The sequence below is a fragment of the Leucoraja erinacea genome, chromosome 3, assembly GCF_028641065.1.
Source record: "Leucoraja erinacea ecotype New England chromosome 3, Leri_hhj_1, whole genome shotgun sequence".
NCBI lineage: Eukaryota > Metazoa > Chordata > Chondrichthyes > Rajiformes > Rajidae > Leucoraja > Leucoraja erinaceus.
This window is the reverse complement of record NC_073379.1, coordinates 3,720,990-3,793,078: the sequence shown is the minus strand read 5'-3', so window position 1 is coordinate 3,793,078 and position 72,089 is coordinate 3,720,990. Positions and strand designations below refer to the sequence as shown.

The window sequence follows — 72,089 nt, the reverse complement described above, 5'->3', positions numbered from 1 at the left end:
ATTCCAGTGAATATATACCCAGTCGATCCATTCTTTCATCTGCCAGTAAAGTCCGATCAAAGATAGCCCGAGGGTCACCAATGTGGTAGATAATAGTCCAGAAGATAGACACAAAAAGCTGGAGTAACTCAGCGGGACAGGCAGCATCTCTGGAGAAAAGGAATGGGTGACGTTTTGGGTCGAGACCCTTCTTCAGACCTGGGAGGGATAAGGGAAATGAGATATATAGACGGTGATGTGGAGAGATAAAGAACAATGAATGAAAAATAAGCAAAAAAGTTACGATGATAAAGGAAACAGGCCATTGTTCAAACTGCTCTCTAGTTGTGGTAGGGTGGTTTGTTTGACTGATAGCAGCTGGGAAGAAACTGTCACTGAATTTGGAGGTGTGTGTTTTCACACTTCTGTACCTTTTGCCCCCAGCAAATAGGCAGTATTTTCTGTCATAATTTCAATTAATTGTTAACTATTTGGACCCCACCACAATCGGTCTTAAGAAGGGTCCTGACCCAAAATATCACCAGGTCGTGTTCTCCAGAGATGCTGCCTGACCCGCTGAGTTACTCCAGTACTTTGTTGACCTTTTTTTTGTTGTAAACCAACATCCGCAGTTCTTTGTGTTTACAGAAAGACTGTCAATGTCTTTTACTTTTGCATAAAACTAAATCCTCAGACAGATTCAGGAGGAGAGAAACCAGGATAGAGTCACGGGCAAGTTACTTTATCAAAAAGCAAAAAAACAAAGTGCTGCAGAAACTCCACAGACCAGGCAACACCAGAACAAGGAACAGACAAAGTTTTGGGTTGGGACCCTTCTTCAGACAATGTCCTTTTGCCTCCACTTCTACTTATCCCTGTGATCCTCCTTCATCAATTACTCAATTTTTGATCAATTCCAATCAAAAGGCAGAAAAGTGGTAAAGAGAATCATCGGAATAACATGCTAAAGGTTTTGGAGCTTCCATCGTTTCTGACCTACCTTGGGAAAAGCCTCCAAAACAAATGATATGATTTATAATACAGCTGTGTCCCATATGATGGAAAATATAGTTAGTAGTGCTGCTGCCTCACAGCTCCAGTGACCCAGGTTCAATTCTAATCTCTGGTGCTTTTTGTGTTGAGTTTGCACATTTTCCCTATGACTGCATAACTTTAGTCTCTCTGCTCTGACTGATATCCAGAGAAGTAATTAAAAAACTACATTTCAACAACGATGGGAGTTAAAAATAATACTTTGTTGGGTGAAGAGCACTTTACTGGACTGTTCATATCTCTATCAGAAGATTGTAAAAGTGCTGTCAATGTGTTCTTGCATACTTAAATTGCAGTCCACGGACACCAAAGGAAAGAGTTTCATCAGTTTATTGGTGTTCTCTTTGCTCAAAGTATCCTCCCCCACTCCATCCCCATTCCATCCACCAAAAAAAATCAGATCATTGAACAGCATTAAAGATGCACTGAAAATGTTTGCACAACAAAATCTTCACTCTTTGCATTCACCCCATTCAGTGCATCTATGTGCAACAATCTCAATAGACAATAAACAATAGATGCAGGAGTAGGCCATTCGGCCCTTTGAGCCAGCACCGCCATTCAATGTGATCATGACTGATCATCCACAATCAGCACCCCGTTCCTGCCTTCTCCCCATATCCCCTGACTCCATTATCTTTAAGAGCCCTATCTAGATCTCTCTTGAAAGTATCCAGGGAACTGGCCTCCACCGCCCTCGGAGGCAGAGAATTCCACAGACTCACAACTCTCTGTGTGAAAAAGTGTTTCCTCATCTCTGTTCTAAATGGCTTACCCCTTACTCTTAAACTGTGGCCCCTGGTTCTGGACTCCCCCAACATCGGGAACATGTTTCCTACCTCTAGCGTGTACAAACCCTTAATAATCTTATATGTTTCAATAAGATACCCTCTCATCCTTCATAATTCCAGAGTGTACAAGCCCAATCGCTCCATTCTCTCAGCATATTACAGTCCCGCCATCGCGGGAATTAACCTTGTTAATCTACGCTGCACTCCCTCAATAGCAAGAATGTCCTTCCTCAAATTAGGGGACCAAAACTGCACACAATACTCCAGGTGTTGTCTCACTAGGGCCCTATACAACTGCAGAAGGACCTCTTTGCTCCTATAATCAACTCCTCTTGTTATGAAGGCCAACATGGCATTCGCTTTCTTCACTGCCTGCTGTACCTGCATGCTTACTTTCATTGACTGATGAACAAGGACGCCCAGATCCTGTTGTACTTCCCCTTTTCCCAATTTGACACCATTTAGATAATAATCAACCTACCTGTTTTGGCTACCAAAGTGTATAACCTCACATTTATCCACATTAAACTGCATCTGCCCACTCGCCCAACCTGTCCAAGTCACCCTGCATTCCCATAGCATCCTCCTCACAGTTCACACTGCCACCCTGTTTCGTGTTATCTGCAAATTTGCTAATGTTACTTTGAATCCCTTCATCTAAATCATTGGTGTATATTGTAAAGGAGCTGCGGTCCCAGCACCGAGCCTTGCGGTACCCCACTAGTCACTGCGTGCCATTCCGAATGGGACCAGTTAATCCCTGCTCTTTGTTTCCTGTCTGCCAACCAATTTACTACCCCCAATACCTTGTGCCCTAATTTTGCCCACTAATCTCCTATGTGGGACCTAATCTCCCTGGGCTATTCAAACCAGTTAAAAAAATTATTCTCCCAAAATAGGTATAGTAAATGCAACTTGTCAAAATAGTGTTATAGAGTCATACAGCATGGAAACGGAATCTTCGGCCCAACTTGTCCACAACTGACCAACAGCTCCCATATACACTAGTCCCAACTGCCTGCATTTGTCCCATATCCCTCTCAACCTGTCCTATCCATGTACCTCTCTAAATGTTTCTTAAATGTAGCGATAATCCCTGCTCCAACTAGCTCCTCCAGCCACTCGTTCCATACACCCATCACCCTTTGTGTGGAAAAGATTCCTCACATACCCCTCATGTTCCTATTTGAATCTTTCCCCCCTCACCTTCAGCCTATGTCCTCTGTTTCTTGATTCCTCTACTCAGAGGAAGGGACTACCTGATCTATTCCTCTCATGATTTTGTACACCTCTATAAGATCACCCTTCACCCTCCTACGCTCCAAGGAATGGATTTAGATTTTCATTAGATTTTCAATAAAGTTATCAAACAATTACATATTCTAAAGCTACCTCAGTCACTCGCCCACATTGTGACAACGAGTCCTCCCTAAGAGCTGCTCCAACCCCCATCACCTGCAGATATGTAACAAACTCATCAGGACGGCTGGCTCCATCCTGGGGGCGGTGTGGGATTTATGGGAGGTGGTCTTGGTGGGGAGGATGCTCCTCAAACCACGGAGCATCCTGGACAATACAGCTCACCCCCTCCATGGCACACTGGTCAACCTGAGGAGCACCTTCAGCAACAGACTGGATCCATCAAGATGCAGCACAGAACGCCACAGGAGATTCGGACTGTAAACGCCTTTCTCACCAGGGACTAACTCTACAGAACGTTTTTTTCCTTCTATTATTTATTATGTAAAAGAATATGTGTGTTATGATTGTGTTTATAATTTGTTTGGTTGTTTTGTTGTTTGTCTTTTGCACAAATGTCCGCGAGCATTGCCACTTTCATTTCACTGCACATCTCGTATGTGTATGTGACAAATAAACTTGACTTGACTTGACTTGACTCTTCCCTGTGGCTATCAAACTGTACAACTCCTCTCCCTTCTGTTATGGGTAGACTGACTCCCCTTCCCCCCTCCCTAATCTTTGCACATCCCCAATCCTTTCGACTCATCACTTTAATTTCCTGTTTTATGTATTTTGTCTTTCATGACTGTTGGCAGATCAATTTCCCTCCTGGGATAAATAAAGTTATATCGTATCGTATTGTTAGAGCTGGAGACTAGGTACCATGGACAGCGCCCGCATGCTGGAAATCACCAGCTCTGTGGACAGCACCTGAAGCCACTATCAGAAGAGCAACAGCTGTGTCCAAGTAGCCAGGATTGGATTAACTCACCGGCACCTCATCTACTCTACTCCTTAAAAGCGAGGCAGCTCCAGACAGCAGGGAAGAAAGAGGGAGAGATAGTAGGGGTGCCTCACGAGAAGCTCCACTTCCCTTTGCAGACTTGACGCAAGACTGAGCATGTATGAAGGCACTGCAGATGCTGGTTTACACTGAAGATAGATATAAAATGCTGGAATGACTTTGGTCACGTCACATGATGTCTGTGGCCTTGCATGTTCTTCTCTAAAGCAGGCTGCGTCTGGCTGGATTCTGGCTTCTCAGATGTTGTGCTTGAATGACTCAATTACTTGGCCACTGGGGTATTGATGCTCGTTGGCTATGGCTTGTATCCTGCCGCTGAGCTTCACTCGACTGATTTGATCTTTCTCTCAGGAGATACTGACCAATGCGAGGTCCAGGCCTCACCTCCTTCAAGCACTTCATCCGCCCTTAATGTATTTTTAAGCCTCTGATGGATGTTACCTTGGACCAGCCGCAGCTACACACTTGGAGTTCGTGTCCTGCAGCTGATGTTGTAAGTGTTGTGCCGATTATCTTCTTTGTAGTCGTGTTCATGCCAGGGTCGGTGACCGGGTTGTCATCCGATGAGTCATCTTCCGACCCCGCTCTTGCAGACTCGGGGTATTTTCCTTTGAATTTTTCGTAGCCATGAGGGGTGACTCCTATTCACAATTCACAGTGACGGAGCCTGCCGTCATGGATAGCTAGTCCATGACAGCCCCGTTGGGGTCTTTTCCTCCTGTCAGCTGTCACACCACACCATCACGTGGCCTTTCCCTAGTTGTCAGCTGCACTTTCACAGCACACTGGATTTCTCCAGCTTATCAGTTGAGCTTAGAGGACCTGATGTTACAATCCCTACTATAATTGGCCCCTTCTTAGTATCTTGAGTGGGGGTAGGGGTAAAGACTTCATTGGGGTCATCAGGTGGGCACCCTCCTTCCTTGGTGTTTCATTGATAGGCCCACAACACCTCCAGAGGGCTCAACAGCAACACCTGGCGTCCCAGGTGCACTCCCCTCCACTTTACCCCTCTTGCTGGTTATTTTGCAGCCCAGTTGTAATAATGACTAGACCAGAGAGGGGAATCGAGGACCAGAGGACATAGGTGAAGGGTGAAAAGATTTAATAGGAATCCGAGGGGTCACATTTTTACACAAAGGGTGGTGGATGTATGGAACAAGCTGCCAGAGGAGGTAGTTGAGGCTGGGACTATCCCATCATTTAAGAAACAGTAAGACAGGTACATGGATAGGACAAGTTTGGAGGGATATGGACCAAGGGCAGTCAACTGTGACTAGTGTAGCTGGGACATGTTGGCAGGTGTCGGTGAGTTGGGCCGAAGGGCCTGTTTCCACACTGTATCACTCTATGACTCTATCTACATTAGCATTTCAAAGAAATCAATAATGGCCTGGATGCTTAAGTAAAAGATCAGCCACTGAGCTACAATGAGGGATTTAATACATTAACTTTAGGTCCATTTCTTATCTTCTAAGATATTAGGTATACATCCCCTTCTCGCATTCTGAAAACACTGTAATAGAACCTTTTCTATACATATGAGAGGGTGCTGTAGAGTTTGATGGTTCAATGATGGCTCAATGGTGCTTGGGACACATCCAACAACCCCAGAGTAGGGGGAATGAAGAACCATAGATCATAGGTTTAAGGTAAAGGGGGACAAATTTAATAGGAACCTAAGGGGCAACCTTTTTCACATAGAGGGTGGTGGGACTATGGAACAAGCTGCCAGAGGAGGTATTTAAGCAGGTACTATAACATCAGTTAAAAAAACATTTAGACAGATACATAGATGGAAATTGAGACACCGGGACTGTCAATGTTGATTTACAAATAAATACACTAAGTACTGGAGCCACTCAGCAGGTCAGGCAGCATGTCTGGAGAATATGAATAGGTGACGTTTCAGATTGGAACCCTTCTTCAGACTGAAAGGAAAGGTTTAGAGAGATATGGGCCAAACATGGGCAATCAGACTAGCCTAGATGTGATATGGCGTAGACAAGTTGGGCCGAAGGGCCTGTTTCCATGCTGTAAGACTTTGTAACACAATGCTCCAAATGTATTATAGTTTCAAATTGGATGTTTCATGCAGTAGCAAATTTTGAACATAAAATAATGTAGAAACAAGGAACTGTTAATGCAGATGTTGCTGAAGAAGGGGCCCAACCCGAAACATTACCTATACGTGTGTAGGAAAGAAGGAACTGCAGATGATGGTTTACACTGAAGGTAGACCACAAAATGCTGGAGTAACCCAGCGTGTCAGGCAGCATCTCACACAAATTGCTAATGTAACTCAGATGGTCAGGCAGCTTCTCCAGCATTTTGTGGAAGATACTGCCTGACCCGTCAAGTTACTCTGTGTCTACCGTCAACTATCCATGTTCTCCAGAGATTCTGCCTGACCTGCTGAGTTACTCCAGCACTTTGTGTGTCCTTTATGCTACATTGTTCGACTGTATGATGAGACATTAAACTGAGGCTGTATGTACTGTCGTGCCTGAGAAACCAAAGGCCACCCTTTTGAAGAGTTAACCCAGTGTTCTAGACAACCACACATCATTAAAACAAATTCCGGTGGGATACACAGCGGCTTACGTTCCCTCAGTATGAAGAAGGGTCTTGACCCGAAATGTCACCTATTCCATCTCTCGAGTTACTCCAGCATTTTTGTTTCTATCGTCACCTCTCCATGTTCTCCGGAGATGCTGCCTGACCCGCTAAGGTACTCCAGCATTTGTATTCTTTTTGAAGGAGAGAGCTACATTTTCAGACTGTATGATGAGACATTAAACAAAGGTTTCAAGTACTATCTTGGCTGAGAAACCAAGGCCGCCCTTTTAAAGAATTAACCCATTGTTCTACACACACGTTCCGGTGGGTACAACGTTCCCTCAGTTTGAAGAAGGGTCTCCATTCCTTTTCTCCAGAGATACTGCCTGGCCCGCTGAGTTACTCCAGCATTTCTTTCTATGGTCACCTCTTCATGTTATCCAGAGATGCTACCTGACCCGCTGAGTTACTCCAGCATTTTCGTGTGTCCTTTTTGAAGAGAGCTACATTGTTAGACTTTACAATGAGGCGTTACACTGAGGTTTCATGTACTATCTAAGCTGAGTAACCAAGGCTGCCCTTTTAAAGAGTTAACCCATTGTTCAAAACACACAGAGTTGACTAAAGCTCATTCTGGTGGGGTTCCCAGCAGCCTACATTCCCTCAGTCTGAAGAAGGGTCTTGATTCCTTTTCTCCAGAGATGCTGCCTGGCCCGCTGAGTTACACCAGCATTTTTGTGTGTCCTTATTAGAAAATAGGTACAGCAGAAGGCCATTCGCCCATTCGAGCCAGCACCGCCATTCAATATAATCATGGCAGATCATCCAAAATCAGTACCCTGTTCCTGCTTTTTCCCCATTATCCCTTAAAGACCGAAAAAGGTGAATTCATTTTGGGGAACAAGGAAATGGCAGATGAGTTGAACAGGTACTTTAGATCCATCTTCACTAAGGAGGACACAAACAATTTTCCTGATAAAGTAGTGGCCAGAGGATCTGGGGTGACGGAGGAACTGAAGGAAATCCACATTAGGCAGGAAATGGTGTTGGGTAAACTGATGAGACTGAAGGCTGATAAATCCCCAAGGCCTGATGGTCTGCATCCCAGGGTACTTAAGGAAGTGGCTCTAGAAATCGTGGATGCAATGGTGATAATTTTCCAATGTTCTATAGACTCAGGATCAGTTTCTGTGGATTGGAGGGTAGCTAATGTTATCCCACTTTTTAAGAAAGGCGGGAGAGAGAAAACAGGGAATTATAGACCAGTTAGCCTGACATCGGTGGTGGGGAAGATGCTGGAGTCAATTATAAAAGATGAAATAGCCGCACATTTGGATAGCAGTAACAGGATCGGTCCGAGTCAGCATGGATTTACAATGGGGAAATCATACTTGACTAATCTTCTGGAATTTTTTGAAGATGTAACTAGGATAATGGGCAAGGGAGAGCCAGTGTGATGTAGTGTACCTGGACTTTTAGAAACCATTTGATAAGGTCCCACATAGGAGATTAGTCAGCAAAATTAGGGCACATGGTATTGGGGGTGGATTGCTGACATGGATAGAAAATTGGTTGGCAGACAGGAAACAAAGAGTGGGGATTAACGGGTCCCTTTCAAAATGGCAGGCAGTGACTAGTGGGGTACAGCAAGGCTCAGTGCTGGGACCACAGCTATTTACAATATACATCAATGATTTGGATGAAGGGATTCAAAATAACATGAGGAAATTTGCTGATGACACAAAGCTGGGTGGTAGTGTGAACTGTGAGGAGGATGCTATGAGAATGCAGGGTGACTTGGACAGGTTGGAGGAGTGGGCAGATGCATGGCAGATGACGTTTAATGTGGAGAAATGTGAGGTTATCCAGTTTGGTAGCAAAAACAGGAAGGCAGATTATTATCTAAATGGCATCAAGTTGGGAAAAGGGAAAGTACAGCGGGATCTGGGGATCCTTGTTCATCAGCCTATGAAAGTAAGCATGCAGGTACAGCAGGCAGTGAAGAAAGCGAATGGCATGTTGGCCTTTATAACATGAGGAATCGAGTATAGGAGCAAAGAGCAAAGAGGTCCTTCTGCAGTTGGTCAGAGCCCTAGTGAGACCACACCTGGAGTATTGTGTGCAGTTTTGGTCCCCTAATTTGAGGAAGGACATTCTTGCTATTGAGGGAGTGCAGCGAGAGTTGTGAATCTGTGGAATTCTCTCCCTCGGAGAGTGGTGAAGGCTGGTTCTCTGGATACTTTCAAGAGAGAGCTAGATAGGGCTCTTAAAAATAGCAGAGTCAGGGGGTCATGGGGAAAAGGCAGGAACGGGGTACTGATTGTGGATGATCAGCCATGATCACACTCCTGCACCTATTGTCTATTGTGGCAGAGAATTCCACAGATTCACAACTCTCTGGGTGAAAACGATTTTCCTCATCTCAGTCCTAAATGGCCTACCACTTATTCTTAAACTGTGACCCCTGGTTCTGGTTTCCCCCATCATTGGGAACATTTATCTACCCTGTCCAATCCTATAAGAATTGTATATGTTTCTATAAGATTCCCTCTCATCTTCTAAATTCCAGCAAATACAAGCCCAGTCGTCCCATTCTTTGTTCATATGTCAGTCCCACCATCCCGGGCATTAACCTGGTGAACCTATGCTGCACTCTCTCAACAGCAATAATGTCCTTCTTCAAATTAGGAGACCAAAATTGAACACAATACTCCAGGTGCGGTCTCACCAGGGAGGGCCTTGTACAACTGCAGTCGGACGTCCTTACTCCTAAACTCAAATCCTCTTGCAATGAAGGCCAATGTGGCATTAGCTTTCTTCACTGCCGGCTGTACATGTGTAGCGGCGCCTGCTAGTGCACGCAGATATCGAACCCGGCGTTCGGAAGCCACAGTCACGTGGCTCAGGAGGAGCTGTTGTTATTGCACGGTTTTTCCCTTGCGCACGTTAGTTCAGCGCTGACCACCGTTGTGGGCAGACGTGTCTGATAAGCCTGTATGCTGCAACTTGAACTTTTGAATAAAGATCTGTTGAAAACTCCAGTAGTCGTTTCTCAAACCACTAAACCTGCATGCTTTCTTTCAGTGCTGCTGCACCCGCTGAGTTTCTCCAGCATATTTGTGTACCTTCGATTTTCCAGCATCTGCAGTTCCCTCTTGAATGCTTTCTTTCAGTGACTGATGTACACCCAGGCTCATTTCACCTCTCTTTCTCCTAATCTGACACCATTCAGATAATAACCTGCCTTCCTGTTCTTGCCACCAAAGTGGATAACTTCATATGTATCCACATTATACTGTATCTGCTATGCTTCAGCCCACTCACCCAACCTATCCAAGTCACCCTGTAGCCTCTTAGCATCCTCCTTGCATCTCACACTGCCACCCAGCTTTGTGTCATCTGCAAACTTAGAGATGTTACATTTAATTCCCTTGTCTAAATCGTTAATATATATTGTAAGCATCTGGTGTCCCAACACCGTGCCGTACTGCACCCCACTAGTCACTGCCTGCCATTCTGAAAAGGACCCATTAATTCCTACTCTTTGCTTCCTGTCTGCCAACCAGTTCTCTATCCATGACAATACCTTACCCTCAATACCATGTGCTCTAATTTTGCACACAAATCTCCTGTGTGGGAACTTGTCAAAGGCTTTTTTGAAGAGACTTTACAATGAGGCATTAAAGTGAGGTTGCACGTACTGTCTAGTCAAGTCAAGTCACTTTTATTTCTATAGCACATTTAAAAAACAACTCTCGTTGGCCAAAGTGCTTTACATTGGTGGAGGTACTAACGTTATACAACATTGGTTCATAGATTAAGTACATACATAAATACATACATACATACATACATACATATAGCCCTCACTCAGTGGATGAAGAAAGGCTTGAGAGTAAAGATGAATTTGAAGTCTCGACTTAAAGGAGTCGATGGAGGGGGCAGTTCTGATGGGAAGAGGGATTCTTGGTTTCTTGGTCCTCCAAAATATTCCAAATGGAATTTAAACTGGAGGTGGTGGAGGGAGGACTTAAGCCAGAAAGGGTAATTGGGAAGAAAGAGCTACTTTAAATTTACCATATAACCATATAACAATTACAGCACGGAAACAGGCCATCTCGACCCTTCTAGTCCGTGCCGAACATATAATCTCCCCTAGTCCCATATACCTGCGCTCAGACCATAACCCTCCATTCCCTTCCCATCCATATAACTATCCAATTTATTTTTAAATGATAAAAACGAACCTGCCTCCACCACCTTCACTGGAAGCTCATTCCACACAGCTACCACTCTCTGAGTAAAGAAGTTCCCCCTCATGTTACCCCTAAACTTCAGTCCCTTAATTCTCAAGTCATGTCCCCTTGTTTGAACCTTCCCTACTCTCAGTGGGAAAAGCTTTTCCACGTCAACTCTGTCTATCCCTCTCATCATTTTAAAGACCTCTATCAAGTCCCCCCTTAACCTTCTGCGCTCCAAAGAATAAAGCCCTAACTTGTTCAACCTTTCTCTGTAACTTAGTTGCTGAAACCCAGGCAACATTCTAGTAAATCACCTCTGTACTCTCTCTATTTTGTTGACATCCTTCCTATAATTAGGCGACCAAAATTGTACACCAAAATCCAGAATTGGCCTCACCAATGCCTTGTACAATTTTAACATTACATCCCAGCTTCTATACTCATTTAGTTGCATCTGGTTGGGTAACTGGCTGTGAAACCAAGACCACCTTTTTAAAGAATGAACCTGTCGTTCTGCACATACCCACAGTCACAGGGAGATGACTGAAAGCACATCCTGGTGGGTGGGTGCAGAGCTGGCCTGTGGTACAGGGTGGGCAATGTTAACACTGGTGAGCGTTGCTAGTGGGTACCGGGGCGCAGTGCGCATGCGCCAGCCCTCGCCCCAGTTGCTAGGCGGTGACAGTTGAGCGCGGGCCGTGACTTTTCCTCGCGCTCACACTTTGCTCCCTCGTCCATCAAACCGCGAGCATGGCGGATCCCAGGACCCGGCAGATGAAAATCAAGACCGGCGTGGTGAAGCGGTAAGCGGGGAGAGGGATGTGGTGGGTGGGTGGGTTGTTTGCCGGTCCGGCCCGGCCCTAGACCTCTGTGTTGCCGCCGCCGCCGCCGCCACTACTACTTGGGCCTGATGCCTGGGACTCGAGTACTGTTCACCCCCGCCTCTGCTCCCTGCAACATTCACCGGTTATTCATGAGAGAAATAGCGGGGGCGGCTTGACCTGACCTGACCTGACCTGGTTTGCAATCTTACTTTAACGAGAATTCAAATGTAAACCAAATCGCTGTGAACGCATTGTGAACGACAATAATAAAACGCTTGGTTGGCGCAGACACTGTTCTTGATTACACAAAAAAGCTGGAGAAACTCAGCGGGTGCAGCAGCATCTATGGAGCGAAGGAAATAGGCAACGTTTCGGGCCGAAACCTTTCTTCAGACACAGACATAAACACTGTTCTTGATTCTTGGTTTCCTGGTCCTCCAAAATATTCCAAATGGAATTTAAACTGGAGATGGTGGAGGGAGGACTTAAGCCAGAAAGGGTTAAAGGGACACTGCACCAATGTCTTCTCTTTCTGCCTGGAGTCTGTTGCCGCTACGAATAAACATTTATAGGGTATAAATTTAGGCACAACGTAACCCTGCGGGACAGGCAGCATCTCGAGAGAAAAGGAATATTGTGAGGTTTTTGGTCGAGAGCCTTCTTCAGACATTTCCTTTTCTCCTATTAATTTTCTCCAAAGATGCTGCCTGACCCGTTGAGTAACTCCAGCGTTTTGTGTCTTTCTTCGATGTAAAGCAACATCTGCAGTTTCTTCCTACACATTTAGAGTATTGTGTTCAGTTTTGGTCACCTTTGATATAGTAGCAATGTTACAACATTTTGAGATTTAAAAAATCAAGTCTTTAATTTATCCCATCAGATAAAGCATAAAAAGAAGTTTAATTTGACACCTAATCCACTTTCATATCTTCAGTATTAAAAATGTTATGGCCATTTTCATACTCGGAAATTGGCATCTTGTTCCCTTTTCATTGACTTAACACAAAAGTTGTGATCGAGAACATTTAAAAGCCGATACCTTTCTTAAAGTTTAAGAGAACTGAAAGAAATTTTCAGTTATTATAGATTGAAGCATTCTGAAACAAATATGAAACAATCTTACTTAGATGACTTGAAATTAAAGCATATAATTAGTTAGTTACCTAATTGTAGCTAATTACAAAATTCAATTACTAGATCTAAACATCTATCCATTTCTTAAGAATAGATTAACATTTTTAAATAGTCTAAGTGTCCAAATAACATTCACACAAGAATTCAGAATATAACATAATTTTAAAATCTCATTGTCATGGGTTTATAGGCCGAATGGAAGGAATTTAATGTTTAATACCTGTAAATTAATGGCCATTTAAATCAGCTTGCGAGTGGGATTTTCTGGAACGGGACCATTTGGAATGTTCAGGATGCAGTGAATTTAGTCCCCCATATCGGCAGCAAATACACTGCCGGTTTTTCGGGGGGGGAAAAATCGCAACGTAAAATGTGAATGAAATACATCTCAAACACTTTTATACATAATAAAAATAAACTACTTTCTTTTACCTGGTCCTCCATAAAATCCGTCCCAGTTGTCGGCATGGACGGCTTCAGAAGCTGATTTTAAAATCATTCCAGCGATTAACTTGTCGGGTGAATTTTTTTTTTAAAACACAGATTCTTTAGCAACATTTTGCACTCCAACAAATATAATCCAGGAAAAACCCCGTTTTAACCCCCCCCCCCCCCCCCTCAAACGCGCCAAAATCGTGCACACGGCCAGTGGCAAAATTGCAGCGCCGCTGAAGGTAAGTATTGTAACATACCTAGATATAGGAAAGATGATAAGGTGGAGAGAAATATTTACGAGGGTGTTGCCAGGACTGAGATGAATCGAGAACCAAAAACGTAAGATTTAATGGGAACCTGACAGGTAACCTTTTAGAAACATAGAAAATATGTGCAGGAGGAGGCCATTTGGCCCTTCGAGCCAGCACCGCCATTCATTGTGATCATGGCTGATCGTCCCCTATCAATAACCCGTGCCTGCCTTCTCCCCATATCCATTGACTCAACTAGCCCCGAGAGCTCTATCTAATTCTCTCTTAAATCCATCCAGTGACTTGGCCTCCACTGCCCTCTATGGCAGGGAATTCCATAAATTCACAACTCTTTGGGTGAAAACGTTTTTTTCTCACCTCAGTCTTAAATGACCTCACCTTTATACTAAGACTGTAGCCCCTGCTTCTGGACTCGCCCAACATTTCCTGCATCTAGCTTGTCCAGTCCTTTTATAATTTTATATGGTTCCTTTTATGATTTTATTTGTTTCACACAAAAGGTGGTGGATGTTTGGGACAACTTTGGAAGATGCAGGTATTTTGCGACGTTTAAAAAGCATTTAGACAGATACATGGATAGGATACGTTTTGAGGAATTTGGGCCGAACGCGAGCAGGTGGGGACGAGTGTTGATTGGGCATGTTGGCTGGCATTACCAAATTGGACCAATGGGCCTGTTCCTACACGGTATGACTATTTATGACCTCTGTATGTCAAAGGCAAATGTGTTGAGAAGATAAAAACTCAAAAGGACAATTGATGGCAATTGAAGTGGAACCAAGTTGGGTATTGACTATGCTCACTCTAGTACGGAGTTCAACAATTCCACCATTCAATAACCAAGCATTGTCTCAAATTATGCATGGATTCGATTCAAAATTTGAGACCTGTTGTGAGGCAAATGAAACTTTTACACTGCTCGTAATTTACTTAAACTTTATTTAAGCTTCAAACAAATAATTCCTGTAATACATAACTTCAAAGTGTCTGGAAAATATCGCTGATTCCACAGGCGTCGCTGGCCCGAAACCCCGCACATGTGCACACTCTGGAAAGGCCCCACACATGCGTACACTTCAAAACCCAAATAGTAAAGAGCAACAAACATTTGGCTGGAGTAACTCAGCGGGTCGAGCAGCATCTGTGGGGCAAATGGGGTTGTCGACGTTTCAGATTGAAGGCTTGGGCTTTATATTAAACCTCTTGCTTTATTATTTCAACACTTCAAGCATTTTCTTAATTCTGGTCGCATTTTAAAACGTTTATACGTGTATAATTAACTCCCATGAATGTAAAGTCATAGTGAGCAGATAATTTGTTTGAGTGATGTGTACGTTTGTGTCAAACACCGGGTTAATTCTTAAAAGCGATGGCCTTGGTTTCTCACGCAAGATAATGCATGTAGCCTCAGTTTAACATCTTATCCTATGGTTTATCAAAGTAGCTCTTTTCTTCATTGATGTTTCAGCCAGTCTTTTCCACTCAAGTCTCGTAAGTGGAACTTGAACCTGTAAATTTCTGGCTCTGCAGTGATACTACTAGCTTGAACCATTAGCTTTGCCTGATTATGCTTTCTGGCAGACTGTTCTATGTGTAGTTCTTTTTTGTTCACAAGTTTGTTACTTTGAACCAATTGGGCCAAAAGCCTGTTTCCATGCTGTATGACTGTGAATCTGACTCTTCAAGGGCCTGTTCCACTTAGACGACTTTTTAGGCGAGTGCAGAAGACTCTGCGCTCGCCACATGATCACCACATGGTCGCCACATGTTTGCTGGTGGTCTCTGGTGAGACTCCTTCAAGGTCGTGAGGAGTTCCCGCATTCTGGGAACTAGTCGTGACCTCAGTATGGTCGCCGCAAATTTTCCAACATATTGACAGATTTTCTGCGACCAAAAATTGATCGCCATGGAGAAAATCGATAATCCTGTAGTCGCAGGTGCAGTTGTAGTGTGGTCGACATGTAGCTATGGGTAGTCGTAGGATATTTTAGTTAATCGCCTTTACTGACCGGGCATTTTCATTGGCTCATTGGGGGGAAAAAATGTAAGCGCAAGTTTTCAGAACCATGGATAGCCGACCGGTAATGTTAAATGCCCGCCAAACTTCATAGCTGTGTATCTCTGGCTTATTAAAAGTTGTCTGGCGTCTCTAAAAGTGTCCACCCTTCTCCTCTCCCTCCACCCCCTTCTCTTCCCCCTTTCCCTTCCCTCTTTCTTCTCTCCCCCCTTTTCTCCCCTCCCCCCCTTTTCTCCCCCCCCCTTTCTCCTCCCTACCTTTCCCCTCCTCTCCCTCTCCCCCCCCTCCCTTCCCCCCCTTTTCTCTCCCCCTCCCCCCTCTCCCTCGTCCCCCCCTTCTCCCCTCTCCCCCCCTTCTCACCCCCCCCCCCAAAATCTCCCTCTCCCCTTCTCCCTTCCCCCCTTTTCCCCTTCCCCCCCTTCTCTCCCCCCCCCCCCTCCCTCCCCCCCCGTTCCTCCCCCCCCCTTCTCCGTCTCCCCCCCCCCCCCTCTCCCCCCCTCCTTTCCTCCCTCCCCCCCCCTTCTCCTCCCCCCCCTTCTCTCCCTCTCCCCCATTCCCCCTTTCTCCCTCTCCCCCCCTTCTCCCTCTCCCCCCTTCCCCCCTCCTTTCTCCCTCAGGTTTTCTCCCTCCCCCCTTTCTCCTCTCCCCCCCCCTTTCTCCCTCCTCCCCCTTTCTCCCTCCCCCTTTCCCCTCCTCGCTCCTCTCTCCCCATCCTCTCCCTCCCTCCCCCCTCTTCTCTCCTTTCTCCTCCCCCCCTTTCTCCCTCCCCCCCCTTCTCCCTCCCTCCCCTGTCCTCCCCCCCCTTTCCTCTCTCCCTCCTCTCCTCCCCTCTCCCTCCCTCTCTTTCTCCCTCTCTCCTCTCTCTCTCCTCCCCTCCTTTCCCTCTCCTCCCCCCCCTTCCCCTCCCCCTCCCCCTTCTTCTCTCCCCTCCTTTTCTTCTCCTCCCCCTCTCCTCTCCTCTCCTCTCCTCTCTCCTCCAGTCTCCTCTCTCTCTCTCCTCCTCCGCTTTGTCCCTCCCTCTTCCCCCCTCCCTCTCCTTCTCCGTCTCCTCCCTCCCCCTTTCCTCTCCTCAGTCTTCTCCTCTCCCCCTTCTCTCCCTCTCTCCCTCTCTCTCCTCCCCTTCTCCTCTCCTCCCTCCCCCTCTCCCCCTTCTTCTCCCTCTCTCCCCCTTTCTCCCTCCCCTCCTCCCCCCCCCCTCTCATTCCCCCCTCTCCCACCCCTCCTCTCTTCCTCTCCTCCCTCTCTTTCCCCTCTCCTCTCTCCTTCTCTTCCCCTCCCCTCTCCCCCTTTCTCCCTCCTCCCCCTCCTCTCTCTCTCCCCCCTCTCTTCTCTCCCTCCTCTCCCCTCTCTCTCCCTCCCTCTCTCTCTCCCTCCTCTTCCCCCTTTCTCCCTCTCCCCTCCTTTCCCCCTCTCTCTCCTCCTCTCCCCCCTCCCCTCCCCTTTCTCCTTCCCTCCCTCCCCCTCTCTCCCTTTCCTCCCTCTCCTTTCTCCTCCTCTCCGCCTTCCTCTTCCTCCCTTCCCCCTCTCTCCTCTCCCCCTTTCTCCTCTCTCCTCTTCTCTCTCCTCCCCTCTCTCTCCTCCTCTCTTCCCCCTCTCCTCTCCTCCCCCCTCCCCTCCCCTCCCCCCTCCTCCTCTGCCTTCTCCTCCCCTCCCCTCCCCCTCGTCTCCTCCCCCCCTCTCCTCTTCTCCCCCTCTCCCTCCCCCCCCCCCCCCCCCTCTCCCCCCTCCCCTCTCTCCCCCCCTCTCTCTCCCCTCCTCCCCCCTCTCTTCCTCCTCCCTCTCTCTCTCTCTCCCCCCCTTTCTCTCTCCTTCTCCCCTCTTCTCTCCCTCCCTCTCTTTCCTCTCCTCTCCCCCTCCCCTCCCTCTCCCCTGGACCCTCCACCCCCTTCCTCACTCCCACCCTGTCCCCTGAACCCTCCCCCCCCTTCCTCCCTCCCTCCCCGCCCCCTCCCTCTCCCCTGAACCCTCCACACCATTCCTCACTCCCTCCCTCTCCCCTGAACCCTCCACCCGATTCCTCACTCCCTCCCTCTCCCCTCCCTCTCGCTGCTCCTCTCTCCACTCCCAGTGCTCCATCTGCCTTTTAATGCACCTCGCTCTCCCCTCTGCTTCCACACCTACTCTCCACCTGCATCTGCCTCTGCCTCCCTCTCCCCCTCCCTCCCTCCCCTCCCCCCTCTCCGCCCACCCTCTCCCCCTCCCCCTTCCTCCCTCCCTCCCCCTCTCTCCTCCCCCTCCCCTCCTCCTCTCTCCCCTCTCTCCTCCCCTCGCTCCCCCCTCCCCCCCCCTCTCTCCCCCCTCTCCTCCTCTCCTCCCCTCGTCTCCCTCCCCCCCTTCTCCTCTCCTCCCTCTCTCCTCCCTCTCCTCCTCTCTCCTCCCCCTCCCTCTCTCTCCTCTCTCTCCTCTCCTCTCCCCCTCCCCTCTCTCCTCTCCTCCTCGCCCTCCCTCTCTCTCTCCCTCCCCCCCTCCTCTTCCCCCCCCCTCTCCCTCCTCTTCCCTTTCTCCCCTCCCCCTCCCCTCTCTCTCTCCCCTCTCTCTCCTCCCTCTCCTCCCCCCCCTCTCTCTCCCCCTCTCTCTCTCTCTCCCCCTTTTTCTCCTCCCCCTCCCCCCCTCTCCTCCCCCCCTCTCTCCTCTCTCCCTCCTTCTCTCCCCGTCTCTCCCTCTCTCCCCCCCTCCCTCTCTCCCCTCCCCCCCTCTCTCCTCTCCCTCCCCCTCTCTCCTCCCCCCCTTCCTCTCTCGCCCCCCTTTCTCCCCCCCCCCCTGTCTCTCCTCCCCCCCTTCCTTTCCCTCCTCTCCCCCTTTCTTCTCCCCCTCCCTCCTCTCCCCCCGTTCTCTCTCTCCTCTCTTCCTCTCTCATATGTTAGCGATGAATTCTCGATCTTCCAATCTACTTGTTATGGCCCTTGAGCATTTTTTAAATCTGCATTCATTGTAGCTGTAACACTATTTCCTGCAGTGTTTTCTCTTTTGCACTACCTGTGTATGGTATGATTTCCAAGGATAGTATGCAAAACAAAGATTTCTTCTGTATCTCTGTATATATGACATTTATGATTGTTTGTGTTATAGCTGTAAAATAAATAGTGATATGCAATGATTTTAAACATTATTGTAACATTGAATCATCACTAGAAAGCCACACCATCTTGTGTTGTATAGAATTGTTTTTGTCGCAGGGTGATGCCTGTATGGTTGCGAGTGGTTGCCCAAAGAGTCGTACCTTTTTCTGGTAGCCGCTGGATTTTCAACATGTTGATAATTTTCGGCAACCTGCTGCGACTATGACTGGTGACGGCAAGTCTCCGAAAAAAATTGCGTAAGTGGGACAGGCACTTTAGAATCAATGTAGGCCGAATTGCAGAGTTGGAAGAGGGTAGAAGAATAGGTGAAGGAAAAGGACATTGGATGTGGTCAGGATGGTGGGGGTGGTAATAGTGACAAGAGGAAGATTTTCGCGATTAATATGTTGCCTATAAAGGCTATTTGGTGCAAGTGTGAGATAAATGGTTGCAGAGCTTTGGGTGTTCATATAATGGCACCCTAGCCAGGACAATCAAATCTTGATGTTATGTGAGCATGGTTACGGGTTTCAGCAATGCACACAATTCTCGAAATTCCATGGAATAATGGGGAATAATGCAAGAGATTGTTTCTAATACTGTTTGATATGTGCCATTCTCCTTTTTCGCCATAGGTTTAGGACTCTTAATATTTTTGAAGGCTGATTTTATGTTCACATTTCATATCTATGCAGATTTTTTTTTTCCTTTTTGTTTCTCCTTTTAAAAAAAAATCAGTTTTGATGAGCAAATGGATAGAGAGACTGGTAACGTATTCACTGAGTTAAGAGAAGTAGAAACAAATTTTAAATCTTTAATAGTTGCGAGCTGACTTTAAGCTCATTTTAAAAATTGATTGAAAGGCCGCAGGTTGGGTCCTGGTTGTGTATAGTTGGGATCAGTTTTCATTGATCTGGAAAGATTTTGGAATCTATATTGTACACACAAGGCTAAAAATCTGTCAGCATAGTGCTAATTTAGGCTGATAGTTTAGTGTTGATTAAACCAAACTGACACCAATAGATTAGAATAAGCCTAAAACAATTCACAGTGCAATCCTTTTAGTTTATCTACAACATTCTTTTAACACTCATATTTAAATGTTGTTGGCATACTATAATTACACATCTGAGCCTCGACTATGAAAAAACCTTGCAATACCCCTAGTGGGGAGAATGTATTGATTTATAATACAGAGCCTTTTGCTATTTGTACCATTATTGCAAGAAATGGGCTTATTTCCTTCAGTCTTTTAGGGGATTACGTTTTGCCTCTTTGCAAAGGACATTACCATTGTATCGTGTGATACAATCAATAGAAAAGATTACAGACAGCTGCAGTAAATCATAACTATCAGTAACCATGAGGTGTTATATAGATCTGCATATCAATTTGTAACATTATGGCTTGGCTTATCTTATACTCTTCTATCATCAATTTCAAACACATTAAAGTCATGGAGCTCCACTAAACATGCTTGTCAGTAGCATTAGCCCAATACAGTCAGTTGACAATAACAGTCACTTCCAAAGGTGTCACTTCCACTGTTTCCTTCTCAGTGGGTCTATTGCCTTCAATATGGTTGACCACACTTTTATCATCCGAAGCAACTCCATTGTTGTCGAGTTAGATTGATCTGCACTCGGTTAGTTCAACTTTCTAGTTTTAGCCATGGTTTCTCTTCTTGCTCCAAAACCTAACCTGATAGGTCCATGAAATTATGATAGAGGCATGCTATTGCTTCTAATACACATGCTGTTCCTTGGCAACATAATCTGAAAGCAAAAAATCATTTTCTGTATATGGGCAGATGAAAATTTGCTCCTGATTTTTACTTTACTGTTATCTTTCAATGTTCAGACATCTTGCTGCTTTCTAATACTATCCAAATTAAAAATGGAAAGACCAAGATCATTGACTTTGATTCTTATCACAACCATAATTACATAATTATCTTTTAATTCTCTCTTTACTGAATCCATTATAATGGATTAAAACCAAACTAAAATGTGCTAACTTCTTCTTAGGCCCCCTTCGGTCATGACTGAACATGGGTTTCTCCAGGGTGCTGTTCCCTATATGGAGGATGCTTGTGTGTGACTTTATTTAACGTGGTGAGGCTGGTGCACAGACAGCCAGCCCACGGTCCTTGACAGATCTGGGTCAGGATCCAGTGGCATGGAGTCCAAGATGACCGAAGACCCTTTTCTGCTACAGCCTTCATCCGCCTTCCTATCCGTTGTGACGCTCCACTAATGTCAGCCATCATCCTCCGCCTGTTCCACCGTTGAGGTCCTGGTTGGATTGTTCTTTTTCAGGGTTCTCCCGCTCAACTTTACTGCCAAGGATGGCCCTACCAGGAGCATTGCTCCAGAAGGCATCCCTCTCATGATCTCGGGTCCACACAAGCTTCTCCACCACAACAAGGTGACAATCCACGGGATTGCAGACTACAACTTCCAATCCATTATTGAGAATGCTTACAATGTTTAAAATTCCACTCATGTCATGTCAGATAATATTTATTCATCGACTTATGCTTGCTGACCTTTATTTTCAAATCTCTCTGATCCACCATTTCAGTCTTATCCAGCACTATAATACTCTGGAAACATGTGCTGTTCTACTTTTGTCGTTGAAGTTAACCACGCTATTGTAGGCTGATAAGGTCCCACACTCTGGAATTCCCCTCTAAATCTGTTACTTCCTTTAAGATGCTTTCTTTAAAATAGGTTTTGTCATGTGTACCAAGATACAGTAGAAAAACGTTTTACATGTTATCCAGGCAAATCACGTCGTATGTGACTACATTAGATAGGGCAAAATAAAATAAAATACAGAGTGCAACAGCTATAGAGAAAGTGGAAACTAAAAAAGGGGAAGGGCCACAACAGGGTTGTTTGGAAGTGCATAAACATTTGTGAGGTTTATTCAGGAGTTTGATAACAGCGGGGAAGAAGCTGTTCTTGAATCTGGTTGTGTACGATTTCAAGGCTCTTTACTTTCTGTCCGACGGGAGAATGGAGGAGAGAGAATGATCATTATGCGAGCTTCCTTTGTAATGTTTTCTTCTTTACCGTGGCAGCTTGAAGAGTAGATGGAGTCATTGGGAAGGGGACTGGGAAGGAAGAGGTTGGATTCTGAGTCGTGGGCTGAGTTCAAATCTCTGCAATTTCTTGGGGTCATGGGTTTCAACAAGAGAATATCTGGATTAAAAGATGATTGTAGTTAGACTTATTAAATTGCTATTGGGGCACTTTCTGGCATGGGCTTCTGGGTAAGCAACATTGGCTACCATCCGATGTACCTTGGTTCCGATGTAAACTTGAGAGATTGGACAGTGTTTTGGAAATTACAAATGGACTTGCTTGCACTAGGGATTGAGTACGGATTTGTTTACGTAAGTCGTCTATTGTATACGTCAGGAATGTCTGTACCACAGAATGAATAAATGCGAAATAGCCATTTCTTTAATCTCTATTCATTGAGCTTGGAAAATGTTACTATTATATTTTCAGGCTATTTTCCATTGATGGGCTGCCATTATTGGTATGTTACCAGGGAGTACAAATACTTTGGAGTGTACCTGTACATTAAACTGGACTGGTCCAAGAACGCTGAGGCCCTGTACAAGAAGGGACAGAGCTGGTTGTACTTTTTGAGAAGGCTCCGCTTCTTCAACGTCTGCAGTAAGATGCTGCAGATGTTCTAACAATCAATGGTAACCAGTGCTGGGGCAGCAGGGCGTAGGCCGCAGACACCAATAGGATCAACAAACTCATCAGGAAGGCTGGCTCTGTCCTGGGGGTGGAGTTGGATTAATGGGAGGTGGTGTTGGAGGGGAGGATGCTCCTCAAACTGTGGAGCATCCTGGACAATACTGCTCACCCCCCTTCAGGACACACTGGCCAACCTGAGGAGCACCTTCAGCAACAGACTGGTTCCACCAAGATGCAGGACAGGACGCCACAGGAGATCCTTCTTCCCAGTGGCTATCAAACTGTACAACTCCTCCCTCCTCTGTCATGGGGCAGACTGAGACTGATCTCCACCCCCAATTTTTGCACATACCCAATCCTTTCCACTTGTCACTTTAATTTCATGTTTCATGTATTTTGTGTTTTTATAACTGTTGGCAGATCAATTTCCCTCCTGAGATAAATAAAGTTCTATTGTATGATTATAAGTACAGGACAATATTAACAGAATGGCAGTGTGTTGCTGACACTACCTTGCTGTGGCATGATCTCTTCCTAATGAGGGAGTTTTGAAATTACATTTAATCGGTAATATAATATTGACTGCAACCATCACTATAAGGCTGCCAAAATTAAGCAAGTTTTAGAATAGAGTTGTACTTAAATTTAGTTAAATGCAAATGCCTGCAGAAAAAATGTAGCGCATTTCACCTTGCTGCTGATAAGCATAGGTTAAAAGAAGCAAACTTTTACAATTTGAATTTGTGAAAAATTCTCATTTGCTTGCATGTAAATTTTTTGAAATTGTTTTGAGAATTAATGCTTGAATGCTGCAGTGGTGATCATTTAAAAGATAGTGGAAAATATTAAATTACATGTTAAATTCAGCATTTTACATGTTGGAGCCAGTATTGCTGGTGACATTCACTTTTGCCATTCTACTCTCAAACGCCTTGATAAGTTATTTGTCATAGCTTTGAACATCTATTAAATCTTTTAATGTGATTAAGTAGACTTTTGACACTCTCCATCACTGGTATGCCATTGAACTTCTTGAATATTGCTTGAATTGCATTCATTCCAAGCAGGTAGATTCTGGAGGTCTTTGAGCTGTAGTAAATCATGCAGAATACCTAACCTCTGTCATATTCTTGCTGTTACAGTTACATTTGTGGCAACGTTCCTTGTCGTTTTAGAAGGTAAAGATGAGTATTGTTGGCTTGTGTGTGGAACCTGATCTCAGACTTATAAATAATGTCAGCAAAGGACATCATTTACCTGAGTTATTCCTGCAGTGCAACATTTTTGTTGGAAATCAGAATTAATGGTGCAATGCAGTGAGAGGAGCTATTACTGGAAATGCTATGATTACATTTTACAGATCAGCAGGAAAGTTGAGCAGACTGGTGGCCGATGGAATTTAATCCAGGCATGGAGGTAATGCATTTGAGTCATAGAGTTGTATAACACGGAGGTAGACAAAAGTGCTGGAGAAACCCAACGGGTGCAGCAGCATCTATGGAGCGAAGGAAATAGGCAATGTTTTTTGGACTGAAACCTTCCTTCAGCCGGAAACAGGTCACACGGAAACAGGCTCTTCAACCCAACACGTCCGTGTTGATCAAGATGTCTTATCTACCTGCGTTGGCCCATTTACGTCTGAGCCTTTTCTAGCCAAGTACCTATCCAAATATCTTTTCCTTGGATTGTCACCTTGTCGTGGTGGAGAAGCTTGTTTGGTCCTGAGATCCTGAGAGCGATGCCGTCTGGAGCGATGCTCCTGGTAGGGTAAGCCATGGCGATAAGGTCGAGGGGGAGGTCTCTGACAAAGAGCAATCCAACCAAGACCTCAGTGGTGGAACAGACGGAGGATGATGGCTGACTTTAGTGGAGCGTCACAACGGCTCGGAAGGCGGATGAAGGCTGAGCAGAAAAGGGTCCCCAGTCATCTTGGATTCCATGCCCCTGGATCCTGACCCAGATCTGTCAAGGACTGTGTGGTGGCTGTCTGTGCAAAAGTCCCCCCACATTAAACAAAATCAGTCACAGGCGTCCTCCATGAGGGGACTGTCGTACTTGTTTCGAGTGTCTGCCGATGATGATCTTTTTAACATTGTAATTATATCACCCTCAAAAGCTTCATCTGGCAGCTTGTTCCATGTACTCACCATGTTCTATGTGGAGGTACCGAGGTCTAGTCGGAGGCTCAGAGGGGATAGAGCCTTCTCTGTTGCTGCTCCGGCACTCTGGAACACCCTGCCTGTGCACATCAGACAGGCCCCCACATTCAAACAGTGTTAAAAACGCATTTGTACTCCCAGGCTTTGACCTGCCTGAGGCTTTGAGGGGACTTTTTGTGTTTCTTTATTTTACATGTCTTTTCCTACTATTTCTTTCGATTGTTATTTTTGGTGTGTATTAACTTTTTTGTCAATGATTAGTGATGTACAGCACTTTGTTGCAGCTATGTTTGTTTAAAGTGCTTTATAAATAAAGTTATTATTATTATTATTATTATTATTATTATGTGAGGTATCTTTTAAATCTTTCCCCTCTTATCTTACGTCTGTATCTGCTCATTTTAAATTCCCCTGCCCTGGGGGAAAAAAAATACTGATCGTCCATCTTGTCTATGCTCCTCATTATTTACTCTAAGATCATCTCTCAGCCTCCAAAGCTCCAGATCAAGCCTATCCAGCCTCTCCTTATAACTCATGCTCTACATCCTGGTTACAGCTTTGTGAATCTTTTCTACACCCTCTTCAGTTTACATAAGGTCCCAACTCCTACACTCAATGCCCATATGGTAAGGGCCAGACATATACAGACAGGGACCTTAGAAACTTTGATGTGCAGAGGGTGTAAATTCATAGCTCCCTGAAAATGTTGACAGTTGGATAGGATAGTGAAGAAGGTGCATGACTTGCTTGTCTTCATAGGCAGGGGTAGTCAGAATAAGAATTGGGACATTATGTTGCATCCTTACAGGGCATTAATCAGGCCACACTTCACACATGCAGTTCTGGTCACCATGTTATAGACAGGATGTGGTAGTGCTAGAAACAGCGCAGAAGAAATTCACCATGATGATGCCTGGAATGGCAGGCTTTAGTTGCAAGGAGAGATTAGATAAGCTGGGATTCCTCTGACTGGGTTAGACTGAGGGGTGACCCTCAGTCCTTCAGAGTGTAAGGATATATGGAACAAGCCGTCAAAGGAAGTGAAGAGGCAGGTTCAATTTTTAAAAAACATTTGGGATGGTACATGGATGCAAAAAGAATAGAGGGATGTGAAAACTAATGCAGGAAAGTGGGGTTAGTATGGATAGGCATCTTGGATGCCATGGATGGATGAATCCAGCTGAGGGGCTTGTATTGTGCTCTGTCGCGATGATTCTGAAGAATTAAAAGTGGAATCAAATAAAAGAGTCTGTCTCATTCAACAGGACGACAAAGGAGTGCTATAGAATGATGTCGACTGCTGAAGGCTATAGAGAGCCAACAAAGAATCTCGGATAGCACATCATGGTTATAGAGGTTATCAATTCTGATTTTGATATATGTTGCTTAAGTGGTGTGAAAGAGTGGAATCCTGATTGGGTTGATTTAACAAGGAATGATGCACCTGGAAATCAAAATCAAAGAACTGCAGAAATCTGAAATAAAAACAGAAAATATTGGAAACAGCAAGTCGGGGAAAGTCAGAAAAGGGAAACAGCGTTGATGTTTCAGCTCCAAGATCTTTCATCATGCATCCCTGGAAGAGAAGTGACAGTGAATTCAACAGTAAACAAAAGATCTTGGACTTATAACATCAACACTGTTTCTCTTTCCACAGATGCTGTCAGATCTGCTAAGTGTTTACAACATTTTCTGTTTCATTTCATGGCAAGCCTAGTGTAGTTTAGTTTTTTTGTCGGGCGTAACGAGGTCCAGTTAAAGTGGGTTTTTTTGTTGCTGACTATCTAGTCAGTGGAAAGCCTGCATGATTACAATCATGCCGTCCACTGTTTACAGACACAAAATATAGGGAATAATGTTTAATGCACGATTAAATCTGATTAAAAATAGTCCGAGAGTCTCTTGCGGTGCTGGCTCCAAGGGCCAAATGGCCTATTCCTGCATCTACTGTCTCCAATGAGGTACATGGTAGGTCAGGACTGCTCTCTAGTTGGTGATGGGATAGTTCAGTTGCCTGCTTAAAAACTAGGAAGAAACTCCCCGAGTCTGTAGGTACGCATTTTCACACTTCTGTACCTCTTGCCTGATGGGAGAGGGGAGAAGAGGGGTGTGAGACTCATCCTTGATTATGCTGGTGGTCTTGTCAAGGCGGTGTGTAGCGTAGATAGTCAATGGAAGGGAGGTTAGTTTGCGTGATGGTCTGTGGTCTTGGATGGAGCTGTTCCCAAACGATGCTGTGATGCAACCCAGTAAAAAGGTTTCTGTGGTGCATCTGTAGACGTTGGTGAGAGTTGTTGGGGACATGCTGAACTTCCTAAGCCTAAGGAAGTAGAGGTGTTGGTGTGCTATCTTGGCCATTGCATCAATATGGCTGGTCCAGGACCAGTTGCGAGAGATATTTACTCCTAGGAACTTGAAGCTTTCAACCAGCTCGAGTTTGGTTTAGAGATACAGCACGGAAACTGGCCCTTCGGCCCACCATGTCTGCGCCGACTAGCGATCCCCGCACGTTAACATTCCTACACCCACTAGGGATAATTTTTATATTTACCAATCCAATTAACCGACAAATCTGTACGTCTTTGGAGTGTGGGAGGAAACCAAAGATCTCGGTGAAAACCCATGCAGGTCACGGAGACCTGTACAAACTCCGTACAGACAGCACCCGCAGTCTGGATCGAATCCGGGTCTCCTTTCGCAGTAAGGCAGCAACTTTACCGTTGTGCCACCGTGACCGCTCTACTTTGGTGCCGTCAATGTCTACTTAATTTACTGACCTTCCAGGTTGGCGTTGCCAAAATAAAACCATGTTGTCCTCTGAATTGTTTTAAGTAAGAACTGTAAATGCTGGTAAATCGAAGGTAGGCAAAATGCTGGAGTAACTCAGCAGGTGAAACAGCATTTATGGAGGGAAGGAATTGGCGAAGTTTCGGGTTGAGACCCTTCTTCAGACAATTGTTAGGCTGAGATGCTGCAGGATCATGAGGTGTAAGCAACATCTGCAATGTTCCAAAAGGAACATTGTACTGAGAATGATGTCACTCGGTGCATCCTGGCATGGAAATCGTGTCATGGCCGCAATGGCAACTTGTGATGGGAGGTGTCTGATTACATTTTCTGAGCACCTCCAAATGATCTGTGAATAGCTGATACCGTGCTTCACTCAGGAAAAAGAATCATATTTCAACTGCAGAATGCTGAAAAAATAATGTTATGCAATTGAATTTCCAGATGCTGATGTTTGCACTTTTAATCCACCATTAAGTTATAATGATGTATATGTAACACAATCAATATCAGCAAATCTTTTGGACTGGTTTATAAGATGTAATGGTTCCATAATATATTTCAATGATGCACTAATGTAAATGTCAGTTGCTTGAGGTGCATTGGAGAACTCTTCCACAGATGAGTCTTCACACTGAGGACACGCTCTGTTGTGTGATGTAACTTTACTACCGTACTAAATGGAATGGAATCGAAACAATCCAACAAATTAAAACTGAGGTGATGTGCGCTAGCTGTAGAAACATAGAAACATAGAAAATAGGTGCAGGAGTAGGCCATTCGGCCCTTCGAGCCTGCACCGACATTCAATATGATCATGGCTGATCATCCAACTCAGTATCCTGTACCTGCCTTCTCTCCATACCCCCTGATCCCTTTAGCCACAAGGGCCACATCTAACTCCCTCTTAAATATAGCCAATGAACTGGCCTCAACTACCTTCTGTGGCAGAGAATTCCAGCGATTCACCACTCTCTGTGTGAAAAATGTTTTCCTCATCTTGGTCCTTAAAGAAAGGTAACTTTGAAGATATGAGACGTGAATTGGCCAAGATAGACTGGCAATTGATTCTTAACGGGTTGACGGTGGATATGCAATGGAAGGCATTTAAAGACTGCATGGATGAGCTACAACAATTGTTCATCTCAGTTTGGCAAAAGAATAAATCAGGGAAGGTAGTGCATCCGTGGATAACAAGGGAAATCGGGGATAGTATCAAAACAAAAGATGAAGCATACAAATTAGCCAGAAAAAGCAGCCAACCAGAGGACTGGGAGAAATTAAGTCCAACAGAGGAGGACAAAGGGATTAATTAGGAAAGGGAAAATAGATTATGAAAGAAAACTGGCAGGGAACATAAAAACTGACTGCAAAGGTTTTTATAGATATGTGAAGAGAAAAAGATTAGTTAAAACAAATGTAGGTCCCTTGCAGTCAGAAACAGGTGAATTGATCATGGGGAACAAGGACATGACGGACCAATTGAATAACTACTTTGGTTCTGTCTTCACTAAGGAAGACATAAATAATCTGCTGGAAATAGCAGGGGACCGGGGGTCAAATGAGATGGAGGAACTGAGTGAAATCCAGGTTAGCCAGGAAGTGGTGTTGGGTAAATTGAATGGATTAAAGGCCGATAAATCCTCAGGGCCAGATAGGCTGCATCCCAGAGTACTTAAGGAAGTAGCCCCAGAAATAGTGGATGCATTAGTGATAATTTCTCAAAACTCTTTAGATTCTGGAGTAGTTCCTGAGGATTGGAGGGTAGCTAATGTAACCCCACTTTTTAAAAAGGGAGGGAGAGAGAAAACGGGGAATTACAGACCAGTTAGTCTATGATCGGTAGTGGGGAAACTGCTAGAATCAGTTATTAAAGATGGGATAGCAGCACATTTGGAAAGTGGTGAAATCATTGGACAAAGTCAGCATGGATTTATGAAAGGTAAATCATGTCTGACGAATCTTATAGAATTTTTTGAGGAAGTAACTAGTAGAGTGGATAAGGGAGAACCAGTGGATGTGTTATATCTTCAGAAGGCTTTCGTCAAGGTCCCACATAAGAGATTAGTATACAAACTTAAAGCACATGGTATTGGGGGTTCAGTATTGATGTGGATAGAGAACTGGCTGGCAGACAGGAAGCAAAAAGTAGGAGTAAACGGATCCTTTTCACAATGGCAGGCAGTGACTAATGGGGTACCGCAAGGATCAGTGCTGGGACCCCAGCTATTTACAATATATATTAATGATTTGGATGAGGGAATTGAATGCAACATCTCCAAGTTTGCGGATGACACGAAGCTGGGGGGCAGTGTTAGCTGTGAGGAGGATGCTAGGGGGCTGTATGGTGACTTGGATAGGCTGGGTGAGTGGGCAAATGCATGGCAGATGCAGTATAATGTGGATAAATGTGAGGTTGTCCACTTTGGTGGCAAAAACAGGAAAGTAGACTATTATCTAAATGTTGGCCGATTAGGGAAAGGGGAGATGCAACGAGACCTGGATGTCATGGTACACCAGTCATTAAAAGTAGGCATGCAGGTGCAGCAGGCAGTGAAGAAAGCGAATGGTATGTTAGCATTCTTAGCAAAAGGATTTGAGTATAGGAGCAGGGAGGTTCTACTGCACTTGTACAGGGTCTTGGAGTATTGCGTACAGTTTTGGTCTCCTAATCTGAGGAAAGATATTCTTGCCATAGAGGGAGTACAGAGAAGGTTCACCAGACTGATTCCTGGGATGTCAGGACTTTCATATGAAGAAAGACTGGATAGACTCGGCTTGTACTCGCTAGAAATTAGAAGATTGAGATCTTATAGAAACTTACAAAATTCTTAAGGGGTTGGACAGGCTAGATGCAGGAAGATTGTTCCCGATGTTGGGGAAGTCCAGAACAAGGGGTCACAGTTTAAGGATAAGGGGGAAATCTTTTAGGACCGAGATGAAGAAAACATTCTTCACACAGAGTGGTGGATCTCTGGAATTCTCTGCTACAGAAGGTAGTTGAGGCCAGTTCATTGGCTATATTTAAGAGGGAGTTGGATGATCAGCCATGATCAAATTGAATGGCCGAATGGCCTACTCCTGCACCTATTTTCTATGTTTCTATAATTCTAAAAGATTTCCTCCTTATCCTTAAACTGTGACCCCTTGTTCTAGATGTTCTACTGCATGTTTGAAACTGTAAAGAGTCCAGACTCACACGGGTTGAAACAAGCATTTTAATTGTTCAGGCTATTAACTACTAAGCAAGTCATCACATGTTCACACTGCTACTCTAACTGGTAGACAGTGGGCAGGATCTTGCACTATGAATGTTATAATTAGGCGGGGTTATAATTACTAAGCATTCTAATTGGCTAACATGCTATATCTCTTTCTTCTATAAATTAAAACAGATAAAGCGTTATCACTACGATGAGATGTTAAATGCAAAATGCCATATTTAATAATAATGGGGTTAAACATAATCGCCATAACTAACAGATGGCTTACTAACCCGCCCAGTCCTCATACGGTAAGGAGCTGCCTCATCAACCTTTTCTTCCGAAAAGATAAGGGCACGTCTGGGTGAGCCTAAGGGGCCGTGGGGAGATGCAGTAGGGGAAGACTGCCATGGGGGTACCGGTGAATCGGTTACAAAGGGGGAAAGGGGAGCAGACCGACGCGGGGAGTGTTGGGCAGCTGCAGATACTGGAACGGCTGGAACAGCGATCACTTTAAAGTTCAGTGGAGGTGCGTCAGGACCCTGGAGCGCTGGATGTCGTTCCTTCACTGGAAGGAGGTGTTGACGGTTGCGTCTGTAGATGGTACCATCGACAAGGTAGGAACGTGGTTCCTTTCCATGGATGAACCCCAGTTTGGTATGTCCTTTCTCCGCTGTAGTCGAACCACTTGGCCTTGGATTAGTGGCTTAAGTGGTTTGCTGGTTTTGTCGTAGGCACGTTTCTGTGCGTCTCGATTGGATTGCACGCGCTTTTGAACTACAGCAGGGCAGAAGACTTTAGGCTTTAAGTGATCCTGAGTCACTGGCAGTGGAGGTCTCGTTCGGCGGGACATCAGGCGCTGGGCTGGAGAGCCTAAAACATTGTCTCTGGCAATATTTCTCAAGTTCAACAGGTCCAGGTAGACGCCAGATTTGGCCAGATAGGAGCATTCCATAAATTGTTTAGCGCTTCGAACAGCGCGTTCGGCTAGTCCTGTGGACTGTGGGTAATCTGGGCTGCTGGCGACATGTTGAAAGTTCCAGCGTTTGGCAAAGTCTTTGAACGTTTGGCTGGAGAATTCTGTCCCGTTGTCAGTCTGAAGGCGAGCTGGGATGCCATGTGCGGAGAAGTGCTGTCGGAGTTTCTGAATGACTATTTCTGAGGAGATGGTTGGCAGAAAGTCAATTTCAATCCAACTCGAGTACGAGTCCACGAGCACGAGATGGTGCTTCCCATGCCAATCGAAGATATTGGCATCCACGGACGACCATGGTAGAGAGGGAGCAGGTTGGGACAGCAGTGGTTGTTTTTGCTGGTGTGGTGCCTGTCTGTTACAGATCGCGCATGATTTTGTTTTTTCCCGAATGTACCGGGTCAATAGATCATTTCTTTAGCACGTTGTAGGGTGGCTTCAACGCCTGGGTGGCCACCGTGGATCTCCTCGAAGTACTCGTTTCGCAGAGAGGGGAGGATGACAGTCTTGTGACCCTTTACTATCAGTCTGTCCTGTAGTACAAGTTCGTCACGTACCAAAAAGTAAGGTCGCAGTTCAGAGGGAGTGTTAGACTGCTTGTTTGGCCAGCCGCCTTTGATGATTGATGTTAGCAGCTGGGAGGTTTTGTCTGCGGCAGCATGTTCGACGAGGCGGCGCAGGCGGTCAGTTGGAACAAAAGAAACTTTCAGAACGGAGAATTCTTCTTGCTCGAATGGGTGTTGTTCGCTGGTGGCGCGTGGTGTTCGAGATAGAGTGTCTGCGAGTGTCACCACAGCGGTATGAACATTGACCTCCAATTTCAGGTAGTCCTTCCCCTCCCCTTCCCAGTTCTCCCACAGCCCACTGTCTCCGCCTCTTCCTTCTTCCCACCCCACATCAGTCAGAAGAAGGGTCTCGACCCGAAGCGTCACCCATTCCTTCACTCCATAGATGCTGCCTCACCCGCTGAGTTTCTTCCAGGCGGAGATTTATGCTTCTGAACTATTTGCACTTAACAACTATGACCTTCCCAGATTGGGAGCATCGTTGCAGAAGTTAATTGTCCACAGTCCAATCATGTGCTTCATTCAGGCTTGGATTGATAATGGTAATAATTATTCCACACAATTGTCAAGAGTGTAATTACCTTATCATGACTCCAATGGCATTACCATCGTCAATATTCCGGGAGTCATCGTTGACCAGAAACTTAACTGTGACTTTAAGAATTTAAGAAATGAACAATAAATTCTGGGTTTTTGTGCTGGTGCTCAAGTGCTGTGAATGAGTGAAAACATTTCATAAATCTGGTTTATCAGAGGCTTTTGTGCACATGATAGAGTTACAGAATACACTTTTAAGATCACTTTGTTCAATGTACCTAAAGTCGTAATGACATTTGGTGAGTGATTCCTTTGACTGGATAGTGACTATTGTTGATGAATCATTGAAATAGCTTAACTCAAAATAAATGCCCCAATTATAACTTCATAGGTTTAAAGTGCAGCTTTATTGTATAACATATGGTCAACTTTGGTATGAGTATGTATAATCACTATGTAAAAATCAAAATAATTTCTTGCTCTACCAGTTTCAGTAATATGAATTAATCCTATTAATTGGTAGGTTAATTGGCCACTGTAAATTGCCCTTAATTTGCAGGTGAAATGGTGGAAATTGGTGAGATTATGGGAAAAATGGGATTAATAAAAGATTAACGTGGTTGATGGCTGGTGCAGATATGTTGGGCCGAAGGGCCTGTTTCTATGCTGTATCTCTCAATTACTCTAACGGAATTAACACATTTTGATATGGCAGAAATGTCAGATGCGGGATCCCTGTTCATGATGTACATAACTGATTTTCAGTTTAACAGTTAATTTTGTAGCTACACCTTGCTGTATTAAAAGACCTGTGCAATTACGCAATTTTGTCACGTATTATCATTAAAATTCATAATTGTAATGAAATAGTTTATACTTATGATTTACATTCATATTCATGTAAGCTGGTTGGGAAAATTTATGCTATAAATCCATCTTTGTGTCCGCTAGTGCTGTGGTGTTTCAATTTAATGTGTCCAAGCTTCACAGTACTGATGACAGAACATTGTGAACACCAAACTTATTCTAGTTTTTACATTGTCATCCATTTTGCTTTTCAACTTCATAATTACATCAACTAAAAATATGCGTCTTAATTGTTATAATATTTGTAAACATTTTGTCCCTAAAATTAGAATTATTTTGAGTTATTCATTTATTTGTCATAGCTCAGCTGGCAGCAATCTTATTTCTGAATGTGAAGAATTTGCAGATTCAGGTTCAGAAACACAAACACACACAATTCTTTCTATCTGACTCATCAGGGACGATTGAGGGAATAGGTTGCTGTTTTGCTTGGAGATAACATCAGTTCTCTCGGGTAGAATGTAGAGGAACGCCAAGGTACCATTTCAAAGAACATCATCTTTGAAATCTTTGTTTAAGAAAGAATTGCAGATGCTGGAAAAATCAAAGGTAGACAGAAATGCTGGAGAAACTCGGCGGGTGAGGCAGCATCTATGGAGCGAAGGAATAGGCGACTTTTCGGGTAGAGACCCTGCTTCAGACTGATGTGGGGGGGGGGGGGGGAGAGAAAGGAAGAGGCGCAGACAGTAGGCTGTTGGAGGGAAGGAGGGAGAAAGCAGAAAGCAAGGACTACCTGAAATTGGAGAAGTCAATGTTCGTACCACTGGGGTGTAAACTACCCAAGTGAAATATCAGGTGCTGCTCTTCTAATTTGCGGTGGACTCACTCTAGCCATGGAGGAGGCCCAGGATACAGAAAGGTCGGACTCGGAATGGGAGGGGGAGTTGAAGTGCTGTGCAACCGGGAGATCAGGTTTGTTATTGCGAAGCGATCGCCAAGCCTGCGCTTGGTCTCGTCGATGTAGAGCAGTTGACACCCACATCATTATGAAGAAGGGTCTCGACCCGAAACTTCGCCTATTCCTTCGCTCCATAGATGCTGCCTCACCTGCTGAGTTTCTCCAGCATTTTTGTCTACCAAGATTCATTTTTGGTGTTTCTGCAAATATATACTCCGACTACTTTGTCACCAGTTCGTTACCACTTTTCTGTTCATTGGAAATTGCTACGCCTAAATTGGCTACTTTTTTTCCTTCCAAACAACGATGCGTACACTCACATTGGATACAAGATGCTTCTGGATGCCCTGAAGTTGAGAGAGATTTTATTCTGAAATGGAAGTCTGGGTTTTGAATTTGTTATTTTGAATGTTTGTAAAAAAGACAATTGTCAACAACTGGAGTAAAAGTCATAGGTGTTAGGAGCAGAATTATGCCATTCGGCACATTGTGTACCCTGCCATTCAATCATGGCTGATCTATCTTTCCCTCCTAACCCCATTCTCCTGCCTTCTCCCCGTAACCCCTGACACCTGTACTAATCAATAATCTATCTCTGCTTTAAAAATAGCAATTGACTTGGCCTCCACAACCTTCTGTGGCAAATAATTCCACAGATTCACCACTCAGATATGGTGCCCAAAATTGCTCACAATACTCCAAATGCAGCCTGACCAGCACTTTATAGAGCCTCAGCATTACATCCCTGTTTTTGTATTCTAGCCCTCTTGAAATAAATAGACAATAGGTGCAGGAGTTGATCATCCACAATCAGTACCCTGTTCCTACCTTGACCCCCCCCCCCTCCATCATTAAGATCTCTATCTAACTCTCTCTTGAAATCATCCAGAGAATTAGCCTCCACTGCACAGAGAATTCCACAGATTCACAACTCTGTGTGAAAAAGTTTTTCCTCATCTCCGTTCTAAATGGCTTACCCCTTATTCTTAAACTGTGGCTCGTGGTTCTGAACTCCCCCAACAAACCCTTAATAATCTTATGTTTCCATAAGAGATCCTCTCATCCTTCTGAATTCCGGAATATACAAGCCCAGTCCATTCTATCAACATATGACAGTCCCTCCATCCCAGAAATTAACCTCGTGAACCTACGTTGCACTCCCTCAATAGCAAGAATGTCTTTCCTCAAATTTGAAGACCAAAACTGCACACAATACTCAGGTGTGGTCTCACTGGGGCCCTGTACAACTGCAGAAGGACCTATTTGCTCCTATACTCAACTCCTCTTGTTATGAAGGCCAGCATGCCATTTGCTTTCTTCACTGCCTGCTGTACCTGCATGTTTACTTTTAGTGACTGATGAACAAGAACCCCAGATCGTGTTGTACTTCCCCTTTTCCCATCTCAACACCATTCAGATAATAATCTGCCTTCCTGTTTTTGCCACCAAAATGGATAACCTCACATTTATCCACATTAAACTGCATTTGCCCACTGACCCAGCCTGTCCAAGTCACTGCATTCTCATAGTGTCCTCCTCGCAGTTTGCCACCCAGCTTTGTGTCATCTGCAAATTTGCAAATGTTACTAGCATTGCGCTTGCCTTCGTTACTATCGATTCGACTTGCAGGGTAACATTTTGTGAATCTTGCACCAGCACTCCCTTTGCACCTCCGATTTCTGGGTTTTCCCCCCTTTTAGAAAATAGTCTACGCCTTTATTCCTGCTACCAAAATGCATAACTCCATACTTTTCTACACTATATTCCATCTACCACTTATCTGCCCACAATCCCAACGTGTCCAAGTCCTTCTGCAGAGTCCCTGCTTTCTCTGCACTATTTCCCCCTCCACCTATTTTCGTATCCTCTGTAAATTTGGCCAAAAAGTTTTCAATCCCCTCATCCAAATCACTAATATACAACGTGAAGAGTAGCAGCGCCAACATGGACCCCCTGCAGAACTCCGCTAGTCACTGGCAGCCAAACAGGAAAATTTCCCTTTATTGCCACTCTTTGCTTTCTGCCATCCATGCTAGTATCTGCCCTTTGATACCATGGGCTCATCTTCCTTAGCAGCCTCACATTTGGCACCTTATCAAAGGCTTTCTGAAAGGGCCAATTCTAGCTACTCCACTTAAGGCCATAGAGAGTGTGAAGAAAGGATTTTCTTTAATTTCAAGTAACCCTTGCTCTCTCTCCATCCCTCTCTCTCCATCCCTTCCCAGTTAGAATAGAATAGAATAGTTTCTTTATTGTCATTGTAACATGGGCCATGTACAACGAAATTTAAAATGTCAGCCAGTCAGTGCAGCATTCAAACATTTCTAAAGCTAACGAAACATCCACGGTAAAATAATAAAGATAAGCAAATAAATAAAAATCACAGACAAAGCACGCATACACACCCAACCCTCCATCCTTCTGTCGATTTCACCGTTACCACAGTCCCTTAGTCTGTATCGCCCCTGCATTCCTTGGCGGCCACATTTAGTGCTTTTATAGCAGTGGGGTAAAAACTGTTTTTTAGTCTATTTGTCCTTGTCCTTGTGGATCTGTACCGTCTGCCTGACGGCAACAGTTCAAACAGGGAGTGTCCGGGGTGGGAGATGTCCTTTATTATATTCTGGGTTTTTTTGGTGCAGCGGGAACTGTGTAGGTCCTCCAAGGTAAGGAGAGGGCAGCCGACAATCCTCTGGGCGTTGTCAATGGCCCTCTGGAGCGCTTTCCTCTGAGCCGCTGTGCAGCTGGTGTACCACACGCATACACCGTATGTTAGTATGCTCTCAATGGAGCACCGATAAAAGGACAGCAGCAGCCTCTGAGTGATGTTGTTCTTCCTGAGCACCCTCAGGAAGTGCAGTCTCTGCTGGACCTTTTTCAGCAGCGCAGTGGTGTTCACGCTCCACGTCAGGTCCTCCTCAATGTGGATTCCCAGGAAGCGGAAATCCGCCACCCTCTCTACACAGTCCCCTCTGATGGTCAGTGGTACCATGTCCGTTTTGTTTTTCCTGAAGTCTATTATTACCTCCTTCGTCTTTGAGGTGTTGAGGAGCAGGTTATTTCCTTCGCACCACACTGTCAGCTGCTCCACCTCATCCCGGTAGGCGTACTCGTCCCCCGCGGAGATGAGTCCCACCACTGTAGTGTCATCCGCAAATTTGACAATGGTGTTGCTGTGGTGGGCGGGGGTGCAGTCATGCGTGTAGTTCTCCCACCGGTCTTAATGTCTCCGACTACGTTCTATCTCAGTACCGCCCTCTCCCCTGACATCAGTCTGAAGAAGGGTCTCGACCCGAAACGTTACCCATTCATTCTCTCCAGAGATGCTGCCTGTCCCGCTGAGTTACTCCAGCATTTTGTATCTGCTTTTGAAGAAAGGATTTGCCAGGCTGACAGGTGGGCTGAGGACTTTATATGGTTAGACTGGAGAAACTATTGATTATTTGCCTTGAAGCGGAAAAGATTGAAATATGAGAAGGACCAAGAATTAGAAGACATTGGTTTAAGGTGATTTGGAAATGAACTGAAGGAATTACAGGTGACCCCTGTGTCACAATGGGATTGTGTTACACTAAAACAGTTTGGATCACAATTGTCAGTAACATGAAACCCAAATTTCTATTGAATCCCATTCTTTAAGTGGAATTGCATTCCTGTGTGTAGTTAAAATCGAAAATTCATTGCATGGGATAATGCTGACAACAGAGTTAGGAATAGTTTGATGAATGAATTGGATAAGAACGTAAAAGAAAATAAATGCAGGGCTACAGTGAAGTCGGAGTTTGGACCTAATTGGCACATCTTGAATGGGCCAAATGATTATAATTAGTGTTGTAAATATTTGTTTACATCTGACCTCTATATGTGAGGTTCATGAATTCATTTGCAATTACATTTATGGATCTGCGAACACGGTAGTGCTGCGGTAGAGTTGCTGCCTCACTGCGAATGCAGTGCCGGAGACCCGCGTTCGATCGCGATTACGGGTGCTGTCTATACGGAGTTTGTACATTCTCCCCATGACCTGGGTGGGTTTGCTCTGAGATCTTCGGTTTCCGCTCCACATTCCAAAGATTGTACAACGTTTATGAAATATGTCGGCTGCCCCTCCTTAGGTGCAGGATGGTATTAATGCTGCACCAAAAATCGCAGGTGTTTCCGTGCTGTATCTCACCCCGGACAAACTAAATTTTTAATATTGTACGTTTTGCAGACGGTGGATCCAAAGGGAATATAAATAAAGAATAAAATCTTTTCTATCCCAATGCTATAAAAGCACTAAATGAGGCCGCCAAGTACGCATTTAGATCACAGACTTGGTGTAGGGTATTTGAATCGAATGCATGGAATTTGGAATATTGGTAAATATGCACATTTGTATGTGATGTTCACCATTGAATCCTTATCTTTGGGCCAAATTTACCGTGGCTAATTTCGTACTCAAATCATCTGTAAAGTGTTTGAATGATGCACTAACAGTGGCACTTACACATCCTAATTTCGGGTTACTTTTCAATGTTGATTCAATAAGGAAAAACTATTCAGTTCCAGTCTGGCAACAGTGTCTTCCAGTGACATTGTCACAGCCACCAAACCCTGTTTGTAGGAGTGTGATCTTGAATACCTGGATTCAAGAAGAAGTTTTAAAAGGATTACTGTAATGCCCTGAAAAGATTTGAAACCAACTCTTAGAGTTTAAAAAAATTAGAGAGACTATCTATCGTAAGCAATCGGTAATTGCAATTAAATTGCACTTTCAAGATAAATGGCCCATTCAAGATTGAGGACTACGAGTGCTCCGGTCTCCGGGGAGGAGGCAGCCACTCCAGACTTTCCAAGCCGCTGAGGAATGCTTCACCCGATGCCGGAGTTCCATCTTCACGGCAAGAGGGCCCTGAAAATTATCGGAATGGCTGCAAGGCCACAAATGGGCCCCGACCTCGGGTGTTTCATATGGTTTCACAGAGGAAGAGGACTTAACTTTCTGGTGCTTTTCCCCACAGTGGAAATGTTTGATTCTGCTGTGGGGGGACGTTTGTGTTGAACTCTATAATGTGCTGTGTCCATTTTTTTTTTTTTTTTTTTTTTAAATATTTTTGTTAACCTTTTTCTATGGTTTGTATGGAAACTTATTATCTATTTTATGTAAAGCACTTTGGTGTCAATGAGAGTTGACTTAAAATGTGCTATATAAATAAAACTTACTACTTATTTACTTACTTACTTTCATTGCCCAAGTCCTATCTGAAAAAAAATACAGAGCTTATTTTCTCCCATGTTCTTAATCTTTTTGAAGTTTGAGTTCACAGTCTGGTTTTGTGAACTTGGGTAATAAGAATCAGCAGGCCCTGTGGCTGTTTTGCCATTTGGTTAATTTTAATGAAGGTTTTTTATTCAACCGTTTACATGGGATTTTTCTCCTCCATTGCTGCTGCTTGCTGAGTATCACTAATGTAAAACAAAGTTGCATAATTTGAGAATCCTCGCCAATGTGTGTAAACTTGCTGATTGCCTCTTGTGTTGACTACACATAGTCCCGGCCAAGAGTTTTCAGTTTGTTCAACGTTGAAAGACAGGGAAAATAGATGAAGAAAGTGGAGAGGTGTTGGGGGCAGGTGTAGGATAACTGAAAAATGGTGAGAGTTGCTTCGACAGGATGAGGAGGAGTGGAGACCATGAGGAGGAGGAATTTGGTGAGGGTGAGAAAGGAACGAGTATAACAATCTTGAACATGCATTGATAAAACGCCTTTCATGTTCTCTGACATATCAAAAAGCTGCAGTTGTTGAACTATTTTCAGCATAATCTGAATATTATAACAAATGTTTAGTGACCATTTGTTGCTTAATCCTGTGGTGAGAGCTATGATCATAATAACCAGATGTGTTTCAGTAGTGTTGGACTGATGGTGATTCTGAGAGAATATTCCCTTCATATCCAAATGAGAGGGCGAGAGACTTTGGTTTAACATCTCATTCTAAATACAACACTTACTGGTAGCCTAAATTCCATGTACTGCTAAATTTTGAATACGTAACTGAAATAATGGACCAGATCATTGTTGATATCCTTCGCCCTGTGATCTCACATTTATCTTTTGTGTCCTTGTGGTTTCCAGCAACCTCAAACCTTGCTGTTGCAACTATTCTGTGCAATGCAGTGAATGGTGAGTTGGGCTTGGGCAGATCGCACTGGCCTGTTGACAAAGTTCATCCAGGCCTGACAGGGCACAACTATAGTGGATAAAAATTAAGTCCTCGGGCTTCCGTCAGATTGGGTCAGGCCTGCTGTTTATAAATGAAGACAGAAAGCTCTGCTGCTTGATTTCATTGTTGGGTAAGATTGTGTCCTGGGTAGGGGCTCTTTGCACTGATAAGCTGGAAGGGGACATAAAGAAACTGAGGGTGGGATGCAGATTTGGGCTAGGCACACTGAGAGTGGCTGTGGGTGCCGTCCAAGAGGCCAGTGCCCAGTGAAACACATGGAAAGCTGAAGAATAGCAGTCACGGTTGTGCCTAACAGAGAATGCAACGCCGGAGACCCGGGTTCGATCCCGACTACGGGTGCTGTCTGTAAGGAGTTTGTATGTTCTCCCCGTGACCTATGTGGGTTTTCTCTGAGATCTTCGGTTTCCTCCCACACCAATGATGTACAGGTTTGTAGTTTAATTGGCTTGGTAAATGTAAATATTGTCCCTAGTGGGTGTAGGATAGTGTTGATGTGCAGGGATCGCTGGTTGGCATGAACCCGGTGGGCCGAAGAGCCTGTTTCCGCATTGTATCTTTAAACTAAAAAATAACTAAATTGCTGAGCATCAGCCTTTCCCTGGCTACCCAACACCAACATTATTTATATTCTGAAGTTGTATATCATAAAAAAGTCCTTGTTTGGCTTGGCCAAACAGTTTTAGTATTCTAAACTTTAGACTTTAGAGATACCGTTTGGAAACAAGCCCTTCAGCCCACTGTGTCCGTGCTGACCAGCAATCATCCCCTACACTAGCAATATTCTACACTCTCGGGGCCATTTACAATTTTACCAAAGCCAAAGCCAATTAACCTAAAAACCTGTACATCCGTGGAGTGTGGGAGGAAACCGGGGTACCTGGAAAAAAACCACATGGTCACAGGGAGAATGTGCAAACTCCGTACAGATAGCACCCACGGTCAGGACCAAAGCCGGGTCTCTGGCGCTGTGAGGCAGCAACTCTACAGCTGGGCCACTGTGCCACGCAAACAATAGAATATTTCCACCGATTCTAAGAGACATTTAGAAACGGTGAAAATACATTCAAATAGAAATTAGCAAAGGAAAAATTAATTGAAAACAGCATGAATGTTTTAAAAATACCTTCACTTACCTATCTAATTAAGGTATATAATGCAATTCAAATGGATGAGATTGCACTGCATGTGCCAGACCTGGTTCGTGTAAAGCTAGTTCTGTATCTCAGTAAACTTGGGTATCAGCTGTGAATTCTGTCTTGCGAACAAAGTGGAGTTATTTAGTGTCCTAGTATCAGACCTTCAGTGCATTCCAAGTGGCGGTGCACAGGTGCCGAAAGTTAGACTGTGGGGACATTAGGAGCGGAGATCCAGCAGGAGAATGCTGTATGTTAATGTCAAGGCAGCACCATGCGGTCTAATGAACATTTTCTGCAGAGACATCTGAGATTAGGTCTCAGCCTTTGGATGCTTTGGGTAGGAGAGTGGTGGGTGTGAGTCAATGGTCTTCTTGCAGATAGCAAGCAACTAATGGGTGGAGAATGGGGAGCTGTGGGGGTGACTGTATGGGGAATCAAGAGGAAGGAAGAGGAAACGGGCTAACTAGGAAAGAGATAAGCAAAGGAGGGACGAAGCTGAGGAAATGCCCCATGAGGTGGGGAGGCTAAGAGAGGCAGTTGAGAAGAGGAGTCGGAGGGAGGGGCTCGGTGTGAAGGGTTTGAATGAGGGAGGGGAGCTCATGGTAGGTTCATGCGTGAGTGAGTGTAACTTCTCATCATTGGATTAAATCCTCACTGTTGAATCACTGTGGTAACTAGTGTGCAACACCTATCCCATGTTAGAAGAAATCACACATGGATATGTTGCACTCCTCAATGGAAGCTAATCAGCCTGCATCTTAGTGATATTGTTCCTGCAAGATCTCCCTGTTTTTAATTATTTACCATATCTCCTTATTAACTTACCCAACCTACTTGTTTACTAGGATCCTCCTCCATTTTATTGAATATTCCTTGCCTTGTTTATCCAACCCAAATGAATTACTTTCATTAAATTAAATGGATTAAGTATTACTTACCACTTTTCTGCCGACATCAATGCACTCATTTAACTCTTCTTAATATTCTCGTCATTTTGCAGTCTCCATTTTTCCCTTTTATTTCTGTTCAGAGCCTTGAGATATTTTATCATATTAAAGGTCTTGCTCTCTCTCTCATTATTTTATTGTATGGTTGCTATCCCTTTCCTCCAAAGATAATTTGGAGTGTGGAGCCGTCATTTACAAAAGTTACGTCCAACGATGGAAAATCTGGTGAATATCGACGTTGACTTTAGAGTATCGGTCTACTTCGAAAGTATAACTCTGAGATAATCCAAAGTGCAGAATACCAATGCGTGTGTGGCTTGCCTAAGGCCTGCAGTCATATTACAAAGTAAAATTAAGCATTGCTGCCCCTTCTTGTAGCTGTTTGGTCACTGAAAATACCATGCATGGTTTTCCTGTGATTTTGCACATTTGAGTCAGTGCCAGATACAGCGGATGCTCTTAATAAAATGACAACAGTAATTTAGCTTTGTCATTTGAACTGGCACGAGCTGCATGGCTCAAAAATACAGTATTAAAGCAGTTGAGTGTGTGTCGAGTCTAATTCTTTTTCCCATTTTCCACAAAGCTGCATTTCCATTAACTTTGGGGAAAATACACTGGCAGATTCATTTAAAATAAGTTCAGCTCCACCCTTCATGTGAGTGGCTTATCCTTCCAAATATAAATTAAGGCCTCGGGATGGCTTTTCATTAGCTTGATGTTTATTTATATTTTTGCACTCCTTAGACAGCATGACCGAACACAAGCATAACTGTAAGTCAAATGATCTCAAATAAACTAAAAATTCTTGCTGTAGCATATGCTAACCATTACAAGATGCTTTGATGGAAGGATATTAAAATTACTGGTAATTGACATAAAATATGACAAAGTGTTTTAAGCTTTCTGAGCAAAGCAACACACATTACAGAGGAGCGGCCCCATAATGTAACTGATTAATGAAGAATTGCTCAGGCACATGCAGTTGATGTTATGAAAAATGAATTCTTTGTTGTCTTGTCGACAACCAGGCAACAGCAGCCGGAAGAAACTATTAATGGGAATCATTATCAATAGCAATATTTTCAAACTCTATTATGGCAATCAGGCAGGAATTTATTCAATAGATTTAGTTCATTTGGTCGTAATTGACAAATAATCAAAATTTATCAATGTACTTGCACACATTTCACTAACAATCAAGCAAAAGTGGTCCATTTACCACCTGACTTGATCCAAATTAGGACTAAATTGATGATCAATTAATCTTAGAAGGGGCAGCGTTGTATTTTGTAGAACAGCAGCAGCAAAAGTGGCAAATAAATGGAGTAAAGACAGGAGATTAGTGGAATGAGCAGAAAGGAGCTGAATGCGCCACGGATCGCAGCTAATGAGCATGCAGCTGGATTACAAATAGCTGGATTTATGGAGTCTGTATAAAGACGACAACCTAAGGAAAAGACAGACTTTTTTCACGTCAGTCAAACAAATTTATGTGTATTGACTGATCGTGGTGTTAGCACCGATAAATAGGTAAGTTTGCCGTTACAAGTTAATATTCTACAGGAGACAAAATATCAAACATTTGTATGAAAAGTCATGACCTGATAATACTCTATTATTTTTAAATGCAAAAAATATCCTAAACTTTGAGTTTGCATACGTACCAGAAAATGCAAGGTTTTAATTTTATGAATCTGAGGATGTTCATAATTGTTTTTCACAGGCTAGTAAAGGAAAAACTTATGTACGAAAAAGAGGCAAAACAGCAGGAAGAAAAAGTTGAGAAAATGAAAGCTGAGGGGGGTGATCACTATGTGGTTAAAAAGCAGGTAAGTTTGATTGTTAGCTTGGTGTTGTATTTGAAAACTGCTATGTGTTCATAAGAAGCCTAAAATATTCTGGTACTCTGATCACTTTCCTGATAGTACTAATACTCTCGGGCAAGTGTACAGAATAGCTTTAATGGTTTGTATGCTGATCTATTATTGAACCCTGCCACCTTAACAGCCAGCCAGGAAATTATTTCAGAATATTGTGCTTATAGCAATCAAGTTTGGTGGACCCATTTCACTGTCAAATCAATCAAATTTCTCCCCTTTTCAATTGGGTCCAATTTTCCAAAACCAAGCTCAAAAATAATTTAAAATATTACTATTTATGTTTTCAAGTTGTTGTTAATAATAATAATAATTATTATTATTAAATATTCACCCAAAAGTGCTTTTTTTTTTGTTTCCTTCTATTGACATTTCAGTATTTTTGTTAATGTGTGACTTTTCAGGTGAAGAACTACTTTTTTAATAATCTGTTCAAATTTGTGGAATCTGAAAACTGAGGGATGAAATTGTTTTAAAATGAATAACTTATCTTCAGTTTGCTAATGGGTTTACTATATTTTGTTCCTGTATAATATGTTATCTGCCATCATCACGTCAAAAATAAATCTCGTTTATATCATGTTTTGCAATATGAGTGTGCCTGAACGGTGCTGGCTCGAAGGGCCGAATGGCCTCCTCCTGCACCTATTTTCTATGTTTTCTATGAACGTCAATTAATTTCACAACCTAATTTCTATTGTAGCAGGTCCGGTATGCAAGTTACAGTACTTGAATACAAATCAGCAGGTTCACCTGTAGTATAAAAAATAACTGTTTGGAAAATATGCTCTTCAAGTGGATTTAGAAACTTTGCAATTGATTCTAGCTCACTTCATTTTCCATGAAGATTCCTGTTGTTCATTAACATTTGTGAAATTTGAAATCAATTCTGAAAAGATTGCTCATAACTATGCCAAATTATATAATTTCCCATTTTGCAATTTTGGGTGGTCAACAATAGCCTGCGTTATTTTGCATGTTGGTATTCTTGACCGTGATGATATGTGTACATTAATTTCAACGTTGTACAATTTTTGTGTGAACAGGATTCTTGGCTCTCCTATTGCTTTCACAGTGGTAATCTGGTCTAGTAAAGGACAAAGATTACAGAGCAGATGCTATAAGGAATTTCCTCTGGACAATATATCTAAATCTTGATAGTAGAACAAAGTGTAATTTGTATGTGAACATGTATGAAGTGGTGTGTGGGAGAGTGTGTTTCGTTGATAGCATGGGCCAACAGGAAAAGAATCACACCCTAAATGCGTTTTACTACTTGAGTGGAATATTTTATAAAGAAATGCCTACCTGACAAATATAAAGTGCACAAGACATTCATTCCCACAAGGTTTCACTATTAAATTGCTTAAGGCAATTTAGTAGTTACTGTTCTCTGAAGAGCAGAGTTTGCATAGTCACTGTACAAGCTGCAATTGCAAACAATTCCTGGCTCCTTCAGTTAAGCGAATGGCTTGAAATAAACAGAAAATGGTGGAAGCAGTTAGTAGATTTGGCAGTGTCTTGAAAGAGAAATTGAGTTAATTTTTCTGGTGGAGGACCTTTCATTAGAATTGGAAAAGTTCAGAGTTTTCGAGTTTTGATGGAGAATCTTTGAAATGTTAATTGTTTCTCTTGCCATAGATTCTGCCTGACCTGCCATCTGCTTTTATTGCTTTCTGTTTTCACTTCAGATTTCCAGCATTTGTAGGGGTTTTTTCAGTCAGTTTGATTTTGCAAAATGGTAGTCTTTTTCATATCAATCCGCTTAATGATAGCTTTTCCATCAAAGTTGACTAGCAATCATTGGGCGATCTCTATAATGGAGTGAAGAGTATGTGAACAGATAATATGGTATTTTCACCAAGGCTGACAATTTTGTCAAGGACGATTACTGATACCAACCATATATCAGAATTTATGAGAGATTTAGTTTCTAAGTACAACTTCTTGGTTTGATATTCACATCTTTCAATCAAATTTATGGTGGTAAATGATCGGTAAAGGCAATAAGTAAAATAATTATCATGCACACCTGTCAATATTACTGCCTTCAATGTATTACATATTCAATGTTTTCTCAAAGATTAAATGCCTTACCTTATTATTTTGTGGAGAAAATTCTACTTCTAACGCAGGTAAGTCATGTAACTTGATGAACCGAATGATGATGAATTCCTCCATTTTAAGTTCTATACTTCATAGTGTGCAAAATGTGTCCAGGCATAGTCTTTCATGCCAATGTGATTCTAGGGCTAAAGTCAGATAGTGTTCATGTTTAGATAGAATGAACTGTTCAAACTGCAACTTAGAATTTCAATATGTACGAATTTTGGGATATTGCAAGATTTTGAATAAATAAAATGATTGTAAAGAGGTAAATTGATAGGAAAAGTTTTGAGGAAAATTGGCCAAACATGAGCAGGTGGGTCTAGTGTAGATAGAGATTTTTTGTCAGCATTGGCAAGTGGGGCCTGTTTCTGTGATTTATGACTGACTCTTTTCTTGTGGAAATAAATCATGGACCATGACCTATGGAAGAGGTATGTAGAGAACATGACAGCATATGGGACCATTGTCAGAAGATACAAATTTAAATCAACTATTTCATTTGCTACCTATTTCTCCCTCTCCTTCCACTTTCTCCACCAACACCTGTCACATATACATATACTTTTTCACACTTGGATATGGCCAGTGTACTAGATTTGTAAACCAGAGGATGGAAGTTCAGATTCCACCATGAACCTGCATTCTCTGTGTTTGGTCATTTCTATCTACCTGCAGGAAAAAAAAGCTTCTGAATTATTTAGTTTAAGAGGATAGTCATGTCTGGCATGTTAAGTCTACATGTAACTCCTGTCCCATACTATGCGTGTGATATTTCTAGCTGGTGGTGGTAAAGTAAACCAGCCAACCATAAGCATTTGTTGCAAATGAAATCTTTAGCTTGTTTTTGTCAAATCACAAGCAGGAGTAATGCAGCGGGTTAAAAATGAAGTCCAAAATGCTGTCAGCCATAGAGTGGAGCATTTTGTATATTAAAAATAATTACAAGGTAAATAGAGGTGGCAAATAGTTGGGCTTAAGTACCCGGAACAAATTATTTTAAAGGATTTAAATTTTTAACATAAGTAAATTCTCATCTCTCTGTTGCCTCTCGCATATACCAAATTTTTGTTGCACTGCCATGGCTAACCTAAGGTTTGTAGTTCCTTCCCTAAACATCTTGGTGTCTCTTCTTCTCTATGTACATACTTCTCAGAACCTGATTGTCATCTACTCAAATTGATGTGGCCCACTGTCAGGTTTTGTTTGATGCACCTGAAGCTGTATTATCACACTAAGTGTACTACATAATATGTTAATTTAATCCAAATTGGTCCCACCTACTCGATGCACTTATTTAGATTCCTCCTCACTTACCTCCATCGGTGCCATCACTTGCTCAAGAAGCTCTTTGCTGAATTTCAGTACTCTTACTAAAGAAAATCATGCACCCTGACATATTTAGCTCTGTCCTGTCCAGAATATGAGAGTGTTTTTGTCATTGCTACACAGCAGAAGCTATATGTGAATTTGATTTATTTTATTTGCTGTATCGCACCATGAGCTGAAAATTAGTAAATCTGGTTGATTGTATTCCCACTAACTTTTAAACTCTTATTTGTTGCTTAAAAATCTAAACCTAAATCATGTGTAGGAAGGAACTGCAGATGCTGGTTTAAACCAAAGATAGACATAAAATGCTGGAGTAACTCTGGAGAGAAGGAATGGGTGACGTTTCGGATCGAGACATTTCTTCAGACTGAAGACTTCTTCAGTCTATCTAAAACCAAACCATTCTGCATTTAATTCTTCCTTAAATCCCATAGTTACCTAAAAAATAAAGATGCCTATAATCCTGTTTCGGTTATAACTTAAAATAATGCTTCATGCTTCTTTCACTTAATGTAGATCTGATAATTTTTTTCTGAAACTATTGAAGTTAACACAGATTAGAATGATAAAAATCTAAATCTGGAATGCACTGGCAAAAGATTGTAGCTGGTACATTAATTTTTTCCCCAAAGGAACTCATTCAAGGCCCAGTGACAAAGCTCCCTGGGTTTCACCAGCCTCGAAGGACATGGGAGGTTTAAAACAGAATCCAGTTCGGACATGAGCGATGTGCCCACTTAATGAGTAAGTAGCAAATCAAACCCTCCTTTGGCTGTAACCTGCATCAAACAATGGACCATATCATTACATCCTGCCCGTGTTACAATTTTGTTGGGATAGGTTTCACATAAACTCCCTCTCCGGGGAAAAAAAAGTACAGTCGATTTTATAGACCTTGAGCTCACTTTTTCAATGTAGCACCAATCATGCACATGAAGAATCTTTCCCTTCCATGAATTTACATGATCTACTGGGAGTTTTATATGTTTTCTATTTGTTCATGAGCTCTCTTTTGCAAAACATGTTGAAATTTTGAATCCTTACTTTGAAATTTCTCCATTCCTTCCCTTCTCTATCTCTGTAACCTGGCCTGTGCACAAAATTTGAATCACTTTTTTTCATGCCTGCGCTTCCAGCTGCGTCAGCTTAAATTCTGTACTTCACTCCCTGCGTCCCTCTGCCTCCTCAGCTGTTCTCTACTCAGTTTTTTGGAAGTTTAAAAAAAAAACCGTATGGCATTAAAATTCTATACCAATAATAGTCCCATTTTTTTTTTTTTTAAACAAGTGAGTTGTAGGATACTGGATGGTTTATGCAAGAACTTCAGTAAAGCTTTCAATAAGGTCCTTCATGGTAGACTTGATAGATTGGTTTTGCCATAGAATTCGGAAGAGAGTGGTGGTGGAATATTATTTTGACTGGAGGCGTGCGACTAGTGTTTTTTTTTGTTTTTTTGTTGCAGTGATCAGTGATGGAACCTCGATTGTTTAATATATATATCTATATTATTAAAACTCTGTTCTTGACCGGTTTTGGCGATCTGTGCTGCGATTTCCGAGAGAACGCCGCCACCTACGGCCGTCATTTTTGGCCACCTCGTTCGGAGCCCCCCTCTCCGCCGTATGTGTGCTGAGGATTTTTCCCGTCGATGAAATATGACAGAGATATTAATGATTTTACAAAATTCTCCATTCTCTCTGCTGCCCCCGCTGGCAGCAGGGGGGAGGGACTATAAAACCAGGAAGTGGTGTGCCTCAATCAGTCTCTGCAAGTGGTGTGCATCAATCAGTCTCTGCAAGTGGTGTGCCTCAATCAGAGATCTGAATGACACTGACAAATGTCTACAGCACTGTGAGTACCCTTAATTTGGTTTGAAAATGAAAATATGGTTAGAGGTAAAAAAGCACTGCCTGCAAATGGTTGTTTGGGTTCCCCCCTCCTCCCCTCCCTCCCCTCCCCCCCCCCACCTCCCCCCCTCCCCCCCCTCCCACTCCCTCCCCCCCCCCCCCCCTCCCCTCTCACGCCTCCCGTTCCCCCCCTCCCCCCCTCTCCCGCCCCCCCCCCCCCTCCCCCCCCCCCCCCCCCTCCCCCCCCCCCCTCCCCTCCCTCCCCCTCCCCTCCTACCCCCCTCTCCCCCTCTCCCCCTCTCCGTCCCTCCCCCTCTCCCCCCTCCCCCCTCCCTCCTCTCCCCCTCTCCCCTCCCCCCCCTCTCCTCCTCTCCCCCCCCTCCCCCTCTCCCCCCTCTCCCCTCCTCCTCCTCCCCCCTCCTCCTCCCCCCTCTCTTCCCCGCCCCCCTCTCTTCCCCTCTCTCCCCCCCCCCTCCCCCCCCTCCCCCTCTCTCCTCCCCCCTCTCTTCCTCTCCCCCCTCTCTTCCTCTCCCCCTCTCCCCCCTCTCCTCCTCTCTCCCTCTCCTCCTCTCTCCCCCCTCCTCCTCTCTCCTCCCCTCTCCCCCCCCTCCCCCCTCCCCTCTTCTCCCACCTCTCTTCCTCCCCCCCCCCTCCCCCCCTCCCCCCCCCCCTCTCCCCCTCCCCCCTCTCCCCCCCCCTCTCCCCCCACCTCCTCCTCCTCCTCCTCTCCCCCCCCCCTCCTCCTCTCCCCCCCCTCCTCCTCCCCCCCCTCTCCTCCTCTCCTCCCCCTCTCCCCTCCCTCATTCTCTCTTTCTCACCTTTATCTCCCCTCTGTCCCCCTCAGTCTCTCCTCCTCTCCCCTCCTCCTCCCCCCCCCCTCTCCCTTCCCCCCCCCCCCCCCCCTCTCCTCCCCCCCCCTCTCCCCCCTCTCCTCCCTCCTCTCTCCCCCTCCTCTCCGCCTCCTCCCATCCATCCCCTCCCCTAAACCCCCCTCCCCTCCCTCCACACACCCCCCCCCGCCTTCCCTCCCTGCCCCCCCCTCTCCTCCCCTCTGTAGATGACATGTGCATGTCCTTTAATATAGTGACCTCGCCACTACTAACCACTCCCCATATCAGAAGTATAATTGCAACCTCGCCACCCATTGATCGCTCTCTAGCTCCTGTGACAGACCACGTACAGCTAGGCCAGTAACGTTTGTGTATTATCAATAAATAGTAGTAAAGACACAGTGTGTTGATGACTCCCTCTTTACATGGTGTCACAATCGTACCTCTGCGCCTCCTGTTTGTCGGGTTTTATTTACTTTTGACCCAGTTCCCTATCCCTTGTTCTATCTCCCGTGCCATGGCTACCTCGCCGCAAGCCCGAGGTGCTTGTCTTCGACTCGGACATTGCCCATCAGTGGGGTTTCTTTAGACACGATTTCCAGCACTACGTGCGAATCGCCCATCCTGCTGCCACCGCTGAAATGCGGGCTTCTCTGCTCCTCAACCTGGCTGGTCCCGATGCCCTGGAACGATCTGAGCCGTTTGTATATGGTGCAGGTGAAGATGCTCGAGACCCGGTATGTCTTATGGCTAAGTTTACCGCGATGTGCGACATCCCCACCAACTGCATTCTAGAGCGTTTAAAATGTTCAGCCGGCGTCAGATCCCTGGAGAATCAATCGACAACTATATCGCTGCGTTGCGACACATGGCCAGGCGTTGTCGCCTGGACGCTCTGACCCCCGATCAAGTGACCCGGGACATCCTAGTATATGGCCTTCTAGATGTGAAGCTAAGGGCTGAACTTCTGCGGAAGCCCGACCTGTCTCTGGACGAGGCTCTGCACGCCTCCCGCATGGCTGAGGCTGTCGCCTCGGCACTGTCGCCTGCTGATCATGAGATTAACTTTGCCAGTGCTGCTGGTCGCCGGCGGAACACTGGCCCGCCACGGCAACGGGGTTCCCCAGGACCCGGGGGCGGCAGCCCACGACGTTGCCCCGACTGCAATTTTGCCTCCCATCAGTTTAATGTGTGCCCTGCTTTGGGCAAAACATGTAATTTTTGCAGGAAGTTAAACCATTTCTCTGCAGCTTGCGCTCCCGTGGGAAGCCAGTTCCCGCTCCATGGAGAATGTTAAACAACCTTGCTCAAGCTGATTGCGAGCTTGGTTCCCAGTACCAGCCAGACGAACTCCCTTTGTCTGATACCAGTTCATCCCAGGGTGAGACCAGCATTTTTTCACTCTTGGATGCACATGCCTTGATAACGGACCCTTCGGTTCGGGTTACTGTCAATGGTTCGACCTTCTCCGCAAAACTTGACACGGGGGCCGTGACAAATGTAATGTCAACAAGCCTTTTCAAAAAGATAAGAACTGATGAAATAGTGACTGTTGACAACTCCCGCCTGCATGCCTACGGGGGAGGCGTGCTCGTTCCTGTGGGAAAGGCAACCCTGCACTGCAAGGTCCTGAAGGCCTCTCGGCCCCTCACTTTCTACCTGCTAGACTCTGACAACATTACCTTGCTGGGTGCCCAGGCGTGCCAAGACCTCGGATTGGTCTCCTTTCACCGTGATATCCACCAGGTGCGGACCCTCATGGACCCCCTGCACGAATACCCTGACCGTTTCGACGATAAGCTGGGCAAGCTGCCCAGTTGCTACAAGATTGCTGTCGACCCCAGTGTTGAACCGGTGATCCGCCCGCCGCTCCGCGTCTCCTTCGCCATGAAGGACAAGGTGGAATCGACGCTGCTCAACATGGTTACCATGGGCATCCTGAAAGAGGTGAGTGATCCCACCCGGTGGGTCTCCACCATGGCTGTTGCCGCGAAAAAGGACAAAAGTGAAATTTGCATTTGCATCAACCCCAAGGACCTGTTTGGGGGAACAGACCCAACGGGTCTGCACTTGGTCTAGTATATATATATAATTGTTATGGATGACAATATAGTTAAGTTTGCAGTTGACGCAAACATTGACAGAGTTGTGGATAGTGCAGAAGAATACAGCAAGATTTAGACCAGTTGGAAATTTGGGCAGAGAAATGGCAAAAATTGAGTTTAATCTGGACAAGTATGAGGTGATGCATTGCGAGAGATCAAATATAAGAAAATATATGTCCATCGGTCCCTGAAAGTAGAAACACAAATGGATACGGTGGTAAAGAAGGCACACGGTATAATTTATTGGTTGCGACATTAAGTATGAAAAGTCAGAAAATCAGATACAGTTATAGTCATAGGCCCAACTCACCCACACCGGCCATCAATGTCCCAGCTCCACTAGTCCCACTTGTCTGCGCTTGGTCCATATCCCTCCAAACCTGTCCTATCCGTGTAACTGTCTAACTGTTTCTTAAACGATGGGATAGTCTCAGTCTCAACTACCTCCTCTGGCAGCGTGTTCCATACATCCACCACCCTTTGTATGAAAAAATTACCCCTCGGATTCCTATTAAATCTTTTCCCTTTCACCTTGAACTTATGTCCTCTGGTCATCGATTTCCCTACTCTGGACAAAAGACTCTGTGCATGTACACAATCTATTCCTCTCATGATTTTGTGATACCTCTGTAAGATCTCCCCTCATCCTCCTGCACTCCATGGAATAGAGACACAGCCTTCTCAACCTCCTCCTATAGCTCACACCCTCTAGTCCTGGCAACATCCTCGTAAATCTTTTCTGAGCCCTTTCAAGCTTGACAATATCTTTCCTATAACATGGTCCCCAGAACTGAACACAATATTCTAAATGCAGTCTCACCAACGTCTTATACAATTGCAACATGACCCCCCAACTTCTATACTCAATACTCTGACTGATGAAGGACAAAATGCCAAAAGCCTTTTTGAACACCTTAGCTACCTGCGACTCAACCTTCAAGGAACCATGCACCTATACTCCTAGATCCCTCTGTTCTACAACACTACCCAGAGCCCTGCCATTTATTGTGAAGGTCCTGCCCTTGTTCGACAAAATGCAACACCTCACACTTCTCTGTATTAAATTCCATCAACCATTCCTCCGCCCACCTGGCCAATGGATCCAGATCCTGCTGGAAGCGTTCACAACCATCTTCACTATCTGCAAAACCACTAACTTTTGTATCATCACCAAACTTGCTAATCTTGCCCTGTATGCTCTCATCCAAATCATTGATGTAGATGACAAACAGTAATGGGCCCAGCACCAAACCCTGAGGCACACCACTAGTCACAGGCCTCCAGTCTGAGAAGGAACCTTCCACCATCACCCTCTGCTTCCTTCCATGGAGCCAATTTGCGATCCATTCGGCTATCTCTTCTTGGATCCCACGCAATCTCAAACTGTTGTACAAATGTTTGGTTGGGTTTCATTTAGAATATTGTATGCAGTTCTGGTCACTGCATTACTGGAAGCATTTAGAGGCATTGGAGCCTTCCAGAAAAGTTTCATCCAGGATATTGCCTTGATTAGAGGATATTGACTAATAGGAGATGTTGGACAAACTTAATTTGTTTTCTCTAGTCACAGGCTGAGAGGGTGAGTATATAAAATTAATAGAGGCATTGGTTAGGTAGATACCCTTTTTCACTAAGTGGAAATATCAAATATTGGAGAGCATAATTTTAAAGTATGAGGATGGAACTTTTAAAGGAGATTTATGAGGCATGTTTTTTTACACTGAACTGTGGGGGCTTGGAACACATGGCTTGGAGAAGTGGTGGAAGCCGAAGGATTTTAAAGGCACACGGACGGGCAGGAAATGATGGGGTGTAGACAATGGGCAGGCAGATGGTATTAGATTAAATTGGCATCATGGTTGGCAGAAACATTGTGGGCCGGGGAACCTGTATCTGTATTGTACTGTTCCATGGGTCACTTTGTTATCACCAAGATAGTAGATATGACAAAGTGATTTAGTAGCTTTGTGAGGAAACTACTTGGATCAAATAGTAGATTGCATCTTTTTATTAAATAATAGTAACTTGGAGTTCCTCAAAATCATCCCCTCACATTCGGTTCCTCTTTTAAATTTATATTGCCCACTCAGTATTTAATCCCAACTGAACATTTGGTAATTCCATTCTGTATTAATCGGCTTCTTGATTCTTGATGTCTTTTGAGTGGGGGCAATGGAAATCCTGCTGCTGCTTTCAATTCTGAATGTCTTGCAAGTCTGAATGTGCAGCCATTGCCACTTCCTCCAGCTCCATCCTTGTTAATATTATCAGCCTCTGTATCTGACCTCAAGTGGAACCTCTCACACCTCTCCTGCTAAAGCTATCACATAGAAATACGAATTCCACATTCATGCCAAAGACTACTTTACTCCTCAATTTAAATCTATCAACAACAATTTGCATTTATATAGGATCTTCAACATAGACAAACATCCCACTGAGAGAAAATGGAGCAGATGCCAAGGTTCTGATTAAATGAGTTAGGATATGACTGAAAGCTTGGTCAAAGGTATGCCTTTAAAGGCTAGCAAAGCAAGGAAAAGCGGATTTGGAGATAACAAAGCTCCATCACTGAGAATGAAGAATAGAGAAGATGATTAACAGGAGGCAAGTTAGGAGATTGGATGAATTGAATGAAATGGAGGGAGCTCTGACTAGATAGGGATATGTATTGTATTCATAAGTAAGAGTTTTTAAATTTATTGGCGACACTTAATATGTGAACATAAGTAACGGTCAACAAAAATGATTGTTGTACGACAGTGTGTTAATGTTATAACAAGTTTTCACAGTTAAGTTTTGGACAAATTAAAGTTTATGGAGGCTGATGAGCAAAGGATCAAATGGCGAGATAGGCAGTAACATTATCAGTGGTGATAAGCCATATATATAAGCTGCAAATATGGATTTGAACTCAACAATATTTACTATCCAGCCTTAACAATTATATATATATTGAGTTTCGAAGATATCAAGTAGAAAATACGCAGAGTGGTTTTTCCCGTTTGTTATTAACTTCAAGAGTATTGTTGACTAGAACTGAGCTGGGGTAAAGGTAATTCTAATATTTCTCACATTTCTTTGATTATAAAGGTATTCAGGATGGTGAGCATTCATTACACTTTGAAAACTGAAACTTGCCTGAATTTTTCAGGAGTTTACTGTGTACTCTCTTATTAATAGCATTTTTTTCCCCATCAGAACTTTGTAAGCAATGTAATAGTATCACAGGTTTCCTGTCCACTTGCTAAACTATTATAGAACCATATTCTGATTTTTGTTAAACACACACTGCTTGAGAAACTCAGTGGGTCAGACAGCATCTTTGGAGGGAATGGACATGAGACATTTCAGGTTGGGACACTGTTGCAGACATTGTAGTAGTGGGAAGAAAGTTGGAAAAACGAGGTGGAGGCGGGACAGAGCCTGGCGAGGGGGTCTGCTTTGGCAGATGGGTGGAGTATGTGGCAAAGGAGATAAAATAATAGTGGATAAAGAAAGATGAGGGGTGAAATATAAAGCCAGAGGGAGGGATATAATTGGAAGGGGGCAGGGGGGGAATAAAAGGGAAATGAAGGACTCTGAGTTGGGAGATGAGTGTATGAAGGAGGGGAAAGGAGCAGAGCGGGGGTGGGAGGTGATGGATGCACACCGGGGTGGGGGCACATGATAAAGAGAGGGGGTTGGGTATTACTTAAACTTGGAGAACTCGTAGTTCATATCATTGTGTTATAAGTTACCCAAGTAGAAAATGAGGTGCTGTTTTTTTCCAGTTTGTGTATGGCCTCTGGATTGGAGGAGGCCACGGATAGAAAGGTCGCTATGGGAAGGAGAGATGAAATAATTAGTAACCTGGAGATCCAGCAGGCCTTGGCGGACAGGGTGTGTTCATGCTGCAATTGTACATGTACTTCCTATGACTTGTAACTTATTTGAAACCAGGATCAAACATTTGCAAATTATTTTGTTTTTACAACAGGATAAGCTAAATATTTGTATTTGTTTTATTTTAATCATATTAACAAAGTACCTATCAGAAGTTATTCTGCACTGTTCCTTTTCTATAAATATATTGGGTGTTGAATTAGGAAAGTCATTTTGTGAACTGAAGGGAGTTATAATGTGATATTTTTATGTTATCTCCCAATCTAGCATATAACGAGGGCCCTTTATTGATGCAGGTATAGCATTACGCTATTTTGTTCTTCAGTATTGAATAATATGCATATTTCAGACCATTTTGATGTTTTTGTTGCAGACATAGCACAGAAACAAATTACAAAAATCCTGTGAATTTAATGAAAAATTGCTTTTACCAAATGAGTTTGAGCTAGATTAGTAGTGAAGGTAGACGCCAGTTATTGACCTTGGCAGTTAAATGTCTGTAATCTGTCTTCATTACTACTGTTTGCATAATGCCATTACACTCTTAGAATATTTTTTTGGTTGAATTGTAGATATGTGTATTTTTACATTACTGGAGAGATTTTGAGGAACGAGATTATTATTCAGGTTTTTACGCCATTACACTGTTCTTAAAATGTACCCATCATGTGAAACCTTACAAATAACAGATAAAAATTATATAACTTCAAGACTGAAAGTCAAAAACATTTTTTATAACACACATTTTCATTGTTTTGCTAACATTTTGGACACCAAAAATGTGACGTTAAAAACTCTGCCACATTTAGTCATGAATATATAATTAATAAATAAACTTCATATGGTCCCTCATACATATACGTTTTGATAATGATCTAGGGAAATATCTTCATTAATATCAGGAGAAAAATCCAGTAACATGTCTGGTATTCCGCCTGGCAAAGATCCCATAACGGTCGTTGTGCTTGGTGTTCATTGTCATGACGACCGTTATCGGGTTAAACCACGGAGGCTCCAAACTAATCCGTTTCAAAAACCCAACGAGGTATCCTATGGTAGCAGCGATTTTTGGGCGAGTTAATTATTTTTTCATATTTTCCAATTTAATATATCAAAAACATTGTGGTATCAAAAACGCAACCACTGTTTACGATATATTTTCTGACTTTTTAAAATCAATTAAAAAAAATATATTGGACATAAATTGGTCATCAAAACTAAGCAACTGAGCCAATCTTCAATTTGGCAACACACTGTCTCTTGTTTACCTTTCCTACGGACTAAGTCGCTAACTTCATTCCTTCGTGTCAACTTCCGGAAGCTCCACAACGACTGTTACGGAGACATTTTACTTACTAAAAAATCATCCCAAATCAAACCTTCTGACGAGTCATCGGCCATTGATATAGCTCAAATCCACAAGGTAATGTACCGTTTAGATCACATTGGTGAAAATATTTGGTTTTCGCTAATAATGTAACGTTCATTTTCTGGGACACCAAACCTTTGAATGTCCACCGTAACGTATGTTTGTGTGTATGATGTGTAACGCGTGTTGTGGCGTCCACTCAGATGGATGCAGTATTCTACTACATGATCGATGTTTGCAATTTTATTGTACCATGTGGTATTCATAAACACAGAAAGGAATAAGAAATACGTGCACTTACTGTGCCAACCAGGTCACTGGTGGACATCACGCGACAACCATTACGCAAAATGTATTTGTGTATTCTGATGCCATTTTCGGAAACTTGCTATCAATATGCTATTGGTGGGCCACAAATTGAGGCTCTATCGTGTACCGTTTTGACTTGGTTCCGGGAGAACATGGGCAGACAAACAGAATAACAAACAAGATGAGAGTTTTAGTAATATACTAGTCCAAGGGGGATCCGTTGGGTCCCGTCCTCTCAACACACGCGATTGCGGAGGGGAGCCGGGCAGCTGCTGAGCCCACGGCGAGTGGGCGGCAGAGACTCAAGGGAGACCGCGGGCAGGCGCAATCTGAGGATGGTCAAAAGCAGAGGAGGGCCAACCGATCGTGGCTTTCGCGAGGGGAAGCCCACCCAATCGCGAGACGGCCGGCCGAGTGCGAGGAGTGGGCTGCTGGGCCCACGGCGAGCGGGCTGCTGGGCCCATGGCGAGTGGGCGGCTGAGACTTGAAGGAGGCCACAGGCGGGCGAGATCTGAGGACAGTCAAAAGCAGCTTAGTCGACTCGTGGAAAACAGGCTGCGCTTTGAAAACTGCGCAGCTGGCCGCGAGAAGCAGAGCCATTGTGACGTCATCAGCTCGTTAGCTTTAGCTCGTTAACTTCAAAAAAGATCTAAGATTGGTGAAGAATTAGAAGAAATAACTCAGGAAATAATGATTCCAAATTTCAGATGATGCGATTTTTGAGATCATGAGGTGAATCTCTACCGGAATATGTAAAAATGTCACCGTTAGCGCGTCGGGTTTTCGAGGAGATGTGAAACAAAATCAAACACACAAATAGGGATGACATAAACATCCAAGATCAGAGTTTTATAAAATTATATAGATAGATAGATAATTGTGAGACCAAGTGTAGCACTTCTGCAAAGAGGGTCCGGCATGGACTCGCCATCACCCCTGGAGGGGAGCTTCGACCGCCGGCCCTGCAGTCTACGGTGCTTCTGGCTGCGGCGGAGTCTTTAAATCTCGACCGATCGGCCTACACCATCTTAAAGCCGCGGTCTCCGGTGAGGAAGAGCCGATCCTGGACTGACTCTGGACTCGGGTCCTGTCCACGGGGGGGAAATGGAGGAGGACTGGCCAAATGTTGTGCCTTCCACCACAGTGATGAATGCTGTGGTGGATGTTTGTGTTACAGTTTTATTGTGGTTGTGTGTTCTTTATTATTGTACTGCTGCTGACAACTCAAATTTCCACCGACCCTGGTTGTGTGGCAATAAATTATATCTATCTATCTATCTATCTATCTATCTATCTATCTATCTTTGGTTTAACATTATGCGATACAATTGATCAGTTACAACAACCTAAAAGTCCTGCTGCTCCATTATTCAATTTAGTTGGGTTTATGCAGTTTACATTTACACAGACTACAGGCGACTATGCGGTCACCACATGTTCGCGGGTGGTTTCCGGGGAGCCGTCTTCATGGTCGCGAGTAGTTCCCGCTTTCTCGGAACCAGAATGAAGCTGCCATAGAGAGTATTAAGAATTCTCGTGTCGGAGGTGCAGTGATAGTGGGTCGTCAGGAGGTCGAAGATTGTCGTAGGTTCTAGTAGGTTTTCGCCGGTGCTGTCCGGTGAATTTCATTGGCTCATTGGGGAAAAGAAAACGTAAACAGTAGTTTTCGGAACCAAGGATTACCGACCGGTAATGTTAATGTCTGCCGAGCTTCACAGCCGTGTATCTCTGACCTTAAGTTGTCAACCCCCCCCGCCCTCTCCATCCTTAAAAAGCTGGGTACGTGGGCTGAGGTATAGGACATGGGGATCAGTGCGCAATAAGTGCTATCTTTTGAGGTCAAACCGGTGTGGAGATTTTCCCCACAGAAGGTGGCACGCATATGGAGAGTTGCCAGTGGAAGTGGTTGAGGTAGGTAAAATAACAACATTTAATGGATTTTTGGGAAAGGTTTGGAGGTAGAAAGAACTGCAGATGCTAGTTTATAAATAAAGACACAAAGTGCTGAAGTAATTCAACATGTCAGGCAGCATCTTTAGTTTAGTTTAGAGATACAGCGCGGAAACAGACCCTTCGGCCCACCAAGTCTGTGCCGACCAGAGATCCCTGCACATTAACACGATCTTACACAAACTAGGGACAATTTACACTTATACCAAGCCAATTAACCTACAAAACTGCACGTCTTTGGTGTGTGGGAAGAAACCGAAGATTCGGAAAAAAAACCCACGCAGTTCAAGGGGAGAACGTACAAACTCCGTACAGACAGCACCCGTAGTCTGGATCGAACCCGGGTCTCCGGCGCTGCGAGCTCTTTAAGGCTGCAACTCTACTGCAGCGCCACATGAAGAGGTGACATTTCGGGTCGGGACCCTTCTTCAGATTGTGATGGGGGGAATGGCCATGAGCCAAAGATGTCTAATACAGATCAGCAACCAAGTTTCTGTGCAGTATGATGTTTTGATCATACTTTCCTAGTGAGGCTTATTCCGTCCTCTCCCCTCATTTAATTCCTTGCTCTTATGCAGAAACATGTTTTTCTTCAGCAACATTGTAGCCCTTGTGAGTGTTCAGTGATTGGTCACAGCACACCCAAATTTATGTTCTTGCTCCTCCTCCGGGTTTGACTGGACATTCATGTGGAAGAACGTAAGGGGAAAAAAAAGGATTAGGAGGTGATCCTTCAGTAGCGTGAACATTTGCAACCTATCCATGGCTCTTGAGATCTTGGCCTCAACTCTTCTTTATTGCCATTCTCCTGCTGTTTAAACATTTGTTCTTGGATATATTCAATGACATTCTCCATACCTCTCAGGAGTAGAATTCTTTTAGTAGACCATGAATCTTGAAGAAAAAGAAAAATCCACAACTCGGTCTTAAATGGGTAACCCCTTGTATAAAAGGAGAAAATGCCCAAAATACTCAGCAAGTCTAGCAGCATCTATAGAATAAGAAACTAGAGTTAACATTTCAGGCCAAAGATGCTTTATCAGAACTGGGAACAAAAGAAAATTTAGTTTTTAGTTTCAACTTAAAATTAACTTGTATTCTCTCTTTCCCTCATGATGAAGGGCTTGGATCTGAAACTCGTTCTCTTTCCAAAGTTGTTTGCTGACCTAAGTGTTTTGAACATTTTTGTCTTCGTTTTCTGCATAACCCTGATTCTGCAACCCTCTAGTTTACTGTTCACTGGATGTATTCAAGAGAGAGTTAGATATTGCTCTTGGGGTGAACTGAATCAAGGGATATTTGGAGAAAGCAGGAACGGGGTACTGATTCGGGACGATCGGCCATGGCTCAAAGAGCTGAATGGCCTACTCCTGCACCTAATTTTCTTTGTTTCTACTAATCTTAGCTACTAACCTCTCAAGCACCCATTTAATCTTATTTCAATAGGTTATCTCTTGTTCTTCTACCTGCCAACAAATATAGGCCCAATTTTGCTTCATCTATCAACTGCTTCATCCCATGAATCAATGTAATGAATGTTGTCTGAACCGTCTCTACAGCAAGTATATCCTCCTTTAAGTATAGAGACCAAAACTGTCCATTGAACTTCAGGTAAACCCTCAACAGAGCATTGTAAAGTTGCATTACTACTTTCATTTTGTATTTCAGTGCTTTGCCATAAAGTTGCCGGCCCTGATTGTTCTGACCTTTTCCTACCTTCAGCCCCTTACTTCAATCTGAAGCAGGGTTCTGACCCCAAACATCACCTATTCCTTTTCTCCAGGGATGCTTCCTGACCCACTGAGTTGTTCCAGCATTTTGTGTTTATTCTGTCAGCCTTCCTAATTATTTGTTATACATGTATGCTACTCTTTTGTGTTCATATACTAGGACTCCCAAATCCCTTTATACAGCAGCATTATGCAGTGTCTTTCCATTTAAACAATTTCCTATTAATCTGTTCTACCAGAGAGGGGAACTGTGTATTTCTGCACATTATTACTCCACGCAGCATGCTTTTGCCCATTAACCAAATATATATCTATATGTCTTCACAGGCTCTTTATGTCGTACTCAAACTTTCCTTCCCTGGGTATATTTGTATCATCAGACAAATTGACAAAAATAGGCTTGTTGCCTTCATCAAAGTCAATAGTATGTGTTGTAAAGAATGGATTGTGAGCCTCCTGCACTAATGTTTGTTGCAGTCCAAACGGCATAGCTAGCTAACTTAAAAAAACACATTTATTTTGATTTGATTTTCAGTTATGGAGTGGACAGTTGTGCTTCGGTTATCAGCATTCAGTCGCTAGTTTTGTCCCATAACTAGCATTATTCATTTGAGCACATCTTGTTTAAAGACTATGCAATCCCTTAGATTAATTTGAATTTAATAATGATACCATCATATGCCAACTGAATAAATTATTCAACTGTTTTAAATTCAGATTAAAGATAAATCAACTTGTTTGCCTTGTTAATATTAGCAGTATGTAAGCGAGTTAACATTATCCATTTGAATCGTCAAATCATAAATCAATTGAGGCAATTTCTCACCAAAGGATCCTGAAGAATGATAGAAATTAAAATTATTCATATGTTTAGATGGACTGTGCCAGATAATTGCTTCATCTGAGTTTGTTGTATGGTCTTTGTGTCATATGCTACCACACCAGTAGATGGCAATTTTTGCACCATGTACAATCTTACCGGATTGTAGTTTATTCCTTATCAGTAAAGGATATTTTTCATTGTTAGAAATGTTGTACTGTTCTTGACAAATTAACTTGAAAAATGTTTGTTACCAAACAGTGCAATATTATGCACATATCCTTTACTGCTCGCTGAATTACTTTAAAAGAGAAACTGTCTTTCTAGACATGGTGTACAGAATCCTCATTACCTAACAACCATGTTTTATTCTTTATCATGCAGAATACACTCTTGTAATAATGACATTAATTCTAACTTCTGAATTTTAAGGTAGTTTTCTTATTTTATTATTTCACATAGAGGGTGGTGGCATGTGAGATGAACAGCCAAAGAAGGTAGTCGAGCCAGATATGATCACAACATTTAAAAGGCATGCATAGGATAGGCTTTGAGAGATATGGGCCAAATGCGGGCAGATGGGACTAATGTAGGTGGTTCATCTTAGTCAGAATGGGCATGTTTCCGTGCTGTATGACTCTATGACCAGCGTTCATAAAATTACAAGATCATTAATTAGAATGAACCAGACCAATCCCAAGGGGAAGGAAGTTCTCAATTTGAATGTTTTGAATAATAACTATTGTTTTACAGTCTTGTCCATCTGGCAACTATTGCATATGGACTCTGAGCGGTTTCTGTGCCTGAGGTACTTAACCGGGGATTGTCATTATGTGTGGCCAAAATCACACTGATCTATATGCAAATAATGTATTTCACTGTACCTTTGGTAGACATGACAATAAAAGAACCATTTCCCAAATCCTATGCATGAGCCTGGCTAGTCTCCTCATTAGACCAGTTTAGCCATTGGCTTAGGCTAGTCATTCAACTCTGGTTCCACCATATATCCCAGCTTCCACCATGTATGTTCACCGGCAAAAAAAGGTACTAACTTAATCCAATAATTGTAATATCTTGCGTTGGATGCTCTAAATGATCACGTAATTAATCCTGAGATAGTCAGCTATCCACAAATGTACATTTTCCAGCAGCGGTCATTGGGCAAATATAACTCATTGTTCATGGGCAATTAAAGTTCTTCAGCATCCCGGAAAATCATAGAAACGTAGAAACGTAGATAATAGGTGCAGGAGGAGGCCATTCGGCCCTTCGAGCCAGCACCGCCATTCATTGTGATCATGGCTGATCGTCCCCTATCAATAACCCGTGCCTGCCTTCTCCCCCTATCCCTTGACTCCACTAGTCCCTAGAGCTCTATGTAACTCTCTCTTAAATCCATCCAGTGACTTGGCCTCCACTGCCCTCTGTGGCAGGGAATTGCATAAATTCACAACTCTCTGGGTGAAAGTTTTTTCTCACCTCAGTCTTAAATGACCTCCCCTTTATTCTGAGACTGTGGCCCCTTGTTCTGGACTCACCCAACCATGGGAACATTTTTCCTGCATCTAGCTTGTTCAGTCCTTTTATAATTTTATATGTTTCTATAAGATTACCCCCTCATCCTTCTAAACTCCAGTGAATACAAGCCCAGTCTTTTCAATCTTTCCTCATATGACAGTCCCGCCATCCCAGAGATCAATCTCGTGAACCTACGCTGCACTGCCTCAATCACAAGGATGTCCTTCCTCAAATTAGGAGACCAAAACTGTACACAATACTCCAGATGTGGTCTCACCAGAGTCCTATACAACTGCAGAAGAACTCATTGTACCTCCTTTTCATATAATAAAACTTCCAAGATGATTTTGAGAACAATTTTGATTCCAGTCCTTGTATGGGGAAATTGGGTAAATAACACAGTTTAGCAAGAGAATGCCAAAGCCTACAAAGCTGAGAGTATGCCAACTATGCGTGATTAACATCAGTGATTTGCAAGAAGGCAGAATTGAAAATGCATCAGAAGGCTGCAGGGCTGGAGAAGTTTAGGGAAACAGAGAAAGCCCATAAATTTTACAATTGTGGTACAGACAGATGATAAGAAAGATGGACGAGAGAAAGATGCAGATTATGTTGATACTGTTTTTAGATGACTTGTGCTTCCTATTTCCAGTATATTTCAGATTGCCACCATCTGCATTGTTTTAACCTCATTGTCATCACATACTGTTGAACAATAGAGGAGAGGCTATGGAAGAGAATGATTTGATGTACTGTGCCAAAGACTGCAGATGGATCAAAAATCGTGAGAGAGGACATTTTATTGCAGTCATATCATTTGTGCTATGATAAGGGATATTCATTCTGTGGTACTTTGGATAACTGCATCTGTGCAATAGGATGCAGGACAACAGAAACTTTGTACATGGTAAATCATTATATTGACGATCTTCCTTCATTTAAAATCTAATTTGCTGATTGATGTAAGAATGTACATCTTCTGTGGGAGTGGTAGGAACAAGTGTTTTGGATTTGATGAGCACAGTGATTGGCATAGTTGGCTTTCAGTTATCTCATCAGTTTTGTTGGTACATACGTATTATCTGTTGAGATTTTGAATTGACAGCCTTGAAATACAAGAGAAATACCTCCTCATTTTTACTCTTTTTTTAAGTTCATAAGCTCATGAATTATAAACTTATAATAAAGTTATAAACATAAATCAATATAATAAAGTTCATATGTTCATAAATTATGAACTTATGTATTTTAATGACACAAGACATCATTTAGCTGATGCCAAACTCTGTGCTACCCATTCGTCCCATCACCCCACTTATTTCCTTTTTACTTTCCAGCCACACATGTCCACATTGGTGGGAGTTTAGATTAGCCAATTTACCTACTAGAATATATTGGAGATATAGAAGGATACTTGAGAACATGGGTGAAAAAAACATCATGGCATCACAAGGAGAATGTGCAAACTCCACAAAGGCACCGCCAAAGATTGAACCAGAGTCACAGGAGCTAGTCATAGGCACTAGTTAAAAGACCGTTATATGATCCATTGAATGAATAAATAAGCTTATTGGCCAGGTATTCACATACAAGGAATTTGCCTTGGTGCTCTGCTCGCAAGTGACAACATGACATACAGTGAGAGTTAGGAATGACACATAAAACATTAAACATTAATAATAGGGTTTTCACAGACGACGCAAACGAACAAACACATACAAAACAGCAAGGAACAGCCATTGTTGGTGCCCGCAGCGGCAAGCAGCTGCAGCAGCTTAAATGTACGTTGTTATTCAGTACAACATCACTTTTCTGCCACTTAAGAGTATAATTAAGCCTGTAATTAATATGCATATATAATATCTCATTTGCTTTTATTTGTTTACTGTTAAGAAATTTGTTTTTCATTTAATACCATTAATCACAGACTCGTGAAAATCGTAAAACTACGGATGCTAGCAACTTGAAATAAAACTCACAAATGCTGGAAACACTCAGCGGGTTAGACAGTGTATGTAGAAAGTGAAACAGTTAATGTTTCAGATAGTAGATCTATCAGTCAGAATTGTGAAAGAGAGAAAAATTAGTTTTCTACTGCAGAGAAGATGGGAAAGGATTGAACGGGAAATTTTTGATAGGGCAAGGCCAGGATTGCACGCGGGACAAGGCCAGGATTGCACGCGGGATGAGTTGGAGTGGTCATTTGCTGCAATGGAGGTGGTCAGAGAGAGAAAAAGTGCAGAAAGCTATGCTGGTTGAACTAATGAACAGAAATTGGGAAATCACACTTGTGGGCATTATTAAAGGAAATTGACAAGAAGAATTCTGCTAAGTTTAAAAATGCTTCAATAACAGTGGTATATTTTAATTTTCTAAATAGTAATTGGAAACATTCCACATTATATGCAGCACAAATAAGCCATTTGGTTAGGCATTCGTTATAATGGCATTCTGATATTTGTTATTTCAATTCATACTGAAGAGATCAAAATTATATTGGCTTGGCTAAAATTTGGTGTGCAGTTTTTGAAATAGTGTGCATAATGAAGAGCATGAAAATGGACCTGCTGGTCTCTGTTGTCTTGTCCCCGAGCTCCTATAGACCTCTGTCTTTCACAGCTTAAACCTCCTGCAGTGAGCACACTATGCGATCAATAACTCAATAACATTTTTCATGCAGTAATTATCTGTGTGATATTACTTGAGCACAGCATTTCTTTATTACCTCAGAGATAGAAGTTGTTTTATGTCAACTGCAGATCCATTTGTTTAAAAGAATAAAAAAAAGCATGGTTTGTATCTGATCTATTATGAATGTGAATTGGGGGGAAAAAACATTCAATTACTTGAATTAATTCACGATGAAAATTTTATTGAGCTTCTTCAACGTTTTTAATTGTGTTTCCATATTATGACGAGACTGGAAATCAAATTATTGACAACATTTCTGAAAGTGGAGAGAAGACGAGATTTTATAAGCTGGCAATATCTTGATGAAGCCATACAGTATTGCAAAGTTCAGCTCAAAACATTGTTCAATAACTCTATCTTGGTTGGTTCCAGCCTCACTTTTCTCTTATTTCCTTTTCAGATCGAGGTTTTACAAGAATCACGGATGATGATTCCAGATTGTCAACGCCGATTGGCAACTGCCCACAGTGACCTCTCACAGCTATTGGTGAGAAGGTTTTACTCTCGGTTTGGCAAGTTCAGTATAGAGTTCCCTTCTTTTTTTCCCCTGTATATCTGTTCAGTAATGGATTAGATGTGCTACATTTTTTATTCACCAAAATCATACACTATGTCAATTATGAAAATGGTGAAAAGTCAAGCAAAATATATAGATTGAAAAGATTTCTAGAAAGGTATTTTGTTTGCTATACTCTGAAGCATTTTGCTACTTTTTACTTTTGTTTGAATCTATGCACTTGATGCACCATAATGCTGATATTATTAACACCATTTTGCTGAATATGAAGTAATAATGTCATTGATTCTAAAGCAAATAAATGTTTGGTTTTTTTTGCTTTATTTGTCTAAGTAAAAAATGTATGATGTTCAGATACTGCTTAATTTAAGGTTGTGCGGCTTTCTTTGCATTATCTAGTTATCTTTTAACATTTAATGAATTTGCCACAGATGTTCAAAAATAAAGTTGCAATAAGATGCATTTCATTATTAAAATTGTTTAGGGAACATGCGTGTTTAACAAAAATAATAGTAGATTCTTCTTGGCAAGTATGAGGCGATGCAATTTATATTAATTTTGGAAATTTGCTGTTAAAGTGCTTTATAAAATAAGTAGATATTTAGATATTTTGTGAAGTATAATTTTAATGGAAGTGTAAATGTTATGGGAGTTTAGTCTATTAAAGTATGCTTGGTTGGATAAAAGCTCTGAATTTATAATAAATACAGGATTAGGGAAAATGGATGATGCCAGCTGTTTCTAAATATTCTAGTTCCCCAGAATAATTAGGTTATCACATACATATTTTAAAGAAATTGGACTACAATCATTCCAGCACATTCATTCATTTGCATTTTTATGTAAAATTAGCCGGAGAGTGTCTTTTAGCTATATTGATATCTTTAAAGTCACTTTTGCTTGTTATGAGTAGCGGAATTGGCAATTTTTGGAAATGAACAGTTACTTATTAATTTGTAATGCATTTTACTAAACACTTGGGGTAGGAGGGAAGGAAATAGTTCCTTTTTATGTCCAGTTTGTGCATAATAGTATTCTTCAAACTTGATGAAAATCAAATTCTAAAATGGATAAATCTAGTTTTAATGGCATGTTTTGTTTTTCATGTTTTGCACTAAGAATTTAAAAAGCATCTTTATTAGGCATTATATTCAAAGATTGTGCAAAACCACATTCTGTTTTAGTATTTAATTGTGCTGAACTGAATGCCTATGACAATCTCTAGTCTACCCAAAGGAACTGCCAAGAGTAGAGGAGGAACATACAAGAATTAAGAGTGTTTAATTGTCATATGTACCAACAATTGAGCAATTAAATTCTTACTTGCAACAGCGTTACTGGCTTGAAAACAGAATACACATAGATGATATATAATATACAAAAATGTAATAAATTAATAACCCCAAAACCCCCAAGTCCTGAGTGCAATCAAGGACAGTCTGTTGAAGTTCATAGTTGGAGTTTGGAATTGTTTAGTGTTCAAGAGCCTGATGTTGTTGGGAAGAAGCTGTCCTTGAACCTGGTGGTTCACAGTTTACATTGGTCAGGAAAAAGATGAAATTACAGCTGTAGCACTGCCTTACAATGATGGCAACCAAGGCTTGTGTGTCATTGACTCGGGGATCTTAAGATTACGCAGAGCTTTTATGTACTCTCATTGTTCAAAGCATAACTCCATGTTTGGATTCCAATAGCGGATTGTGAGCATGACACCCTTTTTGACACGTTAGCATTTCATTCACTGAATTGGTAAGTTATCAATGGCCACAACTGTTCACTACCAAGGCTATTATAAAGACATAGAGAGTCAATGAGCCATATAACTTAGAAACAGGCGCTTCGGCCTAACTTTCCCAAGCCCCAACATGCCCCATCTATACTGGTGCCACCTGTCTGCGTTTGGCTCATATCCCTTAATACACATGCAATAATAAACCTAAACTAAACCTAATGAGACAATATTATGACATTACCTTCCTCAACCACCTCCTCCGGCAGCTTGTTTCATACATATCCACCACCCATTAAACTATTAAAAAAAAGTTGCCCCTCAGGTTCCTATTAAATCTTTCGCCTCTCACCGTAAACCTATGTCCTCTGGTTCTTGATTCCCTGACCGGGTAAAAGACTTTGTGCATTTACCCTACCTATTCCTCTCATGATCGTATACACCTCTATACTGAAAGTAAGCATGCAGGTTCAGCAGGCAGTGAAGAAAGATTGTGGCATGTTGGCCTTCATTGGGAGAGGACTTGAGTTTAGGAGCAAGGAAGTCCTACTGCAGTTGTACAAAGCCCTGGTGAGATCGCACCTGGAATATAATGTGCAGTTTTGGTCTCCTAATTTGAGGAAGGACATTCTTGCTATTGAGGGAGTGCAGCGTAGGTTCACCAGGTTAATTCCCGGGATGGCAGGACTGACATATGATGAAAGAATGGCTTGACTGGGCACGTATTCACTGGAGTTTAGATGGATGAGAGGGGATCTTATATAAGCATATTATTCTTAAAGGATTGGACAGGCTAGATGCAGGAGAAATGTTCCTGATGTTGGGGGAGTCCAGAACCAGGGGTCACAGTTTTAAGAATAAGGGGTAGGCCATTTAGAACTGAGATGAGTGAAAACCTTTACTCCCAGAGAGCTGTAAATCTGTGGAACTCTCTGTCGCAGAAGGCACTCGAAGCCAATGCACTGGACGTTTTCAAGAGAGATTTAGATCTAGCTCTTAGGGCTAACGGAATCAAGGGATATGGGGGAAAAGCAGGAATGGGGTACAGATTTAGGATGATCAGCCATGATCATATTGAATAGTCGAAGTGCCGAATGGCCTACTCCTGCACCTATTTTCTGTGTTTCTATAAGTTCACCCCTCATCCTCCTGCGCTCCAAGGAATAGAGTCCCAACATGTTCAACCTCTTCCCATAGCTCAGCCCCCTGAGTCCTGGCAAATCCTCATAAATCTTCTCTGCACCCTTCCCAGCTTAACGTGTAAGAAACATTTAGACGGGTACATGGATAACATGGTTTAGAAGGACATGGGCCAAATGCAGGTAGATGGACATGTTGATCGGTATGGGCAAGTTGAGCCTGTTTCCACGCTGTATGTCTCTATGACTCTATCACATGGTATATCGTTTTCTGTTGCAGTGTGCCTGCATTCTGTTAGATGGTGTATTATAGATTTCATACAAAATATTTACACAAGTACATTTGTGATAATTAAAACATTCTATATTTTATATCTTTTGTTTAGGAATGCGAGAAAGAATTGGAAGAAACTGAGGAATACAAAGAAGCCCAGTCCACAATAGCATCAATTAAATTAGAAGCATAGAACCCATTATCAATGACGAGCTCTTTTGTTATAAGTATTAAGTACCATTCCATTTCCCCATTTATTTCTGTTTTAGGCATTATGATCCTGCTATTATCAAGCTTGGGCTGTATGTACAAATCCTATGATCCAAGCCCTCTTACAATGACTAATTTTGTGCCACATCATGGTGAACTAATGAAACATTAAATAAATGTACTTGATGACAATGAGTTGTCCTATTTTTATGTGTGCGTCTGATGTTTGCTGAGACATTTCTTCCATTCAGTTTATAGGATGAAATAAATATAAATTGTATGGTTGTATTTCAGTAACTACGACATCACTGGCCAACTCTTTCTGCTGACTGGTTAGCACGCAACAAAAGCTTTTCACTGTACCTTGGTACATGTGACAATAAACTCAACTGAAAAATATACTGGCACTGTTTATAAAACAATTATTCAAGAACATCTTTGCTCAAGTGATTTAACAAATGTTGTATGACAAAAGCCACTTAGCATTGAGATGAAAACACTCTATAACTCAGTGGGCTGATCCAAATCGGGAGAGAGAAACTTTATCGAGCAGGGTCTCGTATAGCTTGGCCATGTATCTCTGGGTGCGGCACATCGCGCATCTGATACAAAACCTAACATTGAAAAGTGCCTGGTGAACTATATGAAGTCTCCATGAATCTTTTCGCCAGTCCCCTCTTAAGCGATTTAAATAAATAAGCCTCTCGAAAGTGGCACGTTGTTGCAAGAAGAACTGAGCATAATTTAGACCTGTTGGTTTTGTGTTGCGTGATACACTTATTGATAATTGAAATAAGATAAAGGGCAGCATGTGCAGCACTAAAGTTGGATTTGTCATCAAAGCAATGGTGTCGCTGAGCTTTGAGAGTTGTTCTGCTTTATTAATATTCAGTTAATAAAAATTTGTTCACTCATTCCATGATTCACTGGTAAACTCTCAGTGGGATTAGGTACTCTGTGCATTTTGTAATCCCAACATTTTTTAAATATAGGATCGGAAGGAGGATCACCACCCAGTGAAATTGTATTCACCCAACCTTCTGAGATATTTTGCATTACATCATAAGGTCGTAAGGGATAGGAGTAGAATTAAGCCATTTGGCCCATCAAGTCTACTCTGACATTCAATCATTCCTGATCTATCTCTCCCTCCGAACTCCATTCTCCTGCCTTCTCCACATAACCTCTGACACCTG

The 72,089-nt window shown here is 43.1% G+C and overlaps 1 protein-coding gene across 1 annotated transcript; it reads left to right on the top strand.

Moving 5' to 3' along the window:
• The first annotated feature begins 11,529 nt into the window (after positions 1-11,529).
• On the top strand, positions 11,530-71,085 carry tbca (tubulin cofactor a). Its single transcript, XM_055631554.1, has 4 exons — positions 11,530-11,692; positions 44,376-44,481; positions 67,425-67,511; positions 70,796-71,085. Exons 1-4 carry the CDS (start codon positions 11,640-11,642, stop codon positions 70,874-70,876), a joined length of 327 nt encoding a protein of 108 aa, XP_055487529.1. The 5' UTR covers positions 11,530-11,639; the 3' UTR covers positions 70,877-71,085.
• The last annotated feature ends 1,004 nt before the right edge of the window (positions 71,086-72,089 follow it).

What these genes read in the sequence shown, in the direction of transcription:
- tbca (XM_055631554.1), top strand. Translation starts at nt 11,640, where the DNA reads ATGGCGGATCCCAGGACCCGGCAGATGAAAATCAAGACCGGCGTGGTG. An exon ending in ACTATGTGGTTAAAAAGCAG is followed by an intron (nt 44,482 to 67,424) that starts GTAAGTTTGATT and finishes TTTCCTTTTCAG; the next exon opens with ATCGAGGTTTTACAAGAATC. An exon ending in GTGACCTCTCACAGCTATTG is followed by an intron (nt 67,512 to 70,795) that starts GTGAGAAGGTTT and finishes TCTTTTGTTTAG; the next exon opens with GAATGCGAGAAAGAATTGGA.